General features: G+C 42.5%; 1 protein-coding gene across 1 annotated transcript; it reads right to left on the reverse strand.

Annotated features, from left to right (window-relative positions):
• Positions 1-1,673: 1,673 nt before the first annotated feature.
• Positions 1,674-53,792, reverse strand: SMS (spermine synthase). The gene is made up of 10 exons (XM_057719276.1): positions 53,524-53,792; positions 32,226-32,346; positions 28,762-28,852; positions 28,159-28,223; positions 23,488-23,663; positions 22,346-22,500; positions 21,815-21,904; positions 11,475-11,589; positions 10,528-10,607; positions 1,674-3,655 (listed from the first exon to the last, which is right to left on the reverse strand). The coding sequence occupies exons 1-10, from the start codon at positions 53,570-53,572 to the stop codon at positions 3,503-3,505; spliced, it is 1,095 nt and encodes a 364-aa protein (XP_057575259.1). The 5' UTR covers positions 53,573-53,792; the 3' UTR covers positions 1,674-3,502.
• Between the last annotated feature and the right edge of the window lie 18,297 nt (positions 53,793-72,089).

Below are 72,089 nucleotides of genomic sequence, written 5' to 3' on the forward strand. Positions count from 1 at the left end.
GCAGATTTAGTGTCAGCCTCAAGCTAGTCTTCAAATATAAAGTTATGCCACATATTAACAATACCACATCCAGACAGCAGATACACTTGCTTTCTTTTGTTAAATGGGGGGAGGGGGTTATTTACCCCACACTGTGTTGTAAAAGTAACAGTACCATCATTTTTAATCTTACACAGTATACAGAGACTTTGAAAAGCATGATATAAGAGTTGGGGGGTGAGTAGGATTCTTAGTGTCTATCTACCAATCTCGTTTTTAACCTCTATCACACGAAACATATTTGCTGAAAGCCAATCCAGTTCCCACATGAGCCTAACTCCTTTTATTTTTTTCTCCCATGCCAATCCAACAAAAAAGAAAAAGTGGACATATATTCATTTTTAAAGAATATCTGTTTCATACCATGAACCTATCTCAGGAGGAAGAATGTTCTGGGTTGACACTAATTCTGTCTCAAAATAGACACTGGATATTTCATTTTTAATGCTTTGCTTACTGAAAATTCATCATAAATGAACTCATCCCATTGATAAAGCATAAACCTTTTAAAAAAAACAACAGGATAACCCAGTGATGTCTAACAAGCCAAGTCAATATAACCTTACCTTTGATGTGGATTGTTACCCACAAATATACTACCAAGCTGTTACACGTACTTCCTTAGGTGAGTTTAAGTTGCTCTTGCGGCTGTGGGCCTCTCCACAAACTACCATCTATCTGTGTATCAAAAACGCTCAGAAAATTTCACAGCAGTAATCCAAAGCAATCTTTATTTTCACATCTAATACACCGATAAGAGTTGGAATAGAAATAAGCTTTTGACTTTCAACTTGACAGTAAGGCCAAATCTTTTCCTATCCTCGGGTCAGTTTTATAATGAAGCACTGGTGAACGTAATAGGTTGTGTATCATTTACCATGGTGGTAAATGAAGTCATTACTACTGTTCAAAAAAGGCCCTAAGGCCATCCTATTATAAAGAGATAAATGGCACCGAGTGATATAACATAACTAAAAAAAGACCAAGGAGACACCTTTGTTCTGTGAGATCAAAAGTGAGAAAGAGGGGACCTGGCTGAAATAAAACAACAGACACATGAAATTTCTCATTTGTAATTTTAATTGAAGCATTGCTATTCATTTTTTAAAGTCTTTCCTTATAAGCACCAAATTTTAATATCTATGTCAATTTTGGGGGGAAAGAAACTCCATCAAGAACTTCCCTCTGGAAGAAAACAATGATGTTCATTTCTTCAAACAATCAAATTCAAAGTCTACCAAAACAAAAACAAAAAAAAAGCCCACAAAGAAAAAAACAAAAATCACATTCTAGGGGTTCAGTGCATTTAGCAGCCTTCACTGTGCTGTCTAATCATCCTTCAGCTGACTTTCAAAAAAATAACACCCTAGCTCACCAAAATATACATTTTCCATTTGATTTTTAAATTAAAAATAATTTAAAAAAAAAAAGGAAACTTGAAGGAATTCACAACCAATTGCCTGACTCCTTCCGATGTCATGTACAGCATATGAAGGTCAGGAAGGCTATTTGCAGCACACATGATTAGGGGAAATTGATTTTCAAGGTTTAGCTTTCTTCCAAACAGTGTAAAATACCCACCTGGACAAGGAGTCAAGGAATAAGAGCAGGTAATTCAAGGAAGACCAGGCCTACAAATTGGAAGATGGATGGAAGCTTCAGAGCTTACAGCACTGTGGTAATGAGAATGAAGGCCTCTTCAACAAGGACACTTAGCAGCCAGGATGCCCACCACCTGTGATGTCGGGGGTGGGGGTGGTGGCAGGTAAGCAGAGAAAAGGTTAACACGTCTGCTTCCAAGGAGTCTAAAATGTTTTAGGGAATTAATATGAGAAGGAAGAGTGGGGAGGAGGAAGAGACAAAGACAAGAAAGAGGGAGGTGAGATGAGATGGAGCTATATGTCATGAGGTGGACAGACCCAGAGTCTGTCATACAGAGTGAAGTAAGTCAGAAAGAGAAGGACAAATATTGTATGCTAACTCACATATACGGAATCTAAAAATGGTACTGATGAACTCAGTGACAAGCACAAGGACGCAGGTGCAGAGAATGGACTGGAGAACTCGAGGTTTGGGAGGGGGCGGGGGGTGAAGGGGAAGCTGAGACGAAGCGAGAGAGTAGCATAGACATGTATATACTACCAACTGTAAAATAGATAGCCAGTGGGAAGTTGTTGAATAACAAAGGGAGTCCAACTCGAGGATGGAAGATGCCTTAGAGGACTGGGGCGGGGAGGGTGGGGGGGACTCGAGGGAGGGGGAGTCAAGGAAGGGAGGGAATACGGGGATATGTGTATAAATACAGATGATTGACCTTGGTGTACCCCCCCAAAATAATAAATAAATTTAAAAAATTAAAAAAAAGAAAGAGGGAGGTGAGAGGTGGGGTGGGGGTGGGAGGAAGAGAGAAAGAGGGGGAGGTGGGAGAAGGAGAGGGAGCTAAGAAGAGAAGGGGAGAAAAGGTGGAAGGATGGAGAGGAAGAGGAACCACAGGGGAGCCAGAGGGTGGAACCCTTTTTTCCAGATGTTATCAACTGCTTTCTAAAGTCTTTCAACATATGAGCGAAGACCTGACTGTAACAAATGCTCTGAAGAGGAACCCTGACGAACATGCTCAGAGGGGAGAGGTGTCAAAGCTCTCCACCTGCCACGAGGAACCTGGCCGCCCCACCTGCCCAGGGGGCTGTCGTGGTCAGAGCTCAGGCTAGCAGGCCAGCAGCAGTCACAGGGTCTCCCGGGACAGCAATGACACCTGCTCTCACAGGAAGCTGGACCCTGCCACCTCCAGTAAGGAAGCTTTGGTCTAATTTTTAGGAGGAAGAAGTGCACTATAAATTTCCAATGACAATGCTTTCATTTGGCTTTTCTCCGGGTTCTTTTCTTATTTCTCTGGACTAACTTGACTAATTGGAACTAATGGAGAACATCAGCATTAACTTTGCAATGGCCAGCACTATTTTCAGCTCTATCTCTCTACTGCAAATCAGAATCAAGTGAAGTGTAGAAACTAACATTAAAGCAGAATAATTTTAACATAAAAGGACAATGAGCTTCTTCAGTCAGCCTGCTCCAGCTGGGATGGCGTCTAGACTGGGGCTTCTGAAGCTTTAAAGTGCACATCAATCCCCTGGCAGGCTGCTCAAGGCAGGTCACGGGGCCCAACCCTCCAGTGTTTCTGATTGGTCAGCAGGCTGGGGCGGGACTTGAGAATTTGCCTGTCTAACTAGTTCCCAGGTGATGCCACAGGTCTGGGGACTGCCTGTGAGAACCAGTGGTGCCACCTGGGAAGCTGTGTCAAGCCACACCCCAGCGCCTGAGGGTGGGACCCAGGAATCTGTATTGTTTTAAAGCTCCCAGGGTTTTACAATGTGCAGCCAGGTTTGAAAACCAGGGCCTTATACGTACTACAGAAAGAGTTCTGTTTCTTTAAAATGTTAAACGGGCATGGTATTTACATGGGAGTTCAGATTTGGCAACACAATGATGTGGTCAAAGGATATAATTCCAAGTATGAAGGGACACAGACGATCTCCTTCGAGAATTCCACAGGACAATACAGGCGCCCCAGCTGTTCTTCATAGAGTGACAGGGCTTCCGTCAAATTGACGCAGTTCCCCTAAATCAAAGAGAGGAAAGCAAACGATAGGATTCTTAAGTCCTACGGAGGGTCCCCCTAATTTGAAGGTCTCTAATAAATGAGAACAATTCCAGCTTTAGATAAAAGTTCATCTCTGAAAATAAGATAAGGTTTCTGTACTTTTGCAAATTGCACTGAGTCCTATTTATAGATCCATTAGCTCATTACCCTTCTACCTCATTTACCAAGCCATTTCAAATTATTCCAGTATGAAGCAACAGAAAGCAGTGAGACCAATTTCTCATTAGTGACACAGTCCTTGTATCAACACCATGTAATTAGCAAAGATTCATACACATGACCCATTCAAAATAAGTTTTCCCAATAGTCACCACTGTGTTGAGAGTGAAGTATCAAAAAGATAACCATCTTGATTTCCAGAATGGCTTAAACTACAACCCTTTTAAGAGTCTAAGATGACACAGAACTATAGTCACACTCCTGTGCCTTCCCCCAAATCTGTGAGTTAAAGCATAAGAGAACAAAACTCTATTCAGGATATATACACGAAGGATATTCCCCAGTTCTACTCTTTATCAAACGTTTTCTCTTGACTTCATTGTTCTAATTTTTCTCTCCTTCTTGCCACCCCTTTTTTGTCTCCCAGCAGGTAGGAGTGGTCAATGAAATACTGTGGAAGTCTACTGGGAAAGATTTTTTTTTTTGACAATGTGTTCTTTTTTTTAATTGTTGAAGTATACAATATTGTTAGTTCCAGCTGTACAACAAAGTGATTCGATAGATGTATATAGATACATATACATCTTTTCAGATCCTTTTCCATTATAGGTTATTACAAGATACTGAGTAGTTTCCTGTGCTATTCAGTAGGTCCTTGTTGTTTATTTTATATGTAGTAGTTTGTATCTATTAATGCCAAACTCCTAATTTATCCCTCCTCCTCCTCCTTCCCCTTTCGTAACTGTAAGTTTGTTTTCTATGTCTGTGAGTCTCTTTGTTCTGTATATAGATTCATTTGTATTATTTTTTAGATTCCACATATAAGTGATATTTGATTCTGGACAATCAAGGATAAACACAGTGACCTGGCTCCTTCTGCTTTCTTCCAGCCTGCAACTTAGGTGGAGCTGCGGCAGCCACTCTGTGACCATAAAAAAAAAAGTGAAGAGAATCAGAGACGCTGGCCAAGACAGAGGAAATGCTAAATGGATACAGTACCTGCCTAATTCTAGAGCAATGATTCTCAATCTTTAATGTGCATTTGAATCACGGGGGGCCTTGTTAAAATGCAGATTTTCATTCAGTAGATCTGGGATAGCGTTTATCATTTGAGCACAATTTCCCCCCAAGGGCTTTTCATAATGGATTTAGAAAACAAGATAGGTATTTAATACCAACTATTTCCTTTTAACCTCTCAAGTTCTTAACATTTGGAAGACGACTGAATATATATGCTGATCACATTCCTTCACAAGAACTTTGCTATCAATTTGCCTCGAAATAGCCAAGCACAATGTAAGATGAAAATTATTCACAAATAAAGCATCCTGTGATATAAGCATTCCTGAAGATGGCTTCCGAAATCAAAGAACGAGCCAGCCATGGGTAAGTGGGTAGACAGAACTATTCCTAGAGCTGGCCTGGGCGGTTTTAACCTAACGCATTCGCTCAGCATGTTGTCATCCTTCAGTGCCAGCCTGTCTAGTAACCCATCATCTAGGGTCCTGCAGTGGGAATTGGCCAAAGTGCCCTTGGCCAGCATATAATTTGGTTTCAACATCAAGTTCACCATAAGAGTATATAAACACCACACGTGTAATTTAAGATTCACAAATAGAAAACACCGCCCAGTTGTTTTTAGAACACCTCACTACCGGGGAAGCTATAGGATGGAAATGCCACCAAGGTTCACAGTTTAAGGTTTTCTTTGCCATCTTAAAAATGACACCATGTTCTCACTTTATGGAGGGCATACGGGAAGACCTCCTTACAAAGAATGTGGTAAGGAAATAGGATAGTTTCAATTTATTCTTCCCCAAAATTGTCAAAAAGGAGTTTAAAAAAGAAAAAAAAACCCACAAATAGATACCTACCCCAAAAAAGTAACGTGATACATTTCACTTTCCTGTATATTTAAACGGAACTACCTTGTTCCTTTCTTAAGACACATGGGGGATGCACAGTAACAATCTACTAGCAAAGAATAAAGAAGGTTCTCTTTGCCCCATGTTAGCTGTGGATGACACTTGCTTTTTTACTTTATAGATTTTAGTACTGTTTGTATCTTTTAAACAGCTTGTGTGATTTCTGTAACATAAAAAGGTCTGTAGCCATAAATGAACCCTCAGATTGCATGCCTTTATAAAAGATTTGAAAAATAAAAATAAAAATAAATTGAAAAATTAAAAGGTCTGGACTTCCCTTCTGGTCCAGTGCCTAAGGCTCCACGCTCCCAAAGCAGGGGGCCTGAGTTTGAGCCCCAGTCAGGGAACTAGATCTCACATGCATGCCCCAACTAAGAGTTCACATGCTGCAACTAAAAAAAAAAAAAAAAGTCAGAAGAATGCCTCCTTAATGACACCATTTTTATCTAGTCCAAAAGCAAGAAAAACATTATGATTTAGGAAATCACACGTATGTAAAACATCTATAAAGAATAGCACAAGAATAACGGAAAAAAAAACCCCCACCAAAAATGGGTTACTTCCAGAAGGTGGGAGGGGATTAGGGAGGAATGTAGTGAAAGGATTAATATCTTTGTATCGTAACTAACATGAATGTCACATACATATTTTTCTACCTTCAAATAACCTACAGTTTTTTTAATGGTGGGGAGGGGAGAGAGGTCAAGTCCCAGGACCTGCCTCCTAGTCCCACACATTCCAGGATGCCTTCCCCAGCTTTGTGGCCCACAGACAAGGCTGTCTTCAACCAGCCACAGTGACACTAGTGACATCATAAACTTGCCATGGTGATGCAAGCAGTTTTAAGCAGGAACATTTAGCTTTTGTCAGTCACCAGGTTAACAAGCCAAACATCTTCGTCCCTTACTCCATTTCTTTTTTTTTTGGGAGCCTTAGATATTTTGCTTTATTTGGTCACTTGTGTACAGCTACTCAGGACACAGTTCTCTTTAGGGGAAAACACAGCTGAAGGATGTACAATCTTCAGAAAACAGCTGGGAGACAAAACCTTATGAGATTATGTTACCCTTTGCCTCTTAATAATGGAGCACCATTACAGTCAACCCTTGTTATGCAAGGGGCATTTGTTTCAGGAGCCCCACCAACACCGAATCCGCTGAGGTTTAAGTCCCCCCACCATGTAAAGTGGAATAGTACAGTCATTCCTTCACATCCACGGATTCAACCAAACATAGATGAGTTGAATCCACAGATGCAGAAGCTGCAGATAAGGGGGGCTAGCCTTACTCCATTTCTAAGCTACAGGCGCAGAGAAGGGGGCTGGGTGTGAATTAAAGGCATCTCCTGAGCATACTCCGTAGTAGCTGAAGAAAGTATTACACTGTGGCAATGATATCAGCACACACTGAGTCAAACCACACTGCGGCTCTTGACTCAACTACTGCTTCTTCAAAGGCCTACGCCCCCCGTGTCCACATGACACATTCAATCACCCAACATACTGTGGGATTAGCAGGTTTCATAAAATGAGATCGCCGTGCATTTCCAACTATAATACATGCCGGGGTGGGAAGCACATCCTAATATATCTTTCGGACAATTCTTAGAAACCAGCACAGCCTTGAGTATTTAAGAGGATTTTTAGTAAAAGTTGGTTGGCAAAGGCCAGGTTATCAAAGCCTGGACCATTAGTATTTAGGAATGGACGGGGATGATCTGTCAAGCACACATTTCTATTAGTTGTGTCCATACTGAGAAAGCCGTTCCCCAAGAAAGCAGTCTGCCAAGCAAATATTTGCAACAGAAGAAAACAGTCACGCTTTCTTTCTAAGTACATCTGTTGTCTACTACAAACTGACTGGTTTGCAGTAGATCCAAATTGTTTTCAGTCTCTTTTGATTAAAGATGCCAAGATCCTCACGTTCTTCCCCAACTTAAGCGCCATGAGATTTCTTTCAATTTGTAGAAACATAAAAAGAACCAAATCCTATCAATGTATACTCTGCTTGAGAAATATCCATTTAAGAAAAACCCAAGTCACTGAATTTGGGTTGCTTTGACAAGAATAAGACCACTTGATTTGAGCAGGTTTCATTGTAGAGTTCCTGTAAAGCAGGAGTCAGCAAACTTCTGTAAAGGGCCGGAAAATACTTTATGCTTTGCAGATCATACAGTCTTCACCGCAAGTGCTCCAAGCTGCCGCTGTAGAACAAAAGCAGCCATAGAAGTACTGTAATGAATGGGTGTGGCCGTGTGCTAGGAAAACGGCAAAAACAAGCCATAGGTGAGATCTGGCCCATGGTTTCCAGACCCCTGGCTTTTAAAAAGTCAATTCTAGAATGTGTTTTAAAAGATCATTCCTAAGCATCGGGGGTAAAAAAAAAAAGTCCACTCGTAGACAGTTATCTGAAGCTTGCCAACACGTTCACCAAGTGTGAGGTCCAGGATTAATTGCCACATGTGGGGGTCTTCCATGCAGGGTGAGGAGGAAGAAAACAGGATGGGCTGGAAACTAATTCAAGGTGTCTCAAGAGTTGCCAAGTTGTTTGTGGCATTATGAATCTCAAATCCCATGAACTGTCTGGGGTCTGCTTAAAAATGCTTCCTCGGGAGAATAAAGTTAAGACCTTTTTAGTAGTTCTTGACATTTAAATATACTAATGCTTTAAAAAAGTTGGGGAGGAGGTGAAATTCTCCCGAAAATGCTGAAGAATTAATTACAGGGACCAGAGTACAATATGTTTATCTTCTGCTTACGAATCAAGGGATTTTTGTATGAAGTAAAAGACTAATCATCAATTAGCTGCTTTTGCTGTCATTTTCAAAATGTTTAAGGACTTTAGTAAGTTATATATATTTATCTCATATATCAAGAAATACTTCAAATCTTCTTTTAAAATTAAGAATCCCCTAGAAAATGAGGAAAATATAATTTGTTTCTATCTGGTGGCAGCAGCTCTTACTACAGCCAGAGCAGTTTATGAAATTATGTTGATGGCTTTTCCACTAAGACTCTCCTAGTTCGGTAGTTCGGGGGGGGGGGGGGGGGGGGGGGGGAGAAGGTCAGGAAATGGGGGTGGGTGGAAATCACAGTCTGTGTCTCCCTCTGGTGGCAGCAGGTCATACTACAGCCACAGCAGTTTATGGTATGTTGATGACTTAGAGCAGTGGTCCCCAACCTTTTCAGCACCAGGGACCATTTCCATGCAAGACAATTATTCCAAAGACCAGGGGTGGGGGAGATGGTTTTGGGATGATTTGAGCACATTACATCCATTGTGCACTTTATTTCTATTGTTATTACATCAGCTTCACCTCAGATCATCAAGCATTAGATCCCAGGGGGGTTGGGGACCCCCTGGGCTCAGAAGATGAGGAGGGGGAAAAAAAATCAGTCTGTGTCTCCCTCTGGTGGCAGCAGCTCGTACTACAGACAAGACAGTTTATGAAATCATGTTGATGGCTTTTTTTCTTTGCCTTTTCAAGTTTTTATTTTTATACATTTTTTTGCATTAAAAAGAAAAGCATAATTACCACAAATTACAGACGACTAAAGCAGCACTAGAATAATGAATGAATCACTTCAGCCTGGAAAGCAAATACTCTCAATAATACTAATGTTATAGTACAAGCTCATTCAAGTATTTTACATTTTTTTGCCCTTTTAAATGTGATATCCTAGCATATGATAAAGATAATGTACTATGAACATAAGGTGGAACCTTCTCTGCAAAGCCAGATGACAAGTTTTCCTCTCCAGTCAGAAATGGGCTGTATGTTCTAATCTTCTCTGCCTCTGCCACCAACACAGCTACAGGAGAGGGTGGGGCTGGGGCAAATCCAGGGACCCTTTCACACAGGAGATACTTTGGGGTCCCACTCAGGAGGGCACCAGGTGATCCAGACCCATCAACCCAGGCTTTTGGCAAAAAACTACCCCCACCCTCCCTTTTCCACTAAGAATCTCCTAGAGTTAGAGGAGGGGAGGAAAAAAAAAAAAACCACAGTCTGTGTCTCCATCTGGTGGCAGCAGCTCATATTACAGCCAAAGCAGTTTATATGTTGACGGCTTAGAGGATGAGGGGGGGGAAATCAGTCTGTGTCTCCCTCTGGTGGCAGCAGCTCATACTACAGCCAAAGCCCAAGTTTAATAAATTGGAAGGCTGTGATAACAGGACACAACAAAACTCATTAATTCCCTAAAAATGACAGGTCAGCTATTTACAAACTTACTTCTTGAGAACATGTTCCAATTATACTGGTCTATGCTTGACAAATTTTTCTTCAGTACAATACGACTTTATTTATCCACTTCTATATTATATCTTCAACTACTTCCTTCCATATTGAGAATGCTGGGTATGATGGAATTAAAATACTGCATAATTGCTCAATTGCTTTATGCCACATTACAAATATAACCTCAGAATAACAACACTAATACCATCACCACCAACGTGATTACTGAAAATACATAAAAGATTTTTGCATATACTTGTCCCAGTCTCCCCCACTCACCATTATTTTTATAGTAGTTGTACTATCCCTACATTGTCAGAGCATATAGCCATTACATACTATATTCACTCCCTTTTAACTTTATTTAGTCTTAATTTTGCAAGTAACCAAATAGTTAGTGCTACCATTAGCCTTTATGCAAATGTCTAAGTATTTTGGTTGTGTGAAGCACAAGACATAAAATTCTTATTGAGAATTTGGTAAGAAAACAGTTAAGTAAGTCTATACCTGTGTAAAATATTTCCCATCCTGTTTCAATACTTTCATTGAGAGGTCAAGAATCAGTCTGAGAAACTCCCATGTGGAATCTGGATGTTAAAAAAAATTTGTTTTATAAATATGGGTTTACATGCATCAGAAACAACATCTAAAGTCAAACATTCACATTAACGTTCAATGATACAAAAAGAAAAAAGAAAAGAAAAAAAAGAAATAGCCACGAGCTTAAGACCCAACATTCGAGGGCTTATTCATGAACGATAAGGTACTGTCATGTATTCTGTGTCTTGGACGTATGTGCACATACACGCATACACAAGCACAATCAAAAGCAAACGTGCAGGTACACAGCACTGGTCTCACCGCACCCACAAAGATTTGACACAAAGGCAGTGGTTGAAATGTGACAGACAACAACTTTAAGTAAGGGGGAAAGCAGCCACATCTCAAGAGAGAAACTGCGAGGGTGAGGGGCAGCAAGGGCCATCAGGCGGGGACCCAAGTCTGGAAACTCAGCAGGAAGACAAGGTAATAGAAAAAACGTGAATACTGATATCCTAAGCTAGCAGTGACTACGAGTGTGTGGTCTGAGAAGGGGAACTGTCTCTGGTGTTGGTTAGAAAGGTCACCAGATCGTCCCAGCACAGGTTAAAAAAATCACAGTATGTAAATAAATTATCCAACAAGCTAATGTTTCAATTGTATGATTATGAGTCATTTTACGCCATGCTTGTTTCAAACAACTAAGTTAATTTTGCTCATTTAGTGCCAAAGCAGGATTTGACCAAAGCCAAACCTAGCCATCTTTCCACCGCTGGCCTCAGTTTAACTACCTTTAATAAATGAAGGAACTTCACCAGACAATCCCTTAAGATCTTTCATTCTCACATGGCGCCAAGAAAAACATTTCCATGAATATTATCTTGGCCAAAAAGAAAAAACAAAATAAAATCTACCTTCTTCTGGAGATGTAGAGATTGGAACAGCTGTCAAATCATTAATCACATAATCAAACTCTCTCCCTTCTTTGGCGTACCTCTTCAGTACTGGAATACAGTCTTCTATTAGAACCTTCCAGAGAGAACAGGAATAGATGCGGGTGAGCCAACACATGTGGAAGTAGTTAAACACTTGTAGAAGAAACAGGAAATGCATGCGGGGGCCGAGAGCCACAGCACCTGCCGCATGAACAAAAATGACTTCCACCCACACCTGCTAAGAGCTAAACTTCAGGGCTTACTGGATGCTTCACATGCCTCTCACTTAACCAGAACAACCCCTCACAGGTATTAGTATCATCCACATTTTACAAAGAGAAACAAATGAGAGGGGTCACAAAGCCTGCTCAAAAGCACCCAATAAGAACCGAAGCCAAGAAATACACCTACATCTGAAAACCAAGTTCATACTTTCAACTCGAATCTATACTGCCTCTGCTATTAGATGTATTTTCTTCTACTTTTAGTTTTTCTTTTATACTAAACACTGAATGACTTTGTTGTCTATTGACTTATTTTTGCATCTTACCTCAAACTATTAACCTATGGTTTTTTCAATTTCCTCTAACACTTCAAGTAGTGCTGGTAATAAAGCCATGTGATAAATGCCAGCTCTCACTATTACAGTTATTAACGAGCAAAGTATAGCAGGTAAGAGCTGGAATTCTCATACAGACCCTTTACAGAAAATGCAGGAAATAAATTTGGGGTTTGCCGTATCTTTCAAGTATTGAAGCTATGTGCTAGGGACCCACCTAGCTGTAGGCAACTTCCTGAACAAGAAAGGAGTTATTCTCCTTGCCTTTTTTTTAAAACTTATTTATTGGCTGGATTGGGTCTTCGCTGCTGCGTGCATGGGCCTTCTCTAATTGTGGTGAGTGGGGGCTACTCTTCGTTGCTGTGTGAAGGCTTCTCATTGCGGTGGCTTGTCTTGTTGCAGAGCACCGGCTCTAGGCATGTGGGCTTCAGTAGTTGTGGCGCACGGGCTTAGCTGCTACATGGCATGTGGGATCGTTCTGGACCAGGGATTAAACCCGTGTCCTCTGCATTGGCAGGTGGATTCTTAACCACTGCGCCACCAGGGAAGCCCGTCTCCTTGTCTTTTAATTTTTCTAGTTACAAAAAACATGTTCATGTAAAAAACAAAAAATTCACACGTAACAAGTCAGAAATCGAACGTGCCACAATTCCCTAAGATAAACTATTCTAGATTTTTTTTCTATAAATGTTCTTATGCATATCCTCAAAACCACAATTTTTGGGACTTTAGTGTCTGGTTGTTGTATAACTTATTTCATTTAATGCATAAAGTACAACCATGCAAAGATCTAGAGGGCACTAACATCTCAGTTGCCTCCAATCTACATATCAATCTTGTTTGATATGCTCAGTTTTTCGCTGTGTTCATATAAAATCTTCTGAACATTCACCTACATGTAAACACCAATGCTTGTTCTCGTTTGTATAACTAGGATCACACTCATCATTCTGAACTTGGCAACACCATTCCAGGTAATGATGTTTTTTAAAAATATACCATTTCACTAAAAGTTCTAGGACTTCTCTGGTGACGCAGTGGTTAAGAATCTGCCTGCCAATGCAGGGGACACGGGTTCGATCCCTGCTCCAGAAAGATCCCACGTGCCACGGAGCAACTAAGCCCGTGCATCACAACCACTGAGCCTGTGCTCTAGAGCCCACGAGCCACAACTACTGAGCCCATGCACTGCAACTACTGAAGCCTGCAAGCCTACAGCCCGTGCTCCACAAGAGAAGCCACCACACTGAGAAGCCTGCGCACCACAATGAAGAGTAGCCCCTGCTCACAGCAATTAGAGAAAGCCCTCGCACAGCAATGAAGACCCAACACAGCCAAAACAAATAAAGAAAGAAAGAAAAATTTAAAATTCTATAGTCTTGGTCTCTACAAACACAGCCATAACAAACCTCCTCATACAGATGACTGTTGCCTGGATGCTCAAACATTGGGTTGCCAAAACAAAGGCACATGTACTTTTTAAAAAAATATTTATTTATTTGGCTGCATTGCATCTTAGTTGCAACACATGGGATCTTTGTTGCCTTATGCGGGACCTTTCTTGTGGTGTAAGGGGTCTTCAGTTGTGGCACACAGGATCTTTAGGTGCAGCATGCAAACTCTTAGTTGTAGCATGTGGGATCTAGTTCCCTGACCAAAGATCGAATCCAGGCCCCCTGTGTTGGCAGCACAGAGTCTTAGTCACTGGATCACCAAGGAAGTCCTGGCATGTGTACTTTAGTTTTTAATTTTGAAGGTAATTCTTGCTCCAAAGAGCACCTGTGTCCTTGCAGCATTCTCAGTACTGGATGTTGTCCCTGTTGTTTTATTTTGTCAAGTCCCTTGCTAACTTTTCAGAAGAACTTCATGGGCCACCAATAGGGGTGAGCAGCTTGTCCTATGTTTGCAGCCTATTTGACTTTCGTTTTCTGAGAAGTACCCATGAAACCGAGTACCCCTAAAGCCGAGTTCCTCTGCCGACTTTATGATTAACCTCTCTATCCAAAACTTTATTCCCTTTCTTGTCCTACACCTGTTCCCCTCAGGACTCAGGAGCATCAAAGAAATGGGGCGGGGGGGGGGGGGTTGAAACTGAGCAGGGCCCTACAGGCCCTCCCGGGTACAAAAACCTTTCTGTAGCCTTATACATAATCTGATACATAACTCTGGGATCTTCTACAGGAACTAAGGTCCCCACCCAGCTGGAGGCTGGTAACTTCAGGCAGAGCACAAGCACATGCAAGCAGAAGGCTGATGGTTGAGATTCCTATAACACCGCCCTGTAACCTCACCATCAACCAATCAGAAGAAAATTACACACCCTGCAGCCCTCCCCACAAATCTGCCTTAAAAAACTCTTCCCTGAAAACCCACTAGAGTTTGAACTGCCTGTTCTTGCTTGGCTCTTGCAATAAACCCTTCTTTGTTCCAAACTCACATCATTTTGTTCAGCCTCACTGTGCATGAGGCACATGAATTTGGTTTCACCAGTTTTGATGAGCCAGCTGAGAGCCCACGCCCGTGGCAGGCTGACCCTGGCCAAGGGCAACCCTTTTCCCTGAGTCCCCAACAGCCACCTCAGCTCATTTCACTCAGAGGGACTCTCCCTGGTGATGCCGGATGCCAGTCCTTTCAGCACCAGGTTGTTTAGAACCAAGAAACATTCTGACCTATGGCCCACCTTAGATATTGGCTTGGAGTGAGTCTCTCCAGCATGCGTAAGCCGGGTGGCTCCATCTAGGTTCATTTCCTTTCAGGAAGTGAGCCACTCTGGGCTCACTGTGAGTCAACCTGATTCTCTTTTGAGAGCCAGACCAATCTGTTTGGAGGCCTCCCTCTGGGAGTGCGAGTGCAATTTTGAACTATACCTCATCTGATCTCTTGTCTATGTGACCATATTTGTTTTTTATATCTTTGTGCATCAGTACTTACATTGGCTAGCTGAGGTATCTCTGGCAGTGGAGCTCATGTTGAGACCAGGGTATTCTTCCCTATTGCACTGGCTTCGCCTACAGCCAAGGAATTTTCCCTTTAGGAGTAAGGCTTAGTCATTTGGCTTCATCTCTGATGGGGCACTGGCTGGCTATCTCCCTTTCTAGGGCTAGGTAACTGTGACCTTGCATTGCATTGGTCTGCTCTTTGCTTGGTATTTGACACCATCAGCCATGAATAAGTATGGGTGATCACAGCTCTGTTCCATCCTGTAGTCCCCTAGAGTACATTCTGCAGAACTGGGAGATCATCAGCTTTGCTCCCATGAATGAAAGAAAATATTTCATTGTAACACTGCTTGGCCTCAGTACTCCTTGGGATCTGGACAATGGCCCTCTAAATTATAACATCTTTCAACTAAAACCGTTTTATAAAAGGGAAGGGTGAAGTTCCTTATGTATAGGCTTTTATGCTATTGTATCTAAGTGAGCCTTTTGGGATTGGTTTGGCTTTTAATTTGGGTGAGTACCGAGTACTCGTGTACCGAGTACATGAGTGTCTCGGTACACGAGTCCCAATCCAGTTCTCTGCCTGGTTTTGCCCCTCATTAAGGGAGTCTTGGTAACTTGAATGCTGATTCAAGTCTGGAAGGGAAGCATGTGAATGTGAGTGATATGTATTACTGCCTATTATTGTTATTGAACCGAACTGGCTATTTAGAAACTGAAGGAAATCTCACCCTGAAAATGGCCAAGATGGGGCTCTTTTGACATTCCAAAACTGGTTTTTATGTGTGCAATTAGTAGAAGCTAGTTACTACCTTTGAGACGAAAATGATCTACCTGGGCTCGCAGAAACTTTAACCATCTGTGATCCCTGAGACTGGGGGTGGGAGGGGACGAGGAAGAGGTCTTTTTAAACTCAAGCACGAAAACTTTTATCTCTGTGTCTATATAGACATATGTATGTCTATGTGTACATCATAAATGTGTTTCTCCAAATGGCATTGCTAACATTGGTTTGTGGATGAGCTCTGATTAACTGACTTAAAAGAAATTAAGTGCTTATTTAAATTCTCAGAAATATAAAAAAAACTAGTCTGAAGGAATTTCAGGTTCATGTGATCTGGGAAACACTAATTGATATGTGGTATTAAATCTAGCTTAAGTGTGTTGATTTGTTTAATATATATGTCTTTAGAGTCATCAGTATTAAGTATACTTTTATTGCATCTAGGGTTATTGAAAGTAAGTTGTATTGTTACAAAATTTGTCAACAAGAAAAATAACTATGATGAGATATTTGAGTAAGTTAGATGTAAATTAGATAAGTTTTCTAGGTAAAACTTTTTTTCAAATGTTTAAAAAATAAGGGAAATATTTCAACATACAAGGAAAGTAGGATGTGTTTACAGTAAAAGAAATATGAAGAATGGAAATGCATTTTGTTAAAGGGAAAAAGGTAATTCTGTCGTAGAGCTGATTGTTTCTGAATAGAAAAGAAAATAAGGGACAAAATAATATGGGTACAGAAAGTTTTAGGTTTGTGAAAAAGGAACACGTAGAAAAGTTTTGTACATAGTCAGGATTGGCTAAGATTGGACTGAATTTAAGTAAATAAATTTTGTTATAATAGGCTGATGCAAGACTGGAGTTTGGTTTTTTGCTTTTCTCTGCTGGGAAAACGTTTTCTTAGAATGCTAAGCTGCTTTTGATAACAGGTTGTTTCTTTGCCTTTTTGAGGGATTTGATTGTAACTTCCACATTTGCCTTTGAGATCTTTTATTGTCACTTTGGTTAGGTAAATGGGTATTGTTTCACAACGACCTATGGTCTTATTTGACCAGGTGTTTTGAAACTTTTTAATACTTTTGACAAACGTCCCAAATATCAAATTCTAAATGAAGTTCTTTTGACCTCCAGCTAACTTTAGGATGCTTCAGAGGAACCCTGAGGCATCTCAGAGATTAAATTAACTAGGATAATTCAATATGTTAAATTACATGGGAAGCATTGTCAAATGAACGATAATCCTTCTTAGGTTATACTGTATGGGCAAATGTTTTTATATTCTAAAGATTATATGAAACAACAACACTGTAAATCAACTACACTCCAATAAATTTTTTTAATTATATGGAATTTCTAAAAGTCTGGTGTGTCCGGATAAAATGTTACTCATAATTGTAGTTATTATAACCAATTTTTTTGTCAATTACATTGGGAACAGATGTTTGTACCTTTTTTAAGTCTTGTCAATCAGACACTTACTGTTTTTGCAAAACTGCTTCATCTTCAAGAAGATTCACAGGAATTTTTGTCATGTCCAAGTCTCTCATAAATTTTGGATCATATCTCTGAACTGGGTAAGCAATTAAAGAATCCTAACAGAAAAAGCTGATGGCGTCATAAAAATTCTTAACAAAAAGGATTACTGAGTGAACTGATGAATGGTTATAATTTTTATGGTTTTTGTCTAAAATACTATTGGTTTTAATCCGTGTTTTACAAATATAAGGAAACCCTTCCCCCCAAGCTAATTATGACTTACAGCAATGAAACAATGATTTTTTTTTTTCCTACCTGAGCCCTCCAAAAATTGCCAACTCTGATTTCCCAGCAACCTTATCAGGTGAGCAAGGAAGGTCACTTCCTGACAAGGGCAGGAATCTCTCAGATGTTTCAGAGACCTCTAGAAGAGAGGAATTCACCCCAATCTAGATACAGCAGGCAGAATCCATGGCAAGCCCCTGGCATAGCTTTCCTGGCCCTGAGGGATCTTTTAAAAGTTCACTCTGGGATTCCTTATGAAAAGTTCCAACACAGTCAATTTAAAGGAGCCCAGGGCTTCCTAGGTGGCGCAGTAGTTAAGAATCCGCCTGCCAATGCAGGGGACACGGGTTCAATCCCTGCTCCAGGAAGATCCCATATGCCAAGGAGCAACTAAGCCCGTGCACCACAACTATTGAGCCTGAGCTTTGGAGCCTGTGAGCCACAACTATTGAGCCCATGTGCTGCAACTACTGAAGCCCACGTGCCTAGAACCTGTGCTCTGCAACAAGAGAAGCCACGGCAATGAGGAGCCCGCACACCACAACGAAGAGTAGCCCCCACTCACCGCAACTAAAGAAAGCCTGCACACAACAACAAAGACCCAACACAGCCAATAAAATAAATAAATTAAAAAAAAAATAAAGGAGCCCATATGATCAATTACATGTATGTAAATAATCAGACCAAGTTTGTGAAAGTCTGATTTTAATAATTTGGCTAAAATATTTGGTTAAAACTGAGGGTAACTGGAGAGAAAAAGCCTGTTTCAATAGATATTAAAGTTCTAGTTCTGTTGGGATCTGTATTTACTGCCTAAAACTTACTTCCCAGATAGTTCCTCATTGTTACGTAGCTGTAAAGTTTTAATTATCAAAGACACTGAGTTTGTTTCTGAACCTTATAACAGCCATCTATCTTGGGATGATCAGATGTCCCATGACCTGTGTGACCAGGCACTATCCAAATTGAAAGCTACTGTGTTAACCATACTGTTGCCCCCAATGTTCAGTATAGACAGAAAATTTTCTAATGAAGTTGTCAGGGTATAACTACATTTTTCTAAATATAGTAGTTTTAGTATCCAGAGCTTAAGTCACCTGAAATTATTTTTTCTATGGCTTCTAGGGTTAATTTTGTTCTCATGCAGATGGACAGCCCATTACGTGGATGTTTATTAAATCAACTAAATCTTTTCCCAAACTGACAGCACCATAGGCCATATATTAGCTTTGTGTATACACATACACTAAGGCGTGGTCAAGTCTCTGGCCACACTTCTATATTTGTCATCATACTTCCTATTTGCTTAATGTACTTCACAGTAAATTAATAAGGGGGCAAATCTCCTTTACTGTGATCATTTAAAAATTTTTTCTTGGCAAGTCTTAGATTAATTATGGTTTTGAGAGATCTTCAAAGTCATTTAGTCTAATTCAAAAAACCCCCTTGGATATTATGATGCTTTTCTATCTAAGAAATAACTTGTCTCTCGACACATTCACACTTCAATTGCTTGTCTTTCTTCTTAACATAATTCTATCAGTCTCAAAACTGAGACTGATAAATTTACTCCTAGTATTAACTGGCCATTATGTTGAAGAGGATTTCTGGCCTACACTCAATTTCCATTCAAACTTTTGCATTTAGAGTAAGGGGAAAAGTTGTAGTCTGCCTTTATCCTATCACTACACCAAATTCTCATGAATTCAACTTGTTTTCTAGATGAGCTTCATACATTTTGTGAGCATTCATATCCTCTGCAAGTAATGTGATTCTTTCTATGTTTATACTGTTTTCATTTTCCTACCTTACTGCACTAAGGACTCAAAAACACTGTTAAACTGAGCATCCTCTTCTTATTCCTAATTTTAGTGGAAGCTACTTATGTATTTTGCCATTTAATACATTTGCCTTTACATTTCTGATCGTTTCTATTATGTTTAGGTAGTTTCCCGTCTATTGCAATTTTCTTACCAAGTTTTTAAGACTGCTAAATATTCTCAAACGCTTTATCACCTGTTAATACCAAATTATTTTATTATTTTCATAACGAATTGTGTTGATAATAGATTTAAGATTCATAAACTGAATCCTTTTTGGACATAACTGAAAATTCTTTAAACCACTAGATATACTGTTTGTAAATCTATCTTCTAAAAAAGTTAACATTAATAATGTCTTTTAAATGATAAACAGTTGCAAGGACTCGGTGTTTTTTAACGGTAGTATTTTAATGGCTAAGGTGCTTGCCTACTGCTGTCCCACAGACCAGGAGCCCCCACCCCTTTAGAGCTCCAGGAAAACTCTCAGCCTCAGAAGAATTTTTCAGACTCCCTTTGGTGCTATTCTGTTGCCAAAAGGGAACTCCATAGCACTGAAGGTTAAGGTTTGTGGTTCTCGTTATATTTTTTTCTTAATCCATATAAGTCAACCTAAGGAGCGGCCAGGGAGACATGAATTTGAAACATTCCTCTAAAGTTACCCTACAAATTGCCCTTTAAACTCTCTAAACTTACTGTATTCATCTACAAAATAGAAACAGCAGCCACTTGATACAGGTGTGAGGATTAAATGTTAAAACACTTTAGGCAGAGGGTCTGGCTAACAATGCAACATTTGCAAACAATGCTAATTTTTAGCTCACTGTGAAAAGTCTGTCATGCTTTGAAGAACCTAAATCCCCCCTCTTCTTTTTCATGTGTACAGCATTATCTTTTGATTTTCGTGTATACTGAAGTATGCTCACCACCAAAAGTATAGTTTCCATCCATTACCATACAGTTGATCCTCTTTATTCATTTCACCCTCCCTATCCCTTTCCCTCTGGGAAGCACTACTCTGTTCTCTGTATCTATAGATTTTTATTTGGTTTGGTTTGTTCATTAAAAAAAATTTTTTTTATATTCCACATGAGTGAAATCATACAGTATTTTTCTTTCACCATCTGACTTTATGCTAAGGGAAAATAATACCCTCAAGGTCCATCCATGTTGTCACAAATGTCAAGATTTCATTCTTTTTTTATGGCTGAGTAGGATTCCATTGTATATACATACACCACGTCTTCTTTATCCGTTTATCTGTTAATGGTGAGTTAGGGTGCTTCCATATGTTGGCTATTGTAAATAATGCTGCAATAAACATGGAGGTGCACGTATCTTTTCAAATTAGTATTTCCCTTTTCTTCAAATAAACACCCAGGATTGGAACTGCTGTATCCTCCCGTTTTAAACTACCAAATAATGTAGGTGTGGGCGCCTAACATATGCATCATCAAAACACTATACAAAACGTAGTCTATGAACTGTAATGATTGGTCAACTTACAAGCACAGTAGAATCTAGCAACTTATTTGCTTAGCAAGAAGCAATTATTCCTACATCAAACATTTTAATCATCTACACCCTCTAATTAAATACCTGAATTCCTTCTCAAAGACCCAGACACAGACAGACTCAGGCTAAAGAGGCAAAAGGTGGTGGTTGCCAGGTCATAAAAAGGTACATGACATCTTTTATACAAGAATGAATTAATGTTATTAAGTTCAAAGAATTTGGAGTTGGTAATTTCATTTTTTTTCTATATGTACACACCTTCCCTGAATACAAATATATATACAGAACTCACACAAACAGAATAAAGGCTAGCAGAACAGGCTACCTCAAAATATGGCACTTTGGCATACTGAATATTTTGAGCTGTAGGCACTCTGGAAAACAACAAACGAAAGGAGAGGCTTTCTCTGAACTCTCCTTTATCTGCCTAAAGACAGATCCTCCAAAAGGAACTCAATTGTCATAGACCCCCTCCAGGGAAGATGGCCTCTTATCACAGCAGAAGAGGCTGACACCACACCCAGACAAACTTTGTCACAAACTATCACACCTCCTTTTCTACTCTTCTGAGGGCCCTGTTCATTTTTCCCAAGTCATTTACTCTCCCCTAAGACACCTACATCCCCCTTTCCCTATTAGGACCATATTTGAGCCTAAATTCTAAAGCTACCTCTGAGTTGCTCGTTTTTCTGTGCATCTCCCATATATACATGAGTTTAAAATGTTTACTAACTTGTTTTTCCTCTTGTTAGTCTTTTATTACATAGGTCTCAGGAAAGCACTAGAAGGGTAGAGGGAAAATTCTCCCTACAAGATGATATACCATCTTCATTACTTATCTTCTTAACCAATTATACTTAAAGCTGTTTTAAGAAGGCACAGTTCTGATCAACATATTACCAGCTGACATAATAAAAAACATTACCTAGTAAACATAATTACCTGATAGCAGTCTCCTTTAAGATTGTCTAAGACATCACCACATGTTTTCCGCATGTATTTCTTACATCCGTCAATCACCATTTGGTCAATGTTCAAAAAAGGTTAAGGAGAAATTTCCCCTGGATTTAGATATATCAAAGAATTCTGAAATACTTTTTAAAAAGGTTAAGATGAACATAACATTTTTTAACACTAATTTGGGTCTCGTAAGTTTAAAAAATGATGAATGAGACAGTGACTTCATTTGTGAACCAAGGACACACAAAAGGAACTCAATTTTCTTCTAACGAAGAAGCCATCTCAGCAACTGCTGAGCAGTAGACGAGGTACAAAGGTTGCTTCCTCTTTAATTCTCAGCTCTGCTTCTTTGCTGGTGGCCATATAAAAAGGCTACTGGTACTAAGTTGAAATGTTTGTTCAAGGTAGTCTTCATAACACATTTACCTCGTAACATTAACTGGAGTCTTAAGACAAAAAAGGAGGGAGAAGACAAAGCCCACTAAGTTTGATCTCTTACACAACAAAGGATATCTCTACCATAGTGACCATCTTTGGTTTCAGTTTGACTATTTCACATAATATGCCCCCATCTCCGCCTCCTAGAATCAGTACATCTTTGCCAGTGTAATCTTCTTTGCCGCTGCCCATGATGGCCCGGGTATACGCCAAATCACTTTCCGCCAAATCTAGGGAGGAGAAACATCCAAAATGGTGACTCTAACCAAAGCTTCATACCACCTGACTTATCATACCAGAAAGTGACAGAATCTAGAAAATTCAGAATTTTTCATTTTTAACCTTTAAAAACGTCATTATACAGAGGGGTCTTTTGGTGTGTGGTTCAACCCCACTTAACCAATACCCAACATAAAATGTTATGCTTTACTCAGTGGGAAGAAAATTCAGTCTTTAGTCTGTTCTGATATAATTAAAAAGCAATTACATGTTTCCAGGTGAAATATGAAGCAGAGTTGCTTCAAAAGAATATGACAGGGAGAAAAGTGGACTGGAGTTTAGGGGAAACAAGATTGGCCAGGAGTTGATAATTGTTGGCACTCAATGGTGAGTATATCTGGGTTCATCTTATTGTTTTGTCTACTGTGATTTGAAATTTTCCATACCTAAAAGACTTAAAAAATAAACAATTAATATAAAATAGATAACCAACAAGGACCTGCTGCACAGCACAGGGAACTATACTCAATATCTTATAATAACCTATAATGGAAGACAATGTAGATAAAGAAAATACACATTTATATATTTATATATACACACACACACGTATAACTATCACTTTACTGTATACCTGAAACTAACAACATTGTAAGTCAACTATACTTCAATAAAAATTTAAAAAAAAAAAGGCAATTACATTTTCTCTTGAAATACAATCCAAATACTAATCACCAAGAAAATTAAGGGAAAAGGAGCATCAAGACAAAGTTTTCATGGCTCTACTATAACACATGAAAGCCCAGACAAGCCACAGGTTAATTTAATGTAAATATTCATCTCAAAAAAAAAAAAAAAAAAAACCCCACAACAACAACAAAAACCAGCACTATCAAGGACAAATCTGGACAAATCCACAACAGTGGTATCTGTCAGGAAAACACAATCTAACACATTGTCACTTTGTTATGCGACTGGGGTAGGGATGGAATACTTACTAATATCCCCACTGAGGATGAGAATATTTCCAAATTGTTTTGAGTGTAAAATTTTAATGTTCTGGTAAGGTGAGTCTTCATCATAAACCACTTCATCTATGTCGTACTCAATCAGGCGGCCATCCGCAGTGGGCCAGTATCTGTCGATGGCCCCTCCTCGAACTATGGGTGGTAATCTGGAAAAAAAGGAAAACAGGAATGAGCCTTACAAGAAAGGCTGCTTAGGTGAGGCTGCCTAAAAAAAGGACCTGGGAACAAGAACGTGCAGGAGCCACATAACCTCAGGCAAACTCCTAAATAGTACACAACCAATCTAAAACTTGCACTTTGAGGTTTATACAAACATGGCCACTACCAAATTTCAACACTGTTGTACATTAAGAATTTGCTTTTTAAAAAACCTTTCTGCCATACTTTAAATTTCCCCCAAAAAAAAGTTGAAGGAGAAAATGGCCATTGCAGACATCATACTTCACCCCCAAATACTCAGCAGGAATCTCTTAAGAGTGCCTATATAACCACTTTGCCACTACCACATCCATGCTAGTCCACGTGGGTGGAATACCATCACCTTGTACTGAATCCATGTTCAAGTGTCCCCAACAGCCCCAATTACCTCCTTCATCAACTTTTGAATGAAGAATCATGTACCGTATTTTGTTTTTTTCCTTTTTTACCCTCATTTAATCGAAAATAGTCCGTTGGCATCATCATCCCTTCCCTGTGTATTTCATGACATTCACATCTCAGGAAAGTCCAGACCAGATGTTCCGCAGAAAATCCCTCAAGTGGGTTTGCCTGAAGATCTCTTCAACAGAGTCAAGTTGGCACATATTATGCAAGCATCACATCAGGGGCATGAGGTGTACCTGTCCTATTATTGGTGATGCTAAGCGTGACCACATGGTTAAAGTGAATACCCACGAGAACCCTCCACTTGCAAGGGTAACTTTTTTCCCTTTGAAATTATTAAGCAGGGTGTGGGGCTGTCCTGTTAAACTGGGTCAAAGTCCTGATCTCTCAACACATCTTCACTAGTGGCTTTGGCATCTAGAGGATTCTTGCCTGAACCAATTATTATGAGAATAGCTGCAAACTGATGATTTTCTCATTCAGTTCTTTTTGTTAATACGGAGTATTTTAGATAGGGTGAATGTACTAGAAACTACCAGCAGAGGACACTACATGACAGGGAAAACTAGACCTGGAAAGGGGGCTTGGCAAATTAAGTAGAACACAAGCAAGATGAGAACAGGTACCTAAAATGTCGGGCTGGGCTACCTCTGACTCGCTTTTTGCTCTTTCGGCTCACCTGTTTCCAAGAATACAGTCTGAATCTGTTATAGGTTAGAGGCTTTCCATGAGGAAATACGAACATCTGTAAAAAGCACTGACTTTACAAAGCAAATTCCCATAAACTGTCATTTATTTCCAACTCTTCCTGATTTAACCACTTCTTCATCTTCCAGGAGAACAAATTCAGCTGCTGGAATTAGGCAGATCAGAGGCTTTTCTTGTAAAATGCGGTGCCCCAATCAGGACAAGCCCTGCGAGCAGGCAAACAGGACTTGGGGAAAGCCTCTTCCACCCCTGGCCATCAGAGCTGTGGATGGCATGAGGTAGGAGCATGAGCTACCTGTGACACTGAATGGAAGTAACAAATATCAATTCAAGGGCTTTCAGGGGAGGAAAGCCACCCCTTGGGGTTGACAGCCAGCCAGCTATAGGCAATTACTGAACTCTGCACAAACCCAATGAAAACAATGTCTATTCTCAATTGTTTCAATGGTGCCTTGGGTGCAGGTAAGAGCTCTTTCCTCCACTGCAACACAGTGGTTTTCAAAGACATGCAAAGATACAAAGATCTTTAAGGATGGGTAAGCCATCATCTTGATGATACTGAGCAGGACCCTGTGCCCCCCCCCCCCTCCAGGCACAGAAGCCTTTTGGTGCCCCCCATTTCTTGATTACAGGAAATAGGTTTCATTCAGCCTCCAGGACCTTCCCAGAGTTCCAACAGGCAGGTTCAAACAGATGCTAATTAGGGAAGGGAAGGGATGTGGAGACAAGGGAGAAGTGGAAAGAAACAATCAGTGCAGTGTTGGGCCAGGGTCCTGGTTCCCCCTCAAGGGATAACACATAAGAATATGTTTGAGCTGTTTTGCAGATACTGAAACCCCACCAGGTGGGAGAAGTTAACGGTATGCTGCCCACAAGCACGCAGACCCCAGAGGGTTGGAACCAGAAGGTTGATGACGCTGACTCCCACTTACCAACAACCAATCAGAAGAATGTCCACGAGCTGATCACGCCCTCTTTGAACCATTGCTAGAAAACTTCTCACTGTCCTCTCCAGGTCGGGACACACAGTTTTGAGGGCATTAGCTCACTGTGGCCCCCTTTGCCTGACAGAGCAACAAAGCTATTCTTTTCTACCTCACCCAAAACTCTGTCTCTGAGATTTAATTTAGTGTCGGGATACAGATGCCAGATTCGGCTTCACTAATATGAAGTGCATCTCCCTGGAATGGGCTTTGGGAGATATTCGGGAGCCCCACACAACTCTTTTCAACCTTCACTACAGAAAACTGAAAACAGATTGTAGAGAGAAAGAATATGTCCTGGGCCTCAGGTACACTGTAAATTGCAAGAATTTTTCTTTTCAACAAAACATAACTGATGTGAGCTTGTTTTCCTGTTCCTTTTCTTTTGAATAGTAGGATATGAAAACAAATTTTCTAATAAATCCCATGGCTTCTTAGTTGAAAATTCAGATTTAAATCACTGGCCACAGGGGAGTAATCATTTCAGATGTTACTGAGTCATCTGTTAATGATTCAGTCTCTAACAATGTCATTCCCCAGACAGAAAAGTGGCACCATTCCTGTCCTTTTGAGGCCAAAAACAAAGGGCCTACAACAAAGTATTCCCAACAACTTCCTGCCCCCTCCACCCTGATTTTATGAAAAGATGTAAAAACAGTAACAAGGAAAAACAAGGCCTCTGCTGTGTTTTGAACTGAAAATCAGAAGTGTAACTGCATTCTCACTCCAAAAACTCCCATACCAAAACCACAAAGGAACCAGACCTCTTATGAGTGCTGAAGCCCATAAATGCATTGCATCTATTTACTCACTCCTAGAAATAACCCCAATAAAAATCAGACCAACTAAAAAAAAAAAAAACTCAGGCATTCTGATGTTGGCCAATTCATTATCAGCAAATTAAAGACACAATTGGGAACCCCTTCAATTCAGATGGACCAGGAAAGATTAGGTAAACTTTGCAAGCAAGAAAAGGGGGAAATTCCAGAAAAGAGTATAGGTGTGGACAAGTTCTTTAAGGATGGGGAAGGGCCTGAGTACATGTAAACTGAACTTGGGTGGGGCAAACAAGTCTGGGTGCTCTGACAGATTCCAATCAAGTGGCCAAGTCCTATACAGGGTCCTGCTCTCTTCACAAGCGGTTTCCTGCTTTGTATCCAAACTGGAGGTTAAACAACTTTCCAGTTATCTTATATCTGCCCTGGGGCTTTCCTCTAGGCTGATCAAATTTAGCAGGATGAGCCATTAAGTACTTAAACACTCTTAAACAGCCAGTAAGGATTCCCTCTTATGGAAAGTGCCCTGAACTGGAGAAGTCTGTATTCTGGATGGTCACTTCCATCAGTGATGCCCTGACGTTAGTAAAGTCTCTCTGTGTTTCTGCATCTATGTGTTTGCCCCTATGAGCAACGGACAGGCCAACTTTTGGGGGCCTGATAAGGAGCCGCCCAGGCAGGGCAAGGCTAAACCACTCAGAATTACTTGCTGTGCAGCCATGATTAATTCCCAGTCTTAATTCCCAGGACCTACCAGACTCTATCCCTCCTAACAAAGGTCAAAACTGTTCACTTCAATCAAAGCTCTTTTAACATCTGACACCACTGGCAAATATCTCTGTACTGTCCAACAGAACACTTCTGTCCCCACAGAAATGTTCTTTACCTGTGTTGCCCAAAACGGCAGTCACTAGCCATTAGCCATTAGCTAGTGACTTGGGGTGAGACTGAGGAACTGAACTCTTTTTTTTTTTATTCCTTGGGTTTAAATAGTCACAGGTGGCATAGTGGCTGCACACCTCAACAAAAGCTTAATGGACTTCGTTATCATCTGAAAAGAACCCACCAGGGCTGCTCAAGGTGGGGGCCCTCTGAAATTCTTAGCACCTTGCAATGTCAATGTCATCTTACCTGAAAGCACTGAGGCAAATTTTCTATCACCCCATGCTGTCAAAAGCTCTTAAAACTGCTTAATTCTACTCGGGCGCAGAACTCTGAGGACAGATAGACGATCTTTTCTCTTTACTGGACAGGGTCAAGCAGGAGTTCTCTAGCTCCCTTTTGCGGTGCCAGCCCCTCCTGAGTCTCTGCATTATACAGTTCCAGCCCCTTGGAATCACTATACACTCCTTTCCTCCTTCGTTCCATTTTGTCTGGTATCCCTCTCCCTGTCTCTTATATACATTTAGTCTCCTGGTGTAAGGGCCCACTACCTCAGCCTACCAAGTGGCCAGAAGCAGAGGCTGACTTTGATCTCTTCCACATCTTCGCCAGTGCTCAGAGATGACACCATCATTCCGATCATTTTATCGATTAACCAAATATAAAAGAACATTCAGGAGTGGACTTACCGCTTCACCCGCTCAGTACTGTCCTGACTCAATTCTTTCATTCTTTCTTCTACTTTGTTCAAAAGCTGCAATTAAAAGAAATCAATGGGCTTATCAAATAAGCTGAGTGGAACAGCTAAATTACAGACCAGGAGGTTAAGGCCGTGTTGACAGAGCTGTGATACTGGCAGATGCCCAGACACACTTGTCCTCCCCCACCCCTCCAGCCGCCTGCAAGCCTGGCCCAGTTCCACACTCGCACGTCAACTAGCCCTCATGGTGCCAACCTCACTTCAGCCTAAGGTACCAACAAGATAAGGGCAAAGGGGAAAGAAAGCTCTAGGATATTGCAGCTGTAACATCCTAGTTAAAGGTTTACATTCCCTCCAATGCAAAGTAAAATCATTACTCAGTACACAAGCAGTCAAGGGAAAGATGACAGCCAGGTTCCTAAAAACTACTGAGGAACAACTATTTTTCTTCTAAAATCATTTATCCGAAGGGAGGCAAGTTTAAAATTAAGTGAACTGGGAAGTCAGCAAATAGGTGAAAATAATTTTATCATTAAATTGAGCAGTTTCTGTGATCCTCAAATACTTGAATAAATAAAAGTGGAAAACTGACACTGTCAACTTCTTTGCCTTGCGCATCACCGTCGTAACTCTGAAGGTCCAGCAACACCAATCCATGCGGGTAAATTCTCAAATTGGCAAAGCTACAGAGGAAAGCATAATTTTAGGGTTAGGAATTGTATCATGGCACTCAAAAGAAAAAAGACACCAACCCAGTTAAAAGGCAAAACCACTGTTCTTTTTTTCCCTAAATTACATATTAACCCTGTTGCTTTCTTATTAGAGCCTCTTCATGGGGGCAGGGAAGCCAATCACTTAGGGAAGATTTTAGAGACAGCCATCAAGTGCTAAGGTGTTCAAAGCAGGTTCTTAGGTCCAGAAAGTGATTCAGCAGCAAGCTCTGTGAATCAGATCTTTAAGAAGGTTCCTCAGCAGTGACTGACTCCCTCCTTAAAAGGAAGAGAGGCGGGGGGTAGGAAGCAAACTGGGTTCTCCCAATTACCCTCAGAGTTCAAAACAGAGTCATGTTTTTCTTACTGCAAGCAGGTGGTGGCTAAATTCATTGAGTTCGGGGCCTGCAAGCCAGATCCAGCCCGCAGCATGTTTTGTAAAGCCGGCAGATTAAATATGCTTTTTACATTTTTAAAGAGTTAAGAAAAAAAAGGGAGTATGTCACAGGGACCTTATGTAGTTCCTTACAGGTAAAGCTTTAACCTCTAATTTAGTGTATTTAGAGTTTTTTATGAAATAAAAGTAAAAAAGTGTATCACATATACATAAAACTTATCCAAAGAAACTTTTCTTTCAATTAGATATGTATATTTGTATATATGCATATGTGTATGTGCACATCTGATATAAAATCACTTCTTACTATAAGGTGTGGTTAAAGAAACATTTGAATAATACTAAATAAGACTAAGACTTCTGTTCAGAGAACACAGGCAGTGTGCTTGGATTAAAAAATAAATACAACTATGGGACTTCCCTGGTGGTCCAGTGGTTAAGAACCCGCCTTCCAATGCAGAGCACGCGTGTTAGATCCCTGGGAACTAAGATCCCACATGCCTCGGGGCAACTAAGCCTGCGCACCACAACTACTGAGCCTGTGAGCTGCAACTAGAGAGAAGCCTGTTTCCCACAACTAAGACCTGACGCAGCCAAATAAAATAAATATTTTAAAAATAAATCTAAAAAAATAAAATAAATACAACTAGTTAATTTTTCCCTTCAGCCCTTAAATGGCCTCAAAATCAAGTTCAGTCCCAGGACACAACAAACTCACCTACACCTGAACGAGCTGACCATCCCCCCACCCACCACCACCACCACCATCAGCCACACGAAGGAGAGGGGCTAGGGGTAAAGGAAGGATAAACAAATGCCATCTCTTAAGCAGCTAGGTGGTTCTAGCAAAGAATCCCCCGCCAGAGAACCTAGGAAGACTGAGAATGCCAGAAGGTAGGGTCAAAGCACCAACCTCACCGGATTAAAATCAGAAATAAGGGGAGAAAATGGAGACCAAGAAAAAAGGTGACTGAGGACCCAAGACCTCAGCATCACAAAGGGGTCATTAATCAGAAGTCAGGACAGAAGCAGGGTGTGGAGCTGCATTCCCTCCCCTGAGCCAGCAGCTGCCTGGGCGTAGAAGAGAGGAGTGAGGTTTCAGGACAGGCAGCATGGGGATGGGTCCCAGCTAGCCAAATGAGAGAAGACGAAGACCAATGTGGAAAACAAGTTTTTAAACTAAGTTATACAGGGACTTCCCTGGCGGTCCAGTGGTTAGGACTCCACACTTCCACTGCAGGGGGCCCAGGTTCAATCCCTGGTCAGGGAACTAAGACCCTGCAAGCTGCGCAGGGCGGCCAAAAAAAAAAAAAGGAAACTAAGCATGTTAATTTTTCTTTTTTTTCTGCTTTCAGAAGCAATTTCCAACAACTCTTATCACTCAAAAACTCCCTTCCAGGAAGAATCCTAAGCCTTCTAGAAAACTGGGATTGGTGTCTAGGGAAGCAGATTCAAGAACTGAGGTAAAGAGATTGGCCTTGCCCAGCTACAAAGGCGCTTAGGAGGTGGTAAGAGATGCACGGCTTCACACGGAGTGCAGGAGGAACCTACTGAGGTGGCAGAGAGGCAAGGTCTGATTTGCTGTGTCCCCAAAGGATGGACCACAGCTAAGAAGTGAGAGATGGGGGCACGGAGGATGGAGAAGAGAGGCTGGAGGGCACAGTGCCAGCTGCAGACCTCTGCTTCCAGGAGACTTGCCATTAACTGGGCCAGAGCCAGAGGATGGAAACAGTGGAGGGTTCCGACCACCTTTGAGAAGAAATCATTTTAGATACATTGGAGGTATCTGCTACATGCATGCACGGAGATTTGCTATGTAGTCAGAAATACAAATCTGGGCTTGGGAGGAGAGGGGTTAGGGTATCTTTGAGAGGCGTCAGGGGAAGAAACACCAATCACTGCCACAGGGGTGAACCACGTAGACTTATAAAGAAAATAATGGAAGGAGGGGTGAGCTCAGAAGTACAAGTTTCCCTCATCTCACAGCATTGTCTTCTGGGCCTCTGTAAGATTTCGGTGGGGGGGGGGTCTTCTAATTAGAAAAACAGGGGAGAGAATGTGGGACATTAACGAAGCTATGTGGAATTCTAGAACTTAGCTCCCACTGGAAAAATGGAATGAAAGCCATCAAAAATACCCAGGAGTTCACATTTTAAAATTAACAGTGCAAATTACTAAGAATCTTAACAATTTTATACACCAGTCTAGAAGATACAAACCTAGACTTAGGGAAATGCAAAGAGCTCAATGCACCAGTGTCTTCTGTTATCAGTCATTTCCTTTCCTAGTCTTAGGTTGACTTTCCTTTACGTACTGATCAGGTAAAAAGTCTAGATCATCTATAAAGTCTTAAGGAGAAAAACAAAAACAAAAAATTTGAACTCTTGGATCCCCCCAGCTTCCTGTCAAGATACTTGCAGACTTTCTCATCCTGAATTTGACTACCGTTTGTGTTAACTGATAACCACTTATTACAGTGCTACTCACAGTGGGGTCAGCTGACCGGCAGCAATGACATCCCCTGGGAGCCTGTCAGAAATGCTATTTGGGGGGCTGTCCCAGACCTGCTGCAGCAGAAACTCTTGCAGTGGAGCACATGGCCATCTGCATCACTGCCTCCCGGGTTCATACTGCTTATGCTGCCCAAGGGTTCTGGGTCCTGGCCACACAGAATCACCTGGGGGTCTTTGGAGAAACAGTGATGCCCAGTGGCCTCAATCTCTGGGGGGAGTGCCTGGGCATGGGATTTTGTGAAGGCACTCAGAGGCGATTCTACTGTGCAGCTGGAGCTGAGAAGCACTGAATTCTAGCCCACTTCTCAAAGATGCCAAAGGAGGAAAGAAAAAAACCCGGAGGCCACCCTACCACCACCCTTTACACACCCCCTCCCAGGCACACACACACACAGCTGAAGTGTTCAAACCTGAAGAGCACTCAAAGCCATCTCACCTGCCGTTTTTGTTTATGTAGGTCGCTAAATAGCCATGGTCTTGCCAGGTGTGCACCGACTCTGTCATCCCCTGCTCCTGGAAAATGGACTGGAGGCCTTTCAGAATGGTCTCACCATCAGCTGGAGAGCGGGGGGAGAAGGCAAGATGGTCAGGATGAAACACTCAGAAGCAAAGCCAGCAAGGCACAGTTTGATGAATGAACGTTTAAGAAAACCTAAACAGAGCTGCCAGTGTCACTTATCCCCTTTGTCATGAGCTAGAACATTCTCGACCCTACAGGGAGGGGCTGCAGATTACCAGGTAACACAGAAAGAAAGGCAACACCAACCACAAAATAGCTGTGCCAAAAATGCAAACAGATATTCAGCCAACTAGAAATAGCATAATAAAATATTCAGCCTAGCCAGAAATCAGAAATACAAACATGATAAAAGACATTCCACTTTAGGTTAAATAAGTTAATGAGGATATAGACTACCAGAAAAGGGATTCCATCCACTGCTGATGGGTACCATAAATGACTTCAAAACTTTTGGCTTTGTGTTCCAGGTATTCTACAATAAGGATGTCTTTTATTATTGTAAAAAGATAAATGGCACCACTCAGTAACCTATTTCTAAGTGGTAGAAGCTGCACAATGATTCAATATGGTACAAGCTGCTCCACATTGTGACCCCATCTCCCATCCCACCTGCCGCCACCAAAGTGGAGCTCAGGTCCAGGACTGAGGTCAAGGTTATAGAAACTGCATTAACCTCTGTAGGTTCACCTGAAGCCAGAATCCTCAAGAACATCTAACATTATGATACTTAGATGAAAAGCAAAATGCAATTTATCCATCTCTAGTTGTATCTGCAAAAGTACTCATTCCTTGAGAAGGGTAAGATAAAGAACCAAGATGAGGAAAAGGAATCACTCTGTACTGTCCCACGAGCCCTCCACAGGCTGGTGCTTTTTCCACACGAAGGAAAAGAGTGGAGGCTGCAAAGCATCAAAACAAAGCATCCCTGTGACCTGAAACGAGGACAAAAGAAAAAAAAAAAACAAAAAACACAAGATCCGCAGTTGACCGCAGTGTGGTTTCACAAGAAAATTACACTAGAATTCCTTCCATAAACTAAGGAGTGCCAAAATGGACTGGCAGGATTTCCTCACTCTACACAAGAGTCTATCTCCAATGACATTTGGAACTATGCTTCCAACACCTTTCAGTGCAGTTAAGAATGAAGGCCACAAACTGGATTCAGAGGCCAAAATGGGCAGCAGCTGTCTTATTCTGGCCTATGCAGACATTTTTAAAAATGTAAATTAACTGCCATTTAAAAAACAGACGATTTCATCCACCTCAACTGTAAGGGGTGGAATAGTGGCCTCCCAAGAGATACGTCCACATCCTAACCCCCAAAACTTGGGAGTGCGACCTGATTTGGAGTTTTTCCAGATGCAGTTAATTTAAGGATCTAGAGATGGATCATCTTGGCGTATACAGGTGGGTCCTAATTCCAGTAAGTCCTTATCGGAGACTGAAGCCTAGAAGACACAGCGAGGAGGAGGAGCAGGTGCAGACAAACATAGAGACTGGCATGATAACGGCCACAAGCCAAGAATATGTGGAGCCACCGGAAGCTGGAAAAGGCAGGCAAGGACTCTCCCTTAGAGCCCTTAGAGGCAGTGAGTGTGGCCCTGCTGATACTTTGTTTTCAGACTCTAGCCTCCAAAACTGGGAGAGTATAAGTTTCTGTAGTTTTAAGTCACCTGGTTTGTAGTACTTTGTTATAACAGCCCTACCCAACTAATACACCCACCAAAATTCATATTTTAACTTTGCTTAACAAAAGCAAATGGAGTAGCAAAAATGGCAGTGAATGATTTTTTTAATCTTCTCCATCTCCAAACACAGAGCAATTAAGCACAGCACAACCAAACTTCATGGACAGCATTTAGAACAAAACTAAATGACAGACTGTATCCTCAAACAGCACACCAGGAGTAGGCAGAGACAAGCAGCCCTGGCCCAGAGACCTGCTGCGGTACCCGCAAGTGTGAGAGGAGTAAGTGATCAGAGCAAAGGGACTTCAAACCCCCCATGAAAACATCAACAGGGGTTCACCCCAAAGGGAGGGGCCTCCTCTTTTCAGAAGACAGTGTCCAGCAGGCTGTGCGGACCTGGGTAGGGTCGGAGATTGTGGGGGTAGCCAAGCCCTGTCCCTGGCCAAGATGAACTGAGGCGCCTTCAGGAAAAAGCCCCGCATCAGGAAGGAACCACTGGAGCAGCACCCACACCACCGCCCCACCCGAGCACAAACACCACCCAACAGTGACCTCCTGTCTCATTCGTGTCTCCCTCAGTCCCCGCAAATCTGTGCCTTTGGGAAGCTCATTTGGCAAACAATAATCTAGCTGGCTTTGCTCTTCTGGAATTGGTTTCAGGAAATTAACAGGGGAGGCCTGAGTTACATCCCCCAGAACTGTGGTTTTGAGACTGAATTCAACCCCCGAAAAAAATTTCCATTTCAAATTTAATACAAAGAACTGACCTCATTCTGGGTTTGTGTTTGTCAACGAAGCCTGGCGGGGCCGGGCCACAGCAGAAGTGACTGAGCTGCGGGGCGGTGAAGACAAGTGCGCCCAGCAGTACTTGAACTGTGACTAGGAAAGCCACTATGCAATTATTCAATCCCTCCCTGGCCAGAACAGATGTTTTCTGTTTTGAAAGTGTATAAAACAAATCATCACTCCCGGTAAACGGCCTCAAGACTGGGTTCAGTTGGCACATTACAAAACAGAACACAAACCCCTCATGCTAGTGAAGGGGGCCATGCAGGCAGGGCCACCCTGAGGGTCACTGGCCAGGCTGTGCACTGAATGAGGGCCCCGGGGCTGAGCTGGAGCAAACTCTGTCCCTTGGACAGGAAGAGGGGGTGTCTTTGTCTGATACATGCAAAGCCCTTGACTGCTGGCCAAGCCCAGCATGGCAACCATCCCCTTTTTCTAACTGGCACAATTAGCAGAAAGACACTGAGCGGGCTAATGGAGGCTCTCCGGCCAGATTTCAAACTGAAGGAAAACATATTACAAAAGAGATCCAATTTAGTGTTCCTTTATTTCTATACTGTGGGCTTATCCCCCAGTTCAACAGAAATATACCAGGTCCAAATGATCTTTCTGGCTGTTGCCACCGCCCAGTCCCTGTGGCCATCAAGTGTGCCGGCCCTGCCAGGGACACAGGGACCACGCCACTTTGCCCACTGTTCACCTCACTTCATATTCACCTTCCTCCTGACCTGGGGGCTCCCCTGTCACCCAAGCTGCTCCCAGCCCTTGGGGAAGACTCCAGAAAGCAGAGATGGAGCTAACACAACTACCTAGCATCTCTTTTCCAGAATCGAGGTTTTAAATGAAAACTGGAAGTCAAAGAAATAAGGTCCGCTAGCCTTAACAAGGTGGCTTCCTTGGTCATCCTGATCTCAAGTGCTCAATAAATATTTTGTGGGTAAATGAAAATTTCATTTGGCTAAATTAATCATCCTTATTCCTGTATCTTTGCAGTTTCTAGAACACCTAGATCAGTGGTTTTCAATCCTAGCCGTGCATTATAACCACCTGGGGTGTTGTAAAAACTTCTGATGCCACATCCTAGACCAATTAAAGGAAAATGTGGGGGAGGGACCCGGCATCACTTTTTTAAAGCTCCCTGGGAAATTCCAATGTGCAGCCACGTGTGAGAACCACTGATCTAAACTACTAGATACAAAAAAGAAAACCGCCGCTATCTCCAAACTGACTATACTCAAGTCACCAAAAGGTTATAGAAAACATTCAACTAGGGACTTCCCTGGTGGTCCAGTGGCTGAGACTCCGCACTCCCAGCGCAGGGGGCCCAGGTTCATTCCCTGGTCAGGGAACTAGATCCCACATGTATGCCGCAACTAGGTCCGCATGCCACAACTAAAGATCCCGTGTGCTGCAGTTAAGATCCAGTGCAGCCAAAATAAATAATTTTAAAAAAGAGAGAGAAAATATTCAACAAAACAGGAGGCCTGGAAAAATTCCAAACTCCCTGCAAGCTATAGCCACAGGTAACCCATGGCAGGCCTCCAGAAAATGCTCTCTAATTAATTGTTCAATTTCAACCTTTATGCCTGTCTAGTAAGGAACATGTAACGACCAAACAAAATGTGCTTGCTCTACCAGGATTCCTCAGCTTGGGTTGAAAATATGATGTGAATGACTTTCCTGTCCCTCACAGGACTTTTGATAATTCCAGCCATATCCACTAAATACAAGTAGAGCCCCCTGCCCTGCTTTGCTAAAAAAAAAAAAAAAAAAAGACCCTGCACCCCAATCTCCCAGGGGCAGAAGGGAGACAGGCAATGCAATCCCTTGAGAACTACTAGATGCTCTACACATGAGCGAGCAGGAGCCTGGGGTCAGAGTACACCCAAATTTGGGAATACAAGATAGCAGTGTCATAAATGCCTACAAATCAGAAAATAGATTCAATGCTAAAAGAGATGTAAGTACACCGCTTTCAAGTAGACACGGTAATCCAAACTAGGCTAATAAAATGTTGCTTGGCACAAGTTCTTAGGAAACTCTGCCCAGGCAAGAATGATGTGTAACTTGTGAAGCACTCACAGAGCCTTTCAAAGTGCTCAGAAACACAGTGACCTGTCCCAGGGCAAACTGTGTCTCCTTTGTCCAATGGGCAACTCAATGTCCTCGTTTCCAGACCACTGCCCACTTTGTGTGTTTTTATTCAACAATAACTTAAAAAGAATCAACTTGGAGGTCTGATCCAAATTAAATACACCACTATCAAAAGAAGGCAAAGAAAGACAAGGTTTCACCTCTCTCTGTCTCATTTTGTCCCAGGGATCCACTTATAGGCCTCTCTTGGATAATGAACCTCACTCCTCTGACCCTGGCCATCAGCTCCAAATGGCTGAATACCAAATCTGTATATCCAGCTGGAACATGCCTCCCACCCACTCCCCACACTGTCCCAATCTCAAGTCTGCAATCAAAATCCAGCTGGGACCTCCCTCCTCCTTCCCACCAATGGTTAATACCCCTACCACTTAAAATCCCCCTTATCGGTCCCCTGAAGCTTCTCCCACAAGTTCCCCACCACAGTCTCTCTGCACCACTCAAACTCACTGGCCAGGGCACCCCTCACTTACAGACCTCACTTCATCAAACATAAAATGGAGACACCACTTCGCAGGGTTCCTATAAGGAACCCAATACCAATGTTTGAACCCTACGTCCCTCAGTCAGGCACTGCCATTTAATCATCGATCCATAAGGTGGGTGGCCCTATGGACATAAGTAGATTAGCTATACCCACTCAACCTTACTAGCCCAAGCAGAGGAGAGTCCTGCCGAATAAAAACCTATGACACCAGGTGCCCTGGCAAAAAGGCAGGGAAATATGCTTCAGTTAGATTCCCACTTCTTCAGCTTTAAGAGGCTAAGATACTGTAACCTCCTTAACTAAGGGAATTTCATTAGAGAGGCTGCCCTCAGGAAATAAGCAATTCTCACACTTTCAGAAAAACTCTGGACTCTCCACCCTGTGACCCTGACTTGTGCCTTTAAGTCTTTTCCAACTTCAAATACTTCAACTAAGGAAACTCTGGACATTAGGTATGAGGACTTTAAGCTACACAATGCCAAGTCTCTGCCCTGTACCATTACCCTGTACCAGCTGTGGGCCAGAATCACACTAGTCCCCTCTGCAAAATTAGGTGGCTGTGTTCCTTTCTGCTCTCTCACATTTAAGCAGCACCTGGCTTATAAAATTAGAAGATGAATTTCTATTCTTGCTAAATGTATCTTTAATTATATGGGCTAGAAATGCCACACCTCACCATCCAGGACTCCCTCCCCCCCAAATTTTACTGTCTCTTAGGTCTCTCTCACAAAGCTCGAGTAATTAAAGCTCCAAGAGGTGGTTAATTATTCCCATGGTTGCACCATGCCCAAGTGGTGAGGCCCAAAATCCAGCCTCCTTCCATCCCACCTCCCACTCCCCAGACCCTGGAATTTCCAGAGCTCCATGCCCTTACTTGTTCTTGATACCAGGTGCCCTCTGATCTGCCTCCTCCACACACACTTCCCATTTGCCATCCAGGCCCGAGGGCCCAGCCCCTACTCCCGCCTCCTCCTTTCAGAGATCTACACTCTCTTCGTGGGAGGATGGCCCTGAAGCTGCTGGCAGATCTGTTTGCAGCTCCCTGCAAGGGGAAGCATAAATGCAGGTATCCTTTCCCCAAAACCCGAGACTCCAATGTCAGAGAACCTATGAGCCAGGCTTGGGTTGTGCAGTTTACCAGCTTCCTGGTCTTCTTGATAGGCCCCTAAACCTGAAAGAGGAAGATAAGGAAAATGGACTCCAAATACAGTTTGAAATCATTCAAGTATCTGCTTTAAAATCCTCTCAGATATCCTCATCTTCACAGTGGTGTGTTCACAGGACAGCAATGCATTGGTCAAAACTCAGAACTGTACTCTAAAATTTACTCTATGTAATATATATCACATTTTAAAAAATCTATTCCAGAGTTACCACCCCCTCTGGCATATCCCCCCCGAGAACAAAATCCCATCCCACCCCAGCCGGTTGCTCACAACAGCCTAACGGTTCAAGAACATCTTTTGAACTCACTCTGAATATGCTAGATGTAAAAAAAGAATGTAGAGAGGCAGGGGCAACAAGTTTACATTACTGAAATCATATGATAAACAGGAAGTCTTCATATTTTACAAAAAAAAACTTAAATTTAAAATTATATTAAAAAGTTTTTCTTAAGTTTTAACAATGGGTCTGTGCATCAGAAGACTTCTCAGGCATTCAAAAACCTAATTAACTTCTAAGGATTAAAGTGAAGGTCAAGCAGGTGCTTCCTCAGCCTATCTTAGGTTCGACAGCTTGGTCATATAGTCCTAGTTTACAACAGCTGCAGGATGATTAATCTCATCACACAAAACCCACGCCAACAGGAATGTTCAAAGCAGCATGACTCATAGTCAAAAAGTGAAAACAGCCCAACAGCCCATCAAGTTATAAATGGGTAAGCAAAGTGTGGTATTATCCACACCACGGACTATTATTTAGCCACAGAAGGAATGAAATATTGACACAGGCCACAACATGGGTGAGTTGTGAAGACATCATGCTAAGCTGAAGAAGCCAGGCACGTACTGTATGATTCCATTTATATGAAATGGCCAGATAAAGCAAATCCCTAGAGACAGAAAGCAAATTAGTCATTGCCAGGGCCTGGGAAATGGAGGTCTAGAAGAAATGGGAGTGATGGCAAAGGGGCACAGGGTTTCTTACTGGAATGATGAAAATGTTCTAAAATTGTGGTGATGGTCGCACAACTTGGAACATACCAAAAACCACTGAACTGTATACTTTAAATAGGCAAATTGTATGAATCATATCTCAATAAAGTGGTCTAAAAATATCCAAATAAACAAGCAACACTTTTAGATTCTCGGTTACTTTGAGGTAATCAAGGCAACAAAGTTCCAGAAGCCAGTTTCTACCCTTCAATCAACCATAAGACAGGCCCCAGGGACTTCCATGGCAGTCCAGTGGTTAAGACTCTGAGCTTCTACTACAGGGGGCATGGGTTTGATCCCTGGTCAGGAAACTAAGATCCTGCAAGCTGCTCAACCGGGGGGGAAAAAAAAAAGACAGGCCCCAGACACCAGATTAAAGGGGTTGCCAGGGGTAGTCTTCTCTACCCATCCCCACCCTCCTTCATCAAATAGCAAGTGTCTGAATGGCTGCGCCCTACGCATTTGAGATGCTTTCCTACCTCTAAAGCATGTCTGCAGCCTGTTTCGGTGCCTCGGGTTCAATCACAGCATGGTGACTACAGTTATTAATACTGTATTGTATATTTGAAAGCTGCTGGGAGAGTGGATCTGAAAAGTTCTCATCACAAGAAAAATAACTTGTAGCTATATGTGGTTATGGATGTTAACTACACACTGTGGCAATCATTTTGCAACATTTACATTTATTGAATCATTACCTTCTACACCTAAAACGTTATGTCAATTACAATTACCTCAATTAAAAAAAATACAGCACCAGGGTGGGGCTGCAAAATACTGAAAGGAACAATGACATCAACCATTTGGGCCTATTTTCAGAGCACAGTTTCTGATATGCACAGAGAAGAGAAACCGAACCAGGAAAAATCAACTAAAGAAAGAAAGAAAGCGACCTACTGAAGTTGGATTGACAGCCACACAACACAGAAATAACACCCTAGCTCTTTTCATGCAAACGTACATTAAGGAAAACCATATGGGACTGTTTACAATACCAGCCACAATGACTATTTCTTAAAACTCACATTGCGGTACACTTGGTATACTGTAAACTCGTGGCTAATTGCTTCACTGCCCTGCCTTCCCTTTCCCACTGCAGAAGCAGTTAAAAGGGCATTTCCCACTGACAGGTGGGCCCCCAACATCTACTGGAAAGGTGGCAGGAGCCCTGCTCAGCTTAAAAAATAACACCAACCCAGAGCCAATCTCCTTAAGAAATTAGAGGGTTTATAAAAAAAATAATCTATCCCTCTGTGCTCTGGAACCAGAACATTAATCCAATATTGTCCCCTCTTCTTCCTGATAAGCCCGTTTCCCCCAAGACTAGGAAAGTCTTCAAAGTAGCCACAACCCACAAGCCTCAGTGTGCACAGGGAGGGTGTACCTCCCTCCACAGAGGTGGCACGTGGCTCAAACTCTTCTGTCCTTACCTTCTGACTTAGCCCACATGGGAGGCTAACCAAGAGTTATAAAATAAGACAGAGAAGAGAGAGATTTGGGAAAAGCCTAGCTTTGCTTTGGGGGGAAGTTGACAGTTTGTGGCCCAACACTAGGCCACTTGCTCTCTCACGGAAGGAGTCACTGGAGGAACATCAGGCATGCTAGGAAGCCATGGCCCATGCTTTCAGAGGGGGAGGAGTCAACCGGGCTGGAGCTGTGGGAGAGAGCAAGGGAAGACTGCCAATGCAGAGGACATGGAGAAGAGGTCAGAACCACAATGAACCCTTTTTGAGGGTTGGGCTCAACCCAACAGGAAGGGGAAGTTAAAGGGAGCAAAAGCAGGCCCAGCAGCATCCTAAAAAGGTCAAGCAGGTGGCAGAGGGTCTGAGGTTAGAGGACAGGAGAAGAAGACTTGAGGCACCTGGCCCGGGAAAATCCTACCTCTAGTTCAACACTGCTGTCCACAGTCCACCATGAGGCACAGAAAGGGGTCCAGCCACCACCTGCCACCTCCCAGAGCAGCAGGATGAGAACAGATTACAGGCTGGCCCAAGGAGGGATGGCCTTCAGCTCCACCCAGAAAGAGAACAAGATTTCTCTCCCAAAGTAGAGAAGGCAGGACTTTTTTTTTTTTTTTAATCCAGGAAGGATGAAATATGTTTTCCAATGACTTAAACAATATGAATATCCAGCTTTCTTCCCATTAACTTTAGGTAGGCAGAATTCCTCACAGCTCAGACCTATTAGCATCTGTGTTTCTATTTTAAAAATTAAAAAAATGCTACGATTTCTGCCAGAGTTTCTACGCTAGGTTGCAAATCAACAATGAAATAGTATTTCCAGAGATAAAGCAGTTTAGACTTTGTGAACTCTAATGTCAAAAATCACATTCCTATCAGAGCTGTCCCTGAGGTGGCCCCGACACCTTCCCTTGCTCTGGCTTTGGCTGGGGCAGACTTGGCCAAGTCAACATGCAGGTCTGTCCCATTCAGAGGGCCCCCCTCCAAGACTGGGCAGCACCCAGGAAGCGCCAGGAAAGTGAGTGAGGCTGGAGAATGGCACAGCGACAGAGGGCACAGGGAGTGGCATGTGCTATGACAGACTGTGAGGGACCTATACTTGTATATTTTTCCAGAGGGCTCTGAAAGCAAGCCACTGGGCTTAGAAAATCTAAAGGCAGAGGTGGGCAGGCTTGCTCTGCAAAGGACCACACAGTAACCACGCCAGGCTTTGCAAGCCAAGTCAGGTCCTGTCACAAATGTTTGTGTGTGTTTTACTGGCCTTTTAAAAGGCATGGGGGGACTTCCCTGATGGCGCAGTTGTTAAGAATCCGCCTGCCAATGCAGAGGACACAGGTTCGAGCCCTGGTCCGGGAAGACTCCACATGCCACGGAGCAACTAAGCCCTTGCGCCACAACTACTGAGCCCGTGCTCTAGAGCCCATGAGCCACAACTATTGAGCCCACACGCTGCAACTACTGAAGCCCACACACCTAGAGCCTGTGATCCACAACAAGAGAAGCCACCACACTGAGAAACTTGTGCACCACAACAAAGAGTAGCCCCTGCTTGCAGCAACTAGAGAAAGCCCACGTAGGAACGAAGACCCAACACAGCCAATAAATAAATAAATAAATAAGTTATTTAAAAAAAAAAAAAGGCAGAGAGAACTCCCTAGCTGTCCAGTGGTTTAAGACTGCGCTTTCACTACCAAGGGCCCAAGTTCAATCCTAGTCGGGAACTAAGATCCCACAAGCAGAGCGGTGCGGCCAGTAAAAAAAAGAAAGAAAGAAAGAAAGAAAAAGGAAAAAGGCAGAAATCATTCTTAGCTGGAGGGCTGTACAAAAAGAGGCCAGAGGAGCAGGATTTGGCCCAAGGGCCTTAGTATGTTGACCCCTCGTCTAAGGTCTTTTCCAGCTCTAAATTCTTAACCGACAGGGACACTCAGCTGTAATTCTACAACCTGAATTTCCAGAAGTGACATTCTAGAATTTGAAACTGGAATAATCTGAGGAATATTTCCTACATTTAACTTAGCAACTTATTAAATGTGGAAAAAAATAACAGCTAATAACCTAATAACTAGGACCCCTGTGTTTTAAGGAATATATACAAGTTACATTAGCAGTTAACAGGAACAACCTCACACCAGAGAGTATTTAAGAGTACCAGCCTCCATTTTAAAGTCTCAAATCACTAAGCTATGCTCCTACTTCAAGAACTTAGCAAAAGAGGAAAACCCAAAGCAAGCAGAGGAAGGGAATAAGGATAACAGAAATCAATGAAATTGAAAACAAAAAACTATAGAGAAATCAATAAATCAACGAAGCAAAAAGCTATTTCTTTGAAAAGGTCAATAAAATTGACAAACTCTAGCAAGACTCACCAAAAAAAAAAAACAAAGAAAGATACAAATAGCCAGCATCAGGAATCAAACAAGAGCTATCATTCCGGATGCTGCAAACACCAAAAGGATAAAGGAATCCTACAAACAACTCTATACACATAAATTTGACAACTTATGGAAATGAGCTAGGTCCTCAAAAAATACAAACCACAACTCACCAAAATGAAACAGGTAATCTGAACAGCCTTATAACTATTAAGGAAATTGAATTTGAAATTTTAAAACTCCAAAGAAAGGAAATCTTGAGGCCTAGATGGTTTCACGAGAGAATTCAACAAACATTTAAAGAATTAAACATCAATTCTACATAACCTCTTCCAGAAAATAAAAAAGGAGGGGAACACCTCCGAATTCATTTTATGAAGCCATTATCCTAACACCAAAACCAGGCAAAGATGGCCCCAAAAGAGAAACCTACAGACCAGACCAATATCCCTCATGAATAGAAACACAAAAATCCTTAACAAATCCTTAAATAGAATTTAGCAATATATGAAACTAATTATGTACCATGACCAAATGGGATTTACTCCAGGTATGCATGTCTGGTTCAATATATTTTAAAAAAATCAATTTGATGTACCATATTAATAGGCTAAAGAAGGGGGAAAAAAATCACACGGTATTAACTGATGTAGGAAAAGCATTTGATAAAATTTAACACCCATTCAAAATAAAAGCACACAGAAAATAGGAACAGAGGGTAATGTCCACAATTTGATAAAGAGTATCTACAAAAAAACCTACAGCCAGCATCGTACTTAATGGTAAAGGTGGCAAGGATGTCTGCTCTCACTGCTGCCATTCAATAAAGTAATGAAAGTGTAGCCAGCTCAACAAGGCCTAGAGGTCAAGTTTTGCCCAAGGTTACACAGCTAGTAAGTGGTAGGATCCAAACTCAAGCAGCCAGGTTCCAAAGATCCAGTGCTTTTAATCACGACATTGTGTTGCCCCCTAGTTATATATGGGACAAGAATAAGCCATCTGTCCCATACACCAAAACATCAATAGTGGTTATCTACTTGTGATAAGATTAGAGATCTGGGTTTCCCCCTTCCTATTTCTCTACACCCTGTAGGTAGTCTAAAATGAGCACATAACTTAAAAATATGTACAAAGACAAATGCATAAACCATTACTTGAACAGCATCTACAGTTTCTTCAAGTAAAGCCATATCCTTTATTCAAAGGAAAAAATATGCACGGGAACTCTTAACAATTTAACATTCACAAAATGCTTTTTTGTTTTGTCTTTATTAAGACCTATCATATTCCAAAGGGAATAAATTGATGGTAAGCTCTTTTTCTCTCCAACCTAGACAAACATCAAACACTTGGACTGACAGGCCCATGATCCTCTTCCTCACAACCCCAGCACCAACTGGGCCACTTAGCTGCAGCTTAAAGAGCTCAAAAATTCAGTGTTAAACCATTTCTAAAATGTACACCATTACTGTTTCCCCAAGTGTGATCCACAGCACTGGTTCTAAGAAAAAGGGTCCCATTAAGTAACTCATAGGATGCAATGTACAGCATGGTGACTATAGTTAATACCGTATGCACAGATCAACCGGTTTGCAAGGCAGAAATAGAGCCCAGATGCAGAGAGCATATAGACACCAAGTGGGGAAAGCGGGGGGCGGGGGGGGGGATATTAATTGGGAGATTGGGATTGCCATGTATACATTACTAATAAGAAAAAAATATCAAACTGTACGCTTTAAATACATGCAGTTTATTGTATGTTGATTATATCTCAATAAAAGTTCTTAGAAAAAATTTTTAAAAATACCGTATGCCAAAGTTATTAAGAGTAGATGTTAAAAGTTCTCATCACAGGAAAAGATAATTTTCAAACTACTTATGATGACAGATGTTAACTAGACATATTGTGGTGATCATTTCGCAATATATACAAGTATCAAATTACAAGGTTGTACACCTGTAACTAATACAATGTTATGTGTCAGTAACACCTCAATAAAAAAAGGGGAGCCCCATGTTGAACCCAGTTTGAGATATCTTCTAACATTATCTAGAAATTCAGAATGCCCATTATCCTATCAGTCTTGCTTGACCACTGTGATCTGCAGTCCTTCAGAAGAGACCATTTGGTGCTAAATATAACAGTATCCTAGAAATTGCTCAGTATTCTCACAGGAGAAATTTCCATTCCAGGGAAAACAGTCATGCAACATAAACCCACGGAAGTGTTATCTTAAAAATCAAAATGTCTTCTTAAAACTGCTTTAGTAACTTAGAGAGGTCCTTTAAGTAAAGTAGACCAACCTTCAAATCACATGCCAACCCTTTATTTTCTGCCTCTTCTTTTGCCAGCAGAACTTTCCTTATCTTTCAGTAAGTGAAATTCACACCTCTTTATAGTAGATCATCTTTACCCACTGGCGCAATTTCAAAGTATTCAGCGCTAAGTATTGCAATTAGTGTTAAGTGTTTTGTGTATCATTTGACACTCTTCCAAACATTTTATTGGACATCCCACCCAACAGCACAGTGTGTGGGATTTTGGTATCACTGCTGCCTTCATGCAAAGGATGAAATTAAGATACATGGGAAACTACCCAGAGTCAAGTCAGCTCAGGAAACCAGAACATGCTACCGGCTCTTACCAGCTCCTTTCAATTTTGCTGCTTAGCCCATAAATGCCTTTGATCACAAGTGTGGCCACTAGCTCAGGGGCTCATTCCAGAACACAGGTGACATTATCAGTTTAACAAACTACAGGCCCACTGCAACTTAGGGCTCCAGAGTTGTCTTTTTCTTGGGGTCTGGAAAAGTGCCTAGTTGTAAGGGTTTAAAAGAGCATTTGGGCTTTCTAGGTGGCGCAGTGGTTAAGAATCTGTGTGCCAATACCGGGGACACGGGTTCGACCCCTGCTCCAGGAAGATCCCATATGCTGCAGAGCAACTAAGCCCATGTGTCACAACTATTGAGCCTGCGCTTTGCAGTCCGTGAGCCACAACTACTGAGCCCATGTGCCGCAACTACTGAAGCTCACACGCCTAGAGCCTGTGCTCTGCAACGAGAAGCCACGGCAATGAGGAGCCCACGCACCACAACAAAGAGTAGCCCCCGCTCGCCACAACTAGAGAAAGCCTGCATGCAGCAACAAAGACCCAACACAGCCAATAAATAAATAAATATTTTTAAAAAAGAGCATTTGTGCAATGGTTTACATACTTGGTTTGCAGAATTCAATTGAGGAGGTTTCCTGACTTTTCAAAAGAACTAAGCCTGTAATTAAACTACCATGAAATGATGGTTGGAGCCACAGTGCACACCAGCAGGCTTAGGTTACAACTGCAGTGAAATGGTAGATTAAAACACGCAGAATATGCGAGACTCCAAAAACTAAACTCAATAATAGCTTTCTTGAACACGTTTTTAAACAGATGCCCAACCACAACTTTCAAACTAATCCTTATGTGCCAAGGGTTAGTATAACCACGGTGGTCTCAATTCAAATTATAAGGCCCATAATGCCAAATCTTACCAGGGTCCCAAATCCAACACCAAAAGCTCTTTTTTCAAAGCTATGAGAGACCACAGCATTTCAATCTACCTCCCAAGAAGGTAGGAAAGGCCTTCCAATGCTGATTCAGATACAGCCAATTTCATTACACAATTAAGAGGATACAAAGATTCCAGGACTTCCCTGGCAGTCCAGTGGTTAAGACGCTGAGCTTCCACTGCAGGGGGCATGGGTTCATCCCTGGCCAGGGAACTAAGATCCCACATGCCACGCAGTGTGGCCAAAAAATAAAAGAGGATACAAAGATTCCAAATTGGTAACTCCTTAACTGCAAAACAAAACTGGTTTTCCCCCACAAAAACAAACAAAAAACCCACAAGACAAATCACCTACCAGTTGGTTATTAAATTGGAAAACACTCTTTTTAAGAAACATCACCTGCAGAGCTTCAAATTACTTGAAAAACTACCTCCCTTGTTAGCTGGGGTGGAGATTGTTCCTAAATGCCTGGATTACGGAGTCAATTTCTTAAACAGCTGTTATCCCTTCCAAAAGCACTCAAAATAGAGAAATACCAAGTAAGAACTAGATGAGGCTTTTTGATACAAAGCACTAATTTTCCATATACAACCTCTAAGGTTTAAAGATATGGGTATAACTTTGGAACTATATTCTAAAAAAACCCATTAAGGTTTACACAATTTTTTAATGGCAAAGCTCACAAAATGAATTCCCAGCAATGTGCAATTATTCAGCCTGGGGTCAAATAGAGCATGATCAGTGCAACTAAGAATCTCCCAGAGTTGGGGAAAAGGGAGTTTGTTTTTTTTTTAAATCCCAACAAAGCAAAAGAGCATGCCAAATGTAGGCAGATTCCAACGAGGGCCCTCCTCCAAGCAGTCCAGAAAACAATTTCAAAGACAATTAAGGTATAAGAATACCTACATCACACACAAACACAAAATATCTTTTCCAGAGCTGTTAGAAAATTCTGAGTCCAGGTGCTGCTTGGAAGCACAAGGAGTGTGAGACTCAGGTGTGTGTTGGGTGAGGCTGGCGAATCAGGTAGAAATGCACTTTCACGGACCTTGCAAGTGCTGATAAGGAGTTTCAACTTTATCTGTAGAGTAATGAGGACACACAGGAGGGCTTCTAAATGGGAAGAGGGATGGGGATCTGTTGAGTTCCTGTTGACTGAGCCCTTCCCAAACAAGGGAGACAAGTAGGGAGATTGTGGCCAAGAACTGTAGCCAGGAAAAAGGTGAGCAAGGAATTTGAGAGGGTAGCAGGTAGAACCCACAGGACTTAATGACGTGGATGGGTGCCTCCAAGGTTTCTGGTACAAGGGGTTTTTTGTTTTTAATGAGGATCCTATTATAGTGGTTCTCATTCTTAATCAGCATCAGAATTGCTGGGAGGAAAGCTGGTTAAAAATGTAAATTCCAGGTACTACCCTCCCCTCAAAGACTGAGTCACATCAGTCTAGAGTGGGGCCCACGCATGCATTTTCCCATTCATCAGCCGCCCAAGGTTTCATTGTTGAAGCAGGCATGTGGGTGTGGGTGGTGTTGTCTATCACAGTGGTGGATAAAGTGTGATGGGACAAGGGATAATGATAATGCCGAGGGGGTAAGTAGAAAGTTTCTTTCTGTTCTTGAACAAAAGAACAAAAAAGCTAGATGCAATCAAAAGTGGTTTGGTTTTATGCTTATAGTTATTTAAAATACACAAAGACGATATGCTGTTGCCAGAAAGTAGCTCAATAAATACAAGGAAGAGCGGGAGCTTAGTGGAGAGGTCCAAGATGGTTCCGGAAATCAGGGAGGGAGGGTCACCTGAAGCCACAGGCTTTGCTGGGTAGGAAGTGCTAACCGACCCTGGTGTAAACCTCAGGGAAGGTAAGGCCCATCCTCCCTCCCTGCACCTCGGAGACTTCCAAAAAGAACCAGGGGAATTTTGCTGATGATTTGTCTTCCACATCACTCCAACAACCTGGTTAGGACTTACACCGGGGATTCTCTACACCAGCACCAGATATGTTGGCTTGTCAATGCTGCGCACTGTAGGATGTTTAAAAGCCTCCCTGGCCTACTATGATGCTGGTAGCACCTCCCAAGGTGAGAAGACAAAAAAAGTCTCCAGATAGTGATAAACTGGGGGAGGAGGGGGTGCAGGGAGACACGCAGTCATTAAGAAGCACTGCCATAACTAAGAGGCTTCACAGTTGTGGAATTAACAAAGGACTTGGAATCAAATAGACAGGGCTTTGAATCAGATAGCCAACTTAAAAGGAGAAAAACTTCAATAGGCTTATTTATTCATCTTTAAAATGGGGATAACAGAACCCATCATAGGGTTGTTGTGAGGATTACCTAAAATGTGTTATGCGCTTAGGGCAATGCCGAGACCAGGAGGCAATTAGTAAACACTGGCTTTTATGTTTTCAAAAAGATGTTTTGAAGCAGGGACATTCGCTTACAGCTTCGGCCTGAGTGGAAATCTCCTCCCAAAGGGAACAATATAGAGAAACGACAGTCCCAATTCTCTCTCCAGCTCCTGGGGGGCCTAAACCTGGGGTCTATGGACTCCCAAGGGGCCAGTGGACACAACTCAGGGGCTCTGTGAACGTGGATGGGAAAAAATATACATCCTTATTTACACATTAGTGTAAACAGCATATTTTTCAATTATGTCTGTAAAACCACACATTATCAACTACCTGGCCACTGTCACAACAAAAGCACAGCTTTTTCTTATCAAATGACAGCTCAAATACTGATTTTCTTGGCTCTACTCCGAAATTATGGAAAGTATGAGGCCTGCAGCTAGACTGTAATGTGTTACAAAAGAAGCACCTATTACTATTTACTATGTCACATATTAGTTTTATTCTGAAAATGTTATTTTAAACAAATGGGTTATTTTAAGCACTTAAAATTCTTATACAGCTGATTGACTTTGGTGTACCTTATAAGCTGGTACAAGAGTGTAAAGCAATTATATTCCAATAAAGAACTTAAAAAAATTCTTATTCTGAGAACTCCACAGGCTTCTCCAATGAGGGTCAAAGGCATACAACTTTAGAACCCCTACTACCCTAAACCTTTTTGGCTAAACCCTTAATTCCCAAGCAGCCTTATCAGTTTTTGTTGTTGTTTTGTTTTTTTGTGGGGTTTTTTGGCCACGCCACACACTTGCAGAATCTCAGTTCCTTAACCAGGGATTGAATCTGGGCCACAGCAGTAAAAGCCCGGAATCCTAACCACTAGGCAACCAGGGAACTCCCGTGTTCTTAATGTATTAAGATTTCTGTTATAAAACTAATTTGTTAATTTGAGTGACAAGTCACTTTGTTTCCCTACATAAACTATAGATCAGTGGTCCAAAAGATGGACACAACAGCATCAGGCACGTTTCCCCACTCAGGACCCATCCTCTTCATTCTAAAGGTAAATGCGTGCCTTGTTTCCCCCTAGTGGACTTGAACTACTTTCCACCTTTTCCATAATATCAATCGGGTCCATTTAAGCAGTACTTCTCAAACATCTATGATGTATCAGAACTGTGTCCAAGATACAGACCCTGGAGGTCAGCCTTCAAAGATACTCCCAGCCCAGGGAAGAAAAGGACATGGAAAGGAAGACTGCTACCTTTCCAGGTTGGGCAGAGGCTGTGCGTATGTCACTCACTTCTGTCTACGCAGCATGCTCACTGGCTGCCTAGCATAAACAAACCACGTGTCCTCCACCAGCCCAGAGATGCTTAAGCTATACCAATGTGGGACATGTTTATTCTTGTTAGCCTCAGGCTGAGAAATCACAAAATGTTTCCTGGGCTCAAGAGTCTTCACAGTCCAATACTTCACCTACAAGAGGATCAAAGATGAGATTTTTTTCAGCAGAAATTAAAATTTCCCGAGTTACCTCATCAGCCAGAACTAAACAGGCATTGCCAGGCCCAACCTATAATTGCCCTCAGTGGACCAGTGGCTGCTGGGTACTAGCTGGCTTGCGCGGGTAACTAAGTTATACAGAATCGCAACATAATACCATAACTAAGTGGTTCAAGTTTAACTCCATTAAAATCACATCATGGAACTGGAGCATTAGGAAGGATTACTGACAAATGGAGAAAAGAACATGATTCCAGGCTCCACAGGCATTTGACTCACCCTTGAGTCACATCCAATACTCACATGCCAAGAGTAATGCCTTTTGACTCATTATCAATTAAAATAAATGTTTTTGAAGACCTCACAGGTGGTAGACTTCTCACCAAGTACCCCTTAATGAAAACCAAAACCTGAGATCCTAGTTTAGCCAGATCCCCTTATTTTACAAGGGTGGATACCTACGGACATCAAGGGTGACATGCCTCCCCACAGAATCAAGTAATGGGGGGAATACAATAAGATCAGGGTTCTCTTACTCCCTAAACAGTTCTGTAGGGGCTCAAGATCTACTAACACAGATGCATATATACACGTCCCCTTAGGATCTCTTTCTAGAGTGTTCTTCACCTTGCCATCAAAACTTTCTCATCTTGAAGATTAACAGTCTGGGAATTAAGAGTAAGTGGCTGTGAATTCTTCTCAATCTTTTATTACTTTCTCTTCACACGACTAATTATTTAGATGCCACTTCCACACCTCGCCAAATTCAAACCTGTCAGCTTCTCCTGCTCTCTTCCAAACTGCACGTCCGTGGTTCTCTCTCCCTCTGTAGCTGGTGCCTGCCCAAAGTATTGAAGTTCTCTCGCTTTTTCTTCATATAATTAAGTGAAGGTTTTCCCCGCTTCTACAATGCAACACAGAAGTCCATTGGGAGCAACCATTTCAACAGACAACACCTGAATTTAGCTGAAAGCTGTTTAAGGCTTCAAGCAAGGACACTCAGACTGAGGGAAGTGCCAGAATCTTCTGGCCTCATCGTTATCCTCCTGAGAGCCTAGAAAACCCATGCTCAATAAGCACAGGTTAAGTGCTCACACATGACTGCCACCAGAAACTCAACTCAGCAGCTGAGTGCCCTTCAACCACTATTTCTTCCTCAAGCCTCACCCTGGTGAAGCTGGTGGGCTAATCACTCAACGAAACCTTTTGGCTATCTCCAACCACCATTTTATCTCCTGATTCTCCTCAGCCGCCTCCTTTCCCTTCAGCCTCACCTAAGAAAGGAGGGAACTAAGAAATGCTTTGTTTTCTCCTAGTCACTTCCCCACCACCCAAATACACTGCTGTTAATTAACAACCTTGTGGTGTTTTACAGCAACTGCCATTAATATTAAAAGCCCGGGGGGGGGGGGGGCGGAGCCCAACGAAGTGTGCACTGCCCTTCCCCCTTTTTACCACAGGGAAGAAGCTCAGAAAGGTCGAGAAATAAAGTCAAAGTCAAGCAGAGCCAATCAAGACAGGACACAAACCTAGGTCTTGTTCAAATCCCTACAGTCTTTTTTTTTCCTCATCTTATGCCTTCGGAAATCCTTTAAACCGGGGGAGAAAGTGCAAAGTGAGTGCTCCGAAGTTCAAAACGGGGTGGGGGGGAGAGAAAGAGAGAAAGTGTGAAAGTAATGTTTTCAATGGTAATAGAAAAGGTGGCTCCAGCCAACTGGAGGAAGACAGTGGGACGCACGAGAAGCGCAGATTCAAGTCTGCTGCACTCACACAGGTTTAAAAGCCACCAGAGAGGGCTTCCTGGGGGTCCAGTGGTTAAGACTCCGCACTCCCAATGCAGGGGGCACAGGTTCGATCCCTGGCCGGGGAAGTAAGATCCCGCATGCCACGGCCAAAAAAAAAAAAAGCCACCAGAAAAAAGACGAGCAGTCCTGCCCCTCCCCCTCCCCGTTAGACGCGCCCAGGAAAAAGGCGTGCAAAACACCCTTCCTCTCCACAATTCCTGCAGTCGGTCCGGACTTTCCCAGCCCTCTGTTCTGGCCGGCTCGCAGTCTTCCGAGCCTCCCGGATTCGCAGACTTACAGTTCCCGCGCTCGGACCTCACACATCACCCCTCCCCCCGCCCCCATAATAATATAATCATCGTTTCCTTTTCCCGTGCCCCGTCCCTTTCCGGGGGATCTGTGTCCTACGCAGTCGGCTGAGAATTCTGCGAGCGCGGCGCGGTCCTGCCCCAGCCCCGGGTCCCACGAGGGGAGCCCCCGCCCCCGGGGGAATTTACCCGCCTCGGGGAACGGGGAAAGGTCCCGCCGGCGGGCCCCGCGCACGCCCCCCGCCCCAGGGGGGAACGCGGCCACGCAGAGTCTTTCTCCCGCGTGGGGGGCGCGAGGGGACCCCCGGCGGGGGCGGCCGAGCCTGCGTGGGGCGCGGGTGGGCCACCTGGGCCCGGGAGGGCGGCTCGCTCGCGGTCTAGGTGGGAGCTGGTGCGGCCCCTCCGGGCCCCGCGCTGCCGCCGGGACGCAGCGCGGCGGGAGCAGGAGCGCGGCCTCCGCACGGGCGTCGGTGCACGCGGCAGCCCGGGAGACGCCCGCGCCGGGGCCGCGCGGCCGTCCGCATTGTTCGGCCCGCGGCGCGCGCCCCGCCCGGCCCCGCCGGCCCCAGCTCGCCCGGCGGCGGGAGCGACGGGGCAGGTGGCGGGCGCGCGCCCTCACCTTTGGCGCCGAGCATGAAGTCGAGGGTGCTGTGCCGTGCTGCTGCCATAGTGAGGCGAGGCCCTGGGCCATGCCTGGGGGAGGCGGCCGGGGAGACTGGGGGGCCGCGCGGCGTGTCAGGCTGCGGCCGGCGGGGAGTGCGCCGTGCCGGGGAGGCCGAGGGTAGGAGGTGGGAGGGACCGCCGGGAGCCACCCGGGGCGCGGGGGCGGGGTCGGGCCCGCCTCCGGGAGGGAGGAAGCGAGGACGCCCGCAGCCCCGGACTCCGAGGGCCGGGTGTGAGGCCGCGCTAAGGCAATGGTGGAAACGTGGGCGCCGTGCTCCCCGGCGTGCGTCACCAATGGCCGCGCCCTGCGCCGAGGATCGGGCGGGCGCTCCCGCCATCCGTTAGGTCACCTTAGGTTTAAACCGCGCAGCACGACTTCCGGGGGGCCCACCCCCTGCACTTCCCCCAGAGCGGCCCCCCGAGCCCAGGCCCTTCTGATTTCCTGGCCAAGCCAAGAAAATAAAATGCTGGGATCCACTCTGCAGTGTAAAAGTACAGCCGCTTTTTTCTTAACTCTTCAAATGCTACAATTTAATCCATTAGAATTGTCATTTCCATTATCTTTAGCCAGGACCAGCTCTACGTTTCGGCACCGAACAGAAAGCTCTTGGGTATTCAAGTTAGCTGCCTACGTTTTTTTGCGAAAAATGGGAATGAGGAAGAAGCAAGTGAGAGGAACACGTTGTTAATGCTGAGTTGGGAAATTACAGCTTCTAGAGTTGCTCGTCCATCACTGAAATCTACATTCGTGGCAGTGAACTTTTCCGCTGTGAGCTTGTCTTGGACTTCGGGGTTGTAGCTGGTGATCAACAAAGGAGAGAACATCAGTGTCTGGGCACTAAAGCCCTCTTTATGACACTGACAGTATCACTGGGCAGATGCCTCCATCATCCCATCAGTCCTCTGTTCCTCTCTAGGCGTTCCCAAGCTCCTCAGGAATTGCTGTAATAGCTGGACAAAGTCTAGATCAGTGAATTCTTGTACCTCCACAAGTACTGGAGGAACTAGATATTAAACTTCTCTCTCCTGCAAACAGTCCCTAGTGGCTGTTTTGCTGAGTCCTCCCCCTTTCTATAAGAACTGGGCAGTATCTTCACAAGTGTCCTTTAAAAGACCATTCTGTTAAGAACTGGATCCCTTTTTCAGCCCCACATTAATTTTCTCCTGCCCAGGCCACCTGTTTGTTGCCCTGCATGTTTTCCTTTCTTCTGTAGATCCCAGGGTCCTCAATTTCCGTAGCTATTCTGCCATCTCAGCCTTCAGTCTCTGTTCTTCAGACTGCGGCTCATACTTGCTTCCTGGGATGTTCTCCAGTTCTGGCCATTCCTCTGAGTCGGGTCCCTGGGAACCTGGTTGTCCTCATCTGCCACATTGCAAGGGCAGCAGGGCCACAGGCCCACAGGCCTCCTCAGGCTCAGAAGGGCCCTGTACTTGGTTTAACTTCCGGCTCTTGCTGTCTTGAAATTGTTAATAATTTTTGAACAGAGGCCCCGTGTTTTCATTTTGTACTGGGCCTGCAAATTAGGTAGCCGGTCCTGCTCAGCAACTTGTGTCCTGCAGCGCAGGTGGCAGCAGCCAGCGCTAGTGCCCCGCTTTACTTCTGCAGGTACAAAATAGACAGAGATGAAAGTCCTTGAGATGCTCTGCCATTAACTAATCAGATAGCCACAACAAAAGTGGAGTTTAACAGAAACGCTTCATAATGTTAGCATAGCATCAGAGATAAATGGCCTTGAAATGGAGCCGGCATTGTTGGGTAATTTTAAGCATGTTCACAAATGCCTGTATTACTTACCAATGACACAATTCTGGCAAGATTGTTAAAGGTAGGACATGGACAGGAATCAAGGGCTTGAGGCCTTAAAAAAGTGCCTCCAACTGGGCTGTGAGTACCTATTTGGATTCTGGAACGTGTTCTCTTTGTCTGGGTTTTATAATCTAGGCCCCTGGCTTCAAGGACTGTTAGAGGACGAATAATCACTTTGTGGGAATTGCTTGTGTTAGAGTTCACCAGTGTATCCTGTGCAACTGTTGTCACATCAGAGAATTCAGCAACTTATCCTGCAACAAAAAAGCAGGAGAGACTTACCCAACTCCAGCCTATATTTCGAAACAACCTCCTCATCAACAAGATCTTGGCAATGGTGGAAATGTAGATATCATGGATCAATGTCCTCTTGCCTGCTGTTGTCTGCTCTTGGCCCAAAGGAGGCCTGAGACAGAGAAAAGCAGCACCTGGCATCGGCATCTGGCAGGAGCTGACCAGGCGCTCTCCTATTGAACATAACTCCCCAGAACCTCGACATCAGACAAGGCTGCTCTGTGACCAGAAGGGGACAGGACAAAAACAAGACCACTCCGTAATCATGTCAGAACACGGACAAAACAGGAACTTGTCCAAACCACCAAAGTCACCCAGTGTCCCTGGGTCCTGGCTCCTAGGATCGACTGCTTCTTCACCAATCCCAGCCTTTGTCTGGTCTTCCCTGCTTCACAGGTAAGAGTACTAAGACGCCCTGATCAGGACTCAGCCCTGCTTCCTGACAGCATCCAATTCAGAGCAACACCTGGCTTCCTTAACTGCTCCCCAAAGCACCTGACACAGGCCCCACTGCTACGTGTGGTCCTTCCTGACCCCCTCTCGCTGTGATGCCCCGAGGGTCCCCACAGTGCACGGCTGGCTGTTCCACTGCAGGTGTTCCTGGGGAAAGGGGGTGGGGAGTGGCTGGAGGGCCGTAACAATAAGATGAAGTCAATAAAGTGGAAAAACCTTAGGTGACCCTCTTAGCAAAATGCTACTTAGTGTTAGATATTACTCTTAATCCAAAACTCACATTCACACGGGCCCATGTGTTTATTGGCAGTCAGGTGAACTCCTAAGTCCACAACAGTTTTTAAAAACTCAGAGGAAGAGCCACACTATCCTGCCCAGTTAGAAACAGTAACTAACTCCTGGGAAGAAGAAAATCGAAAACAGTAAAGAACTCTCTGTAACCCCCCCAAAAATAATAAAATAAATAAATAAAGAACTCTCTGTGAAAAAGGAGAAGGCAGTAGCAGTGGCAGGGAAGTGGGGTTGCTAACTGGAAACCTCCCCAGGCTGGAAGAACCCACAGACCACCTATTGGGCTGCAGTCCAAACCTTCCTTGTGAAGAGAAGGCAGGGGGCAGGGGGGAGCGCTACCCAGTAGCCCTTTGTTTTACTGTTTTGTTTTTTGCTTTTTTACCAGTTCACTTGGGACCCCTGGAGACATTTTGCCTCCCTGCCCCCTGTGTGCAGCTGTGGTGAAATCACTTCCTCTCTTAAAAAAAAAAAAAAAAAACCAAAACTGGCCTTAGCTATTAGGGTTACAATGGCTGACAAATCTGGATCACTCCCCCACCATTTTTCAGATGAATGTGGGCCTCTTCTAGCTAGTTAAACACAATTTAAATTTCTGATTAAAAACAGCATATAACCGAGAGGGGCCTGGAATCTTTGATACAGTGATTCTCAACTTTGGCTGCACACTGGAATCACCTAGGGAGCTTTAGAAGCTATTGCTGCTGCCTGGGCCCCAACCCAGGTGCAGCTCAAGCATTGTGTTGTTAAAATAAATACGTAAAAACCCAGGAGATTCCAATGCAAAGTGAAGAGTGCCACTGCCAAATCCCAAAGCAGTGTGAACCCCAATAGATAAACCTTTGAGGATGGCTCTGGTACAAGTAAATAAATACATTTTAAAAGCCAGAAAGTAACAAGTGTTGGCGAGGATGTGGAGGAATTGCTGGTGGGAATGTAAAATAGTGCAGCCACCGTGGAAAATAGTTTGGCGGTTCCTCAGAAGGTTAAACATACAGTTACCGTGCAACCCAGCAATTCCACTCTTGGGTATATACCCAAGAGAATGGAAAATAGGTGTTCCAACAAAAACTTATACACAGATGTTTATAACAGCACTATTTACAATGGCCAAAAGGTGGAAACAGCCAAATTTCCGCCAACAGGTGAATGGATAAACAAAATATTAATCAGCCACAAAAAGGAATGAAGTAGTGATACATGGCACAACATAGGTGAACCTCGAAAACATTAGGCTAAGTGGAAGAAGCTAGTCACAAAAGGACAAATACTGTATGATTCCACTTGAAATGTCCAGAATAGATAAATCCATAGAGACAGAAATCTGGTGATTGCCAGGGGCTGGGAGGAGGAAAGCGAAGTGACTGCTTAATGGGTATAGAGTTTCCTTTGGGGGGGGGGATGAAAATGCCTTGGAATTACATACAGGTGCCCCAAATCGTAAATGTGCTACATGCCAGTGAATTTTTCACTGTAAAATGGCTAATTCCATGTTATATACATTTTACCTCAATTAAAAAAAAAAAGACTTGTAGCAAAGCCAAGTTTGTAAGGTAAAGCTGTATAGAAATTTTTATTAAGTGAACTTCATCACCTATATATAGCAAATCTCAAGTAAATGCTTGATAGGGTGGACTTGAAGTGTGATGTTTGCAAAAAGGAGCAGAATTGAAGGCTGCTGCAAAACCAGCCTCATGGTTGTGGTTTGCCCAGAAGGAAGCATTTTTCGGCCTCGAATGCTAACTTAATCCTTACAACAGCCCCAAGAGGTAGGTGCAACTATTCCCATTTTACAAATGGATTAACTGAGGCACAAAGGGGCTAGGTAGCTAGAAAATGCTGGGGCCAGGATTCGAACCTAGGCAGATGGCTCCAGAGTCTGGCTATTCACCCCTTCATGGTGCTGCCTCTGATTGCCCTGCCTGTTGTCTCAAAGTGTCCCCACTTTTCTTACAACTCCCCAAGCCCAAGGTGTGTGAGTCAGCAGCCTCCCACCAGCAGGCGACCCCTCCCCATTAGGGAGTGTGTGATTGGAGACTGTGTCCTGCTTCCCTCCTCTCTGGAGCCATCGCCTATTTCCACCAAACAATTTCTGGGGTGAATCCCTACCCAACCTCTTACTAGCTGTGTGACAGTGAACAGGTTCATCAAACTCTCTGTGTCTCTTTCCCCTCTCTGTAAAATAGAGCTAATAACAGTACCCACCTCACAGAGCTGTTGTAAGGATTAAATGAATAACTATATGACAAGTGTAGAGGGCAGTACCTGACACATGACAGGTATTCAATAAATGGCTACGATGATGAGTATGTTGATATTATTACTAAGGCACATCCTACTCTGGGCACTGAGCTCCTTCAGGACTCTTGACTTTTCATCCTTAGACTCCCAGTGCTTAGCTCTATGCCTGACACACAGTAGGCCCGCAATATCTGTGTCCCTTGAAATGAACTGAGGAATAGAGCATCATGCTCGACACCCCAAAGGACCCCAAGCAGAGACGCAGTTGTCTGGAGTCTGATGTCGGGAAAGGAAGATGATGGTGACAGCCAACCCACTCTGTTCTCCATTCTGGACTTTCCCACTCTCTTCCCAGTCATTCAACTCATAGAGTTGGCCCTCTGTATCCGTGGGTCCCACATCTGCAAATTCAACAGATCTCAGATTGAAAATACTAAAACAACAAATTTCAGAAAGTCCCTAAAAATAAAACTTAAATTTGCCCATGTCTGGAAACTATTTACATAGCATTTACATTGTATTTATAACTATTTACATAGTATTTGCATTATATTAGGTATTATAAGTAACCAAGGGAATTCCCTGGTGGTCCAGTTGGTTAGGACTTTGAGCTTTCACTGCCAAGGGCCTGGGTTCGATCCCTAGTTGGGGAACTAAGATCCCACAAGCCAAGCAGCATAGCCAAAACCAAAAACCAGAAAAGTAACCGAGAGATGATTTTAAGTATACTAGAGGGTGTGTCTAGGTTGATTAAATGCAAACACTATGCCATTTTGCTATCTGAGGGGGGTCCTGGAACCAATCCTCTACAGATACTGGCAGAAACTATATTCCTGACCCCCAGGGTGCCAGGCAGTTCACAGCCCATTCAGAACCTCCTTAAGAGTTTGTTGGTAGAACCCTCTGGATGATTATTTAAGAAAAATAAATGACAAAGTAGGTTTTCCTCAAGACATTTCAAGCCAGCACCCCAAGTGCCAGTCATAATCCTCACTTGTGTCCCCGCTGACCCTTTCAGAACTAGCATGTAGAACACAAAAGGATAAGCAGTCAGTTCCTATTCGTACCCTACAGCCACTTTCCTGAGACGTGTCCACACCCCCCACGCCCCCAGGGTTCCTCCAGTTTGAGAAAGCCTGACTTAGAGGGAAGACTGGCAGCCTGAGGCTCCGTCACTCTCAGCCCGGAGAAGACACACGGGGCCAGCCTTTCTCAAGAGAACCTTCACTTGAGACTCTTTACAAAGTGCTCATTGCTCCAAGTGAAATGCTGTCCAACCCATCCTACTTCCTCCTTTCCTCTCATTTCCAGCAAAGAATGGCACATTAGCGGGAGGGGAGACTGAACTGTTGTAAGGCATTACCTAAGCACCTATGCTCAAATAATGACACAATCAAAATTGTTACCAAAGCAAATGGTAGAGCGTGTTTTTGTCTGAAAAGTAATGCCCTGACTTCTCATCTGAATGCAGCATTTACTACAGCTATACTCAAAGATGTGACTAAATTCTCAACTGCTAATGCTAGTTAAATATACACTTTTCTGTTGTAAAACAGCTATACTTCGATAAAAAAAATTATGATATATATATATATATATATATATATATATTTTTTTTTTCCCCTGTAACATTGATTCCTTACTTCCTCAGTCTCTGGAGGCAGCTTACAGAATGGTTAGGATCAGGGCCTTTGTCAGCCAGCCTGGATCCTAATCTTGATTCTTCCATTTGCCTGCAGGTGACCTTTGGCAAATGACCTAGTCTTTCTAAGTTTCTTCATCTGTGAAGGAAGTACACAGCTTCACAACAGCACCTCTTTCACATGATTGTTCTGAGGATTAAATAAATTAATAGCATAGCACTTCAACAGTGCCCGCCACATAGCACACCCCATGGAATGATTAGTTATTATTATTAGTGAGTTAAGACTGATGTTTAGGGACTTCCCTGGTGGCACAGTGGTTAAGAATCTGCCTGCAAATGCAGGGGACATGGGGTCAATCACTGGTCCAGGAAGATCCCATGTACCATGGAGCGACTAAGCCCATGCACCACAACTACTGAAGCTTGGGTGCCTAGAGCCTGTGCTTCACAACAAGAGAAGCCACTGCAATGAGAAGCCCGCGCACCACAATGAAGAGTAGCCCCTGCTCACCGCAACTAGAGAAAGCCCATGTGTAGCAACGAAGACCCAACTCAGCTAAAAATAAATAAATAAATAATAAATAAATTAATTAATTAAAAAAAAAAAGAAAAAAAAGGCTGATGTTTAACAGGTAGTTTCCTTTGCCTCTGTCCAAATGGTGAGTACCTGAGGGTTTACAGGATTACAGGGCAACTCTCATTTCAGTTACCATTTCCCTAGAGTAAAGCTAAAAGATTTCCAAAGCCCAGAGGGTCCACTTATCTTAAATGTATTTGATACAACTCAACAGTCAGAGGTAGTACCAGAAGCTGATTGCAGTAGGGTTGGGTATGAGTCACCATTTTACAGCACCATGCCCTTTCACCTGCTGGACACTTGGGTCTTTGTCCTCACCTGAAACACCTCCTTTCTCTGGCGGAAAAGCCCACATGTGAGCACTCAAGGCCCAGCTCAAGTGCCGCCCCGATCCAGGCCAAGCTGATCGCTCATTTGCTTGCTCACCTGTGCTCCCCGCTCTCCAGTCAAGAGCTTTCCACCTTGCATTAGCAGTAGCATGCTAGTGCCCCTCCAACTAGACCTGTGTTTCTCTCTAGCCAACATTTCTTCCCTAACGGAACAAAAATCCAGAAAGTTTGAGGGACCAACTCAAGTTTAGATGCTTGTTAGTGAAATGAAGTCTCACGGACCGAGACTGTAAGCAGATAGGGTACGGGGACCCCAGAGACAGAGAACCAGGCATGGCTTTTTTTTTTTAAGTTATTTATTTTGTTTGTTTAATTTTTGGCTGTGTTGGGTCTTCATTACGGCACATGAGCTTTCTCTAGTTGTGGAGAGTGGGAGCTACTCTGTGTCCCAGTGCGTGGGTTTCTCATTGTGGTGGCTTCTCTTCTAGAGCACAGGCTGTAAGCGTGTGGGCTTCAGTAGTTGTGGCACATGAGCTCAGCAGTTGTGGCTCGTGGGCTTAGTTGCTTCACGGCACGTGGGGATCTTCCCGGACCAGGGCTTGAACCAGTGTCCCCTGCACTGCCAGGCGGATTCTTAACCACTGAGCCACTAGGGAAGCCCAGGCATGGCTTTCTTGACATAAGAGAAGCCATTTTTGGCCTAAGCCATTTTGTGATCTAAGCCTGGCCACAATGCTTGCCCTTGCACAGGTCTCAGTAATTAATAATCTTAAGGGAAGTGAGGGAATGCAGAAACAAAGGAAAATCAGTCAAGAAACAATAGTTCTGAGATAAATCAGTCCTAGTTCCACCTCAAGGGATATACACAATAACCTGATACGTATCTTTGGGTTCTGTGGGAACTAATCCCCTGACCCAGGTGGAGGATGGAATGAGGATGTTGCCATTTTCTTACCCTTGTGAGTTCAATCAACAAAGCTTGGACTCTGTCAACCCTTGCCCCAATTCTATGCTGAATTCCCTTCTGCCAAAACCCCTTCACAAATATGCATATACCCTTAGCTTAAAACTTCCCCAGTTTTGGTGTTTGGGGAGACACTATTTTGGGAAATATCCCCTATGTTCTCCTTAGTTGTTGCAAGTAGTAAATCCTTCTTTCTCCTGATGGATCTGTTGCAGGAAGGGGGTCCTTTCCAGGGCCCGAGAGTGGACTCTTGTCTAACACTCAGAAATGAATTGTCTGAGGAGACATACATGCTGACAAAGCAAGAGACTTTATTGGGAAGGGACACCTGGGTGGAGAGCAGGGTAAGGGAACCCAGGAGGTCTGCTCTGCCATGTGGCTTGCAGTCTCAGGTTTTATGATGGTGGGGTGGGTTTCCGGGTTGTCTCTGGCCAATCACTCTGACTCAGGGTCCTTCCTGGTAGTGCACAGATCGCTCAGCCAAGATGGATTCTAGAGAGGATTCTGGGAGGTTGGTAGGACATATGGACTGGTGTCTCCTCTCTCCTTTTGACCTTTCCTGAATTCTTCTGGTTGGTGGTAGCTGGTTAGTTCCGTATTCCTTACCAGGACTTCCTGTTGTAAGATAACTCATGCAAGTGGTTACTATGGTGCCTGGCTAGGGCGGGTAGTTTCAGTCAGTGGTTCCTCTAACAAATCTTTGGCTTGGTTGTGTCTTTTGACTCGACACCACCAAGAGACGAACCCAGTTTTTGGGTAACAGAACCCTGGTGCCCCAGTTTCCAGGCCAGGGCTCTTTTCTTTAAACTGCATTGTCCTTATGTGCAGCTTCCATTATTGAGTGTCCACTATGGGCTGCAGTATTTGTAAAGTCCTGTAAGTTCTTTACATATGTCATTTCTAATCCTCCCAACCCAGCAAGGTTTATTCCTTGTTTAAAGACATAGACACTGAGGCCAAGTGTGGGGGTCAGTCTGACTCCAAAGTCAGGAGACTTCTAGTCTATCAAGTTGCCACTCAGTACTGGAAATGAGAGCAGAAAAGAGCACTGAATGGTTCATTTAAAACACACTCATTCTACATGCAGACACTTGTTGTTTTAAGGAAAGGGTAGAAGAAAAAGAGAGATTGCATTTTGGCTTGCAAAGGCAAAACAATAAATATTCTTTTTTCCTATTCCTGGATCCCATTGCAGCTTCTTCAAAGTAACTGAATTTATGCATGTTGACACAGCTCTTATTTTAAAATCTTCTTTGGCTCAGTTTTCAGCTTCTTCCCCTTGGCACAACCAGTCCCATGACTCCCCTCTGTCAGACTCTGAGAATCTGCCTAAAATCATTATGCAGCAGTTACTGTTAAAATCCACACTGCAAAAATAATTCACTTCTCTCCACTGTGCCATAGGTTTCTTCTGGTTTTAGAGTATATTACTTGGCATAGTACCATGTTAATCATAAAGGTCTTGCACTTTAAGAATACATTAATATTAATATTTTATTTTATTTATTTTTAAATGAATAGCGCTAATTTATTTGATATTACTATGTATGTTCTCACCCTAGTGTTATTTTATTTTTATTTATTTATTTATTGGCTGCATTGGGTCTTCGTTGCTGTGCGCAAGCTTTCTCTAGGTTGTAGCGAGCAGGGACTACTCTTTGTTGCGATGCACAGGCTTCTCATTGCAGTGGCTTCTCTTGTTGTGGAGGACAGGCTCTAGGCAGCCAGGCTTCAGTAGTTGTGGTATGTGGGCTCAATAGTTGTGGCTTGCGAGCTCTAGAGTGCAGGCTCAGTAGTTGTGGCACATGGGCTTAGTTGCTCCACAGCAATGTAGGATCTTCCAGGACTAGTGATTGACCCTGTGTCCCCTGCATTGGCAGGCGGATTCTTTTTTTTTTTTTTTCTTTTCTTTCTTTCTTTATTGGCTGCTTTGTGTCTTTGTTGCTGCACACGGGCTTTCTCTACTTGTGGTGAGCAGGGGCTACTCTGCTGCAGTGTGCAGACTTCTCATTGCGGTGGCTTCTCTTGTTGCAGAGCACAGGCTCTATGCACACGGGCTTCAGTAGTTGTGGCGTGTGGGCTCAATAGTTGTGGCTTGCGGGCTGTAAAGCACAGGCTCAGTAGTTGTGGCGCATGGGCTTAGTTGCTCCTTGGCATGTGGGATCTTCCCGGACCAGGGATCAAACGCATGTCCCCTGCATTGGCAGGCAAATTCTTAACCACTTTGCCACCAGGGAAGTCCCAATATTAATATTTTAAAAATAGGTTCATTCCATCAGGAAGTTTATCCTTTTTTCTAAATTATTTACAAGTATATAGTTTTCTCATTTTTTTCTGAAATAGCACATTTTTTTTTTTTTGCCCTTGCCCCGACCCCTGCCTGCTGGATCTAAGTACATTTTGTTTTAATCTAAGTATACCTGTTGACATTAAACCTCCACAAGTAAAAATGAATGGATAGAGAATTCCCTAGTGTTCCAGCAGTTAGGACTCTGCACTCTCACTGCCGAACCCTGGTCAGGGAACTAAAAATCCCACAAGCTGAGAGGCGTGGTAAAAAAGGAAAAAAAAAAAAAAGGAAAAAAAAGGATATTATTTTAAACTTGCTTCCTTAAAAAACACCAGGTTATTGCACTTTGGTTATTTGCAATTCATCAAAACTAATTTAGAAACTTCATATTATCATGCTTGTGCAAAAAAAGAAAATTATACTGCAATGCAAGATGCCTGCCAAATGGGAAAAATAAAGTTCAAAGAACATTCCATTGCTGTTATAAAGCAATGGTAAGATCTCCAATTTGGGCCAAACTGACATCATGTGCCTTCTGCTAGGATGTACTGAGAAGGACCCAACATCCCTTCTGTGGTCTTTTTGCCAAAAATGCACAACCTTAATCTAATCATGAAGAAACAACAGATAAACTCAAACTAAAGGACTTTCCACAAAATGAATGACCTACATTCTTCAAAAAAATGTCAAGGTCAAGAAATACAAAGTAAAGTTGTGGAACAGTTCCCCATGAAAAGAAACTAAGAAGACAAGGCAACTAAATCACAATTTGTGAGTCTGGAGTGGATCTTGGACCAGGAAAGAAAAATAGCCACAGGAGACATTACTGGGACAATTGACAAAAGTGGAACAAGAGCTGTGGATTGAACAATAGCTTTATCACAATGTTAAATTTCCTGACTTTGATCAGTGTGCTGGTTGCATAAGAGAATGTCCTTCTTCTCAGGAATTACAGCCTGAAGCATTTTGAGTAAAGGGCTATAATATCTCCAACTAACTAGTGATTTGGGGGGGAAAATGCATGTAAAAATCAAGAGACAGAGAGACTGATAAATAAACGGAGCAAAATATCAACAATGGTTGAATCTGGATAAAGGGTATAAAAGATTTCCTTGTACAGTTTTTACAGCTTTTCTGTGCATGCATTTAAAATTATATCAAAATGAAATGTTATCAAAAACAATGAATGTACAGAAAATGTAAAAATATAAGTAGAAGGAAAAAAAGAAAAGCAATGCTCCTGAATTATATATGACACAGCAGCATCTAAGACATGTTTAAATCTCCCGGTAATAGGCAAGTTTGACTTAAGGGAAACAAACTCTGCCTTTAAAGTGCAGGGTTGAGGAAAACAGGAAGTTAGCCTTTTTGATACTTTCAGCCCATTGTTCACAGAGTTAATAATAAAAAAAAAAAAAAACGCAGGCGGTGCATGCCTCATCCAGCCCAGTCACTCTCTAGCAGGCCTCCAGGTCTCAGCTCACCTTCCCTGACAACTTTGACACCTGTGTGACCTCAATTCAATGTCAGCCTCATTCTGGGTGGAGTTTCAGTGTCTCTGTGAAAGATTTAGCCAACGCCCTGTCTCAGTTCCTTAATCTCCTCAACTTCAGAAATTCTGGGTACTTGGGGCGGGCAAGGACGAGGAAGTAGCTTAACGTAAAGGCCATAGGCCACTCAGAATATGTATGCTGTGCCATTCTTTGATCATATCAAGACCTTCAGTCCCGAAGCACCCTATCTCCCTTCACTTTATCACTCACCTTGCTTCCTTTCTCACCCCATGGTTAGTTAATCATCATGTCCTCAACCTCTCAAGCCCTGTCCTTTGTCCCTGCAAACTCCCAACCCTGGATCAATCCAGCCTTTTGCCTCTTCTGGGCCTTCTGACTTGTTGCTCAGGATAATGAGAAAAACCTCATGTTGGTGCTGACTGGCATGTGCATGCAGACATACATATGTGTGTGTGTGTGTGTGTGTGTGTGTGTGTGTGTTTCCCCCAACATGATTGGGCTTTCACTTTGGCAATCTTTTTTCACCTTTTCTCAGTTCTTTTATTCCTTGAACTTATTTCATAATGTTGAAACCTCCTTTTCCCGTGGCTTCCATGACATCACTATCTTTGGGTTTCCATGGCTTCTTTGCCCTGCTGTTACTCTCTAAATGTTGAGTTTCTGCAGGGTTCTATCTTTGGCATGTCTTTTTTCCTTACCCTGTACTAATGTAACAGGGAAGAGCTAAATCTGACTCCATGTTGGATCTCTTTCTTTGACTTTAACCTTTGCTTTTTGCTGCTTTTGTTATTATAATTATACATGATGGCCTGCCTCAGGGAACCCTGCCCCTCTGCCTGAAGGTTAAATTAAGTGCCTCTGTTCAGCTCACAGGCAGACACTCTGCCCTGCCCACTTGTGCGAATGGCTGCAGAAAAGAAGAAATCAACATATCCCCTCACTGAGGCTGGTCATTCCCGGAGATCTTTTGCAAGACTGATGGCCCTTTCACTTTACTTCCTCACAGCTTCTCCCTCTCTATTCTGCCCTTTCATTTTACTTCCTCACAGCCTCTCCCTCTCTGATTCTATAAAAGAAACTGGTATCCAGACCTGATAAGATGGTTTTTTGGAGACACTAGTCTGCCATCTTCTCAGCCTGCTGGCTTTCCTAATAAAGTTGTATTCCTTGCCTCAACATTTCGTTTCCAATTCATTGGCCTGTCGTGTGGCAAGCAGAGTGAGCTTGCACTCATTAATACCCATGGTTCTCAAACCTGGCTGCATATTAAAATTGTTACAGGAGGCAGGTAGCTAGATATGAGCAGTAAAAGGGGGGCAGGGGCCAGATGGCAGCAAACCACACATCTTGTAAACAGTGGGTGTCCATGGGCAGATTAAGAAAAGCAGGACCTCCAGACTGATAGGAAACTAAGCATTTTGGGGTGATGTGTCCTGAAGGCAGACAAAGAAAGGTGGGAAAAGGTGGGAATCACCAGCATCTGCATGTGACCTGTTGCTCACTATGCTCTTACTACAATAAAATTAGCCTTGCAGATAAGAAGTACCCATCATGCACCAATGCTATGACACTTCCAATCAAAGCTAAATAAGGACAAACCCTAACCCTAACCCTTTGGGAAGGTGGCAGTGAGATGAAAATCAGAGAATACGATCCCCAACCTCTCCCTCCCCAATGAATATTCTGCCCCTTCATTTGTACACCCCACATAACCAGACTGCCAAAGAAACTCAGGGCAGCTATCCACCTGAAACTGTCCGCTCTCATCTCCAGAGCATACGATCGCTTAAAGAAATCCTCACTTTATTTTTCTGACCTCCCTTCTCATTTCTGAATTCTTTCTGTGATGAGACAAGAACCTTCTACTGAGAACAGAATCATCTGGGAAAATAAAAAAATCATCATGCCTGAGTCCCATCCCTGATTTGATTGGTTGGTGGAATGGCCTGAGCATTAAGGTTTTCAATCCCTCCAAGTGATTGTAAGGTGCAGCCAAGGTGGAGAACTTCTTCATCCAGGTGATCTTATCTACTCCTACCATTCTAGCCACCTATATGCAGAAGATTCCTAAATCTTCATCCCTAGCTCACACCTTTCACCCTGAGCTTTGGACCTGTCTATTGGTTATGTTCGCTCCTTACAGAGTCAAAGTCAAATGACCAAACTGAACCCTTGACATTCCTCCCCAACTTGATCTTTCTCAAGTAATCTCAATCTTGAGATATTTACATGTTAGTAAATAGTGATAGTCTGTACCTTCGCCATTCACTGAGCTGACCATATCAAAAACTTTGGACTCATTCTTGACTCTTTACCTTCACTTCCCACACTCCACCAATCTCAAAATTTTTCTTAAATCCATCTCATCATTTTCCCCATCCCTTATTTCCAGTTACCTAAATTTGGGCCTTTATTCTTTCTATTCTTTATGGTAATAATGGGCTCCCTGCAATTCATGCCCCACAGGCTTCAGTAACTACCTTTCCAGAATACAAATCTAATGATGAAAAAAGCCCTTTGCTGAAATTCTTCAATCCATGCCAGTTGCCCACAGAATAAAGATCATATGCTTAAAGACTTCTCACAGCCTGGCCTTAGACTTCCTTTTATGACTCAACTGCTACTATTCTTCCAAAGACACAGGCTCAAAACCTGCTGAGTTACTACAAGTCTCAGACATATCATGGTCTTTCATGAGTCAATAATATTAAGAAAAATTATCCAAAATTTGGGAATAAGATTACTTATCAAATAATAAGCAGACTATTCTATGCTCTTTCAGTGTTGTACTGGAGAATGTCAAATAAGTACGACTACGTTACCTGATGCAGAGCAGTGCTGTCCAAAGGAGCCATATATGCAATTTTAAATTTTCTAGTAGCCGTATTAAAAAAAGGAATGAAAAGAAACTAGAGAAATTGATATTAATTATGTATATTATTTTAGCCAATATATCTAAAATATTATCCTTTCAGTATGTAAGAAAGGAGTGCCAAAAATCATTTTCCTTTAATATCTGCATCCAATTCTTTTGAGAAGAATTGGTTTGACTTTAAAGTTAAAGCATTTCAATTTCAAAACCACATCTGTCCAAGTTAAACAAATGCACTTATTTGTGTCAATTTAGTATTCTTAACGTTAAATCCAAAGGGGTACTGTGCTATTTGAAAAGCAACTGTACATTTATCAAGGTAAATGAGGCATTCTTCAAATTTTTCTTCTGGTGTTCACAGTCAATTTACATAATGCTATTAAAACTGAAATCTTCTATGCATTGATTCTTGTTAGAAAAATGTATAAAATCACTATTATTGCTTTGAATCATGAAAAATTTTAACTTTAACATAAATTCTTATACCTGTCTAGCTAAATCACAAGCTTTTCCTTGGACTTTCAAATTTATCTTGTTCATATGCAATGTGAAATCCATGAGAAAACATGTAAGACATTGCCTTTTCTTTTTTTTTTATTAATGAATATTTGGCAAACATTACTTTTGTTTCAAGAAAATCTTGAATTGGAGTTAACAGCATAGTAAAACCTTGTAAAACTTTTTGTGGCTCAACCAAGGAGCGTTGGCAATGCATACAAGATCATTAAATTTATTGCCTACTTCTTTCAACATTTCCATAAACTGGTGATGAGTCACAGCACTTGCATGTATATGCTGAACAGTTTTAACAACTGTATCCATGACGCTTTTCATAGAGTCTGTTTCAGAGAACTGAGCACAAATATTTTCAGTGTGTATCATACAGTGATATGAAGTCACCAGAAAAACATGTCTCTTGTTTTTAAAATTCCAATAGATCCAGAATTTTGACCTAACAGCTGGAGGACCATCTGTTATGATATATATTTTTTCATATCTAACTGAAGTTCTTCTTTGACAGATATAAAAGATTCAAAAATATCTATGCCATAGTTTTTTAGGCTATGAATTGGCTTTTTTTTTTTTTGCAAATATGGCAGTAGTTTCAGACAAAACATACCCAAAGTATTAATTAGACAGTGTCCTGTATCACATGAATCATCTAAAACTAAAGAAAAGTACTTGCAATTTTTCCAATTTTTGAATTAATCTTGGATACAGTTAGAAACAACTTGTAATCTACAGGCAATTATTTTGCAGTTTAATTGAAGTTTTTTTTTGTAAAATATCATTTTTAGTCTTTTCTTTATATTTTTAAAACAGAATTTCCATAACAGAAATAATTTACTATCACCATCTAAAATAGTTTTCTATTATGTGCAAGAATCCAACCCATTATAAAGCTGGCCAATTAAAAAAAAAACTAAAAAGGTGGCCAAAGTTACAAGTTCAGAGCCTGTTATTTTTTTAAACAAATTTCACTGGACATTCATTTTGAATGCGGGCAACTAATTTTATTGACTTTTTTTGGACTATTCTCATCAAACTCACTCTGTAGTTCCTGGAAATATCACCTAATATTATCCACTTTACTATCTTTAAACATTTTTCACACAACAAACAACTTTTAAATTTTGGTCTGCTGCAGCAAATTACATGAAATTTACAACATACTTTCTTCTAATCTCTCTTTTTCCTCTTCTAATATAGTACTAGTAACCACATCGCCACTCAATTCTGCCTCAGTAGTACACCTTTGTTTTAAATTTAAAAATTAGTCCATACTTATTTTTTATTAAAAAAATAGCTTAATTATATTACCATTTAAAGCGTAAGTATTTCAATTTAGTTACCAATTATGATTCACAAAAGTATCACTGTAAAAGATGCTGTCTGTATAAAACGTTCAAATAAACACATTTCAGTGTTAAATTAATGCATAGAAAAAATAATTTGAATTGATTCAACCCATTGACACTTACTAGAGAGATGATGAGTTTATGTGTAATACTGGAGATGACTTTCAAAATACAGTACAGCAATATCCATGAGATGCAACAGTTAAAGTGAAAGGTAGTCCTACAGAAACAAAGTTGAATTTAACAGAAAAATATTTTACACTGCTTCAGTTTTAAATTTAAATTAAAATTGGGTAAAATTTCAAAAACACTAAAACTTTAGTTCCATAGTCAATCACACTAGCCTGTCAAGTGCTTAGTAGCCACGTGTGACTAGTGACTACCATATTGGATAGTGTAGCTCTAGAGAAATGTAACTTTCACTTAGTAATTGCTATTGATTAGGGTCCAGAATCTATGAAGTTACATATTTACATGTTAACTTGTAGAAAAGATTGATAAGCTGGGAATTAACTATACATATATATTTTTTTGGTCCAGTAGAATTGCAAATGATTTCTGCCCAGTAAAAATGGTAACACTAACAATTGCATTTGTACCTAACTTCATAGCTTAGTCAGCAATTTTATTCTAACATTCCCTCTTTCCATATAGTGCTACCCTTTAATTTGACATCCTAGAAGAATATTTGATGATGTAGAAAGATAATTACAAAGTATTCTTAAGTGAGAAAAAATAGGTCACAAAAGAAAATATAGATCAGTCCTATTTTTGTATATCTTTGTATCAGGGAAGAGCTAAAACAGACTCCATGTTCAACCTGTTTCTTTAACTTTAACCTTTGCTTTTCGCTGCTTTTGTTGTTATAATCATACAGGGTGGCCTGCCTCAGGGAACCCTGCCCCTCTGCCTGAATGTTAAACTAAAGTGCCTCTGTTCAGCTCACAGGCAGAAAATCTGCCCTGCCCACTGTGAATGGCTGTAAGAAAGAAGAAATTAACATATTCCCTCACGGAGGCTGGTCATTCCCAGAGATGTTTTGCAAGACTGATAGCCCTTTTTACTTTACTTCCCCATGCTTCTCCCTCTCTATTCTGCCTTTTTACTTTACTTCCTCACTGCCTCTCCCTCTCTGATTCTATAAAAGAAACAGGCATTCAGACCTTGATAAGATGGTTTTTTGGAGACACTAGTCTGCCATACTCTCAGTCTGCTGGCTTTCTGAATAAAGTCGTACTCCTTGCCTCAGCACCTCGTTGCTGATTCATTGGCCTGCTGTGTAGCAAGCAGAGTGAGCTTGGACTTGGTAACACTACTTTTAAAAACGATGATGACAGTGATGACACAGAGACTGTGCAGTTCTCTACCTGTCTTTTCTATAACTGTGTT

Source organism: Hippopotamus amphibius, chromosome X (assembly GCF_030028045.1).
Source record: "Hippopotamus amphibius kiboko isolate mHipAmp2 chromosome X, mHipAmp2.hap2, whole genome shotgun sequence".
Classification (NCBI taxonomy): Eukaryota; Metazoa; Chordata; class Mammalia; order Artiodactyla; family Hippopotamidae; genus Hippopotamus; species Hippopotamus amphibius.

Excerpts from the sequence above, each read along its gene's own strand:
- SMS (XM_057719276.1), bottom strand. The coding sequence starts at position 53,572 with ATGGCAGCAGCACGGCACAGCACCCTCGACTTCATGCTCGGCGCCAAA. Across the intron at positions 23,664-28,158 it reads AGTACTGAGCGGGTGAAGCG|ATTACCACCCATAGTTCGAG; the intron begins GTAAGTCCACTC and ends CTTTTTTTCCAG. Across the intron at positions 3,656-10,527 it reads ATGGGAAATATTTTACACAG|GGGAACTGCGTCAATTTGAC; the intron begins GTATAGACTTAC and ends TCTTTGATTTAG.